Below are 72,089 nucleotides of genomic sequence, written 5' to 3' on the forward strand. Positions count from 1 at the left end.
GTATTTGCGTTTTTCAATTTATGCCTTATGGCATTTCCTTTGCAACATCTGGTGCAAATGCTAGTATTATCACAAGGAAAAGACAAGGGTTGAACACATGGTGGATGAACTTGTTGAAGCCAAATGGGTTTTGAATCCCCTATTTTTGATAGGCCCTTTGACTCATTGGTGTACTTGTAACTTCAATCTTGGTTGATGAATAACATGTTCCTTATAGAATTTCGAAAGCTTAACCTTGCGGAAATGGATGGATATAATGACCTCAAATCCTTTATTTATAGTTGTGTAGTGAATGACCCACTTGACATGGTCTTCCTTATAATGGCTAATATGACAAGATCAAAGTTAAAAATAGAAATGATGGTTTCATATGGTCCACATGTAATTAGCATCCCATCAAAATAGTTTAGGTACATTGATGGGCTCCGAAAACAATTAAATTAAACAAAGTTACCAACTTCATGAGAAGTTTATAGAGTTCTTGTTTTTTCAAATGTTTCATTTAATGGCAATTTTTACCCCCATTTTAAAAAGTGGTGTTATTGATAGCACCCTCTTTCTATGTGGTGGTTAAAATTGTGACTTGTTAAAAAAAAAACTTGACTAATGATACCAAACCTTAAAATTGACCTTCAAATCGAAAGTTGATGCTACCAGTGGCACCGATTATATATTTGGAGTTACAATAATAATTTAATTAAAGTTGTGGGCTTGAAAATTGGTAATCTCACAAATAAAACTCTTAAAATCGACTCATAAATCCAAAATTGGTATTTCTCAACAATTCATTTAATAATTAATTGATTTTTTTAATAATTTACATTAAAACATACATAAATTGAAAAGGATATATTTATTAAAATATGTTCTCGGGAAAAAACACAGTTTAAAAACAAGGAAAAGACACCCTTTGGTAAAAAAAATTACAAAACATAATTTAAAAAAAATTAAAACTAAAAAATGAAATTTCTTATAAAAAATCACAAAAAAAACTAAATTTAAACTTAAAATCCACAAAATTTAGATGATGATGATGATGAGGGTGGTAGGCTTCCCTCCAAATGACATCCTTCATTAAAAAAGGTATAAGTTAGTTAGGGAATAATGTTGGCCAACTCATGAGAGGCTGGTGAACTGATGGTTTCAGTTGTGTGGGAGTCAGACGAAGGATGATCCATCCTATATTCAACTTGAAACATAACTTTAAATGTATTCATGTGAATGAATGGGCGATTGCTTATGTATCATGACACATGATGGGTGGGGATAGTTATAGTTTCCCTCTACGTTGCCTTGTGCGTAATGAATGAATACTATCTATGGGATTTTAGGAGACTTTTTGGGGTTGCAATTCTTAGAGAGCAACTAGGAAAAAGGAAAGAGGCTAGATGTTAAAACAACAATGGAGTTTCCAATGCATGTAGGGTTTACAATTATCATCAACTGGAAATTAGCTATCTGAGGGAGTGTCACCACTTGTATGGTACAACCCTAGCTAAGGCAGCTCAGGTTTGACATAATCATTATCTCTAACTGGGATTGTGTCTCACTTATAAATTTTTAGTTTCAGTTCCGAGCTCAAGAATTGGGCTTGTGGTTTATTTATTTATTTTTCATCCCCTTCCTTGGGTTGATAATTCTGAGAGGTCTATTTTTACTGCCCCTCTAGTGAGTACTCTAGTCGTTTTTCTTTACTTTTACCATGCACATTTCCCTCTACCTAGCTCATTTGAGTTTGAGATGAATTTGTTTCTCTTTTGCACATTAACCTGTTATCCTTGTTACATGTTCTTTGAGAACTCCTCTAGTTTCTCCTTCACCACTTTTCTCTTCCCACTCTGAGATTTTAATATGCTCCCATGTTATTAGCTTCTATTCTCTCCCTCTCCTAGACTCATTTAATGGCCAAACATTGTCTCTTTGCATCTCTTTGACGTGGCAAGAGAGGATTACCAAATTCATTTTCTACCTCCAACCCTTCCCTCCCTTTATCAATCAAACCTAGGCCTAGGTAGGGACTGAAGAAAATATGGATATATATAGGGATATCATCCCTGTAGTGGTCCAAAAGGAAATTTATGATGTTGAAGAGAAACAAGAGAGACAATAAGATATATCCCTAGGTAGGTTGAGTAAAAGGGTATTAGAGAATGGATTCCTAATGTGGGGAAAACTTCCAAAGGTAGAACGTCATCATATATGAAAACCATCAAATTTTACTGGCATATCATGTTGTTCTTGTGTATTGAGTGTTCAATGTTACGTTATCAATTGTTCTGAGTGTGTGAGATCATTCATAAGTTCAATCCTAGTCTCACTTCTACCTCACTGATCCCACACTTAGGCAAATCCCGAAAATCTTTCTGCTCGACCAACTTGACCATACTTAGCCTCCTTGAATTGTTAATTGCATAGTAGAATGACTCAAGCTACCCCCTTGCATGCTAGAGCTACACAATGCACAATTCCTGTCTCCAAAGATTGCACATTACGCAGTCTCAATGCTCAAGGATTGTCTCCCTACCCCCAAAAGCTGCACAATCATACCCCCCAACCAATCTCTTTTTGTGCATTGTGAAATCTCAATCATCAAGTTGTCTTCTTGAGTCCCTGAACTGTGCAACCACGCATTCCACTAATCAATATCCCTCCAGAATTACACATTGCACTGTAGGTTTTAACCCCATACAGAAATTGCCTGCATATGAATTCTAAAACACAGAAAATAAACAATAGCGAGAGCATAACACATAAAACAAATATACATAGAGATTTTCCCCTGGATCCCAAAACGAGGACTACCAGATTGATTTTTCATTATGTTCCTTTCAATGTTACAATACATATATATACATGCCAAAGCATCCAATACCATGGCCTGAAAACCATCGCACCCAAAACCATGTGTGAAAGCCATGCACAAAACCATAGGTAGGTTCCCCCACCTAATATGGGGCCCAAATTTTTTTTCCCCGAGGCGCTGCCTCAGACCGCATAGAGGGGGGCTAACTGCCCCCTTGTGACCCCCCCATTGCATAGTCGACACAACGGGGGGGGGGCTCTACACCCCCTCTAACCCCCCGGTTAACTAGGGCGACTATTCATGGAAAGAATATAACACAAACAAACATTCTCCCACTTGTTGTTTTCTTTTCACAAGGAGCCACAGGAGAGCTTAGTCATTTATCCAACCTTGCAATGCCATTGTTTCTATACACCAAGAGAACTTCTCAGAGCTCATAGATTTTGTCAATGCATCTGCAATATTCTTCAAACTATCCACCTTTACCAGAAACACCTTTTTGTCTTCTATCATATCCCTCACAAAGTGATACTGAACATCAATGTGCTTTGTCTTTGAATGGTAAGCAGGGTTCTTTGCCAATAAAATTGCACTTTGGCTGTCACAGTCTATTCCTATAGCTCCCTGTACTAACCCCATACTTGAACACAATCTCTGCATCCAAACTGCTTCCTTCCTTGCATGAGTGGCTGCCATGTATTCTGCCTCCGTAGTTGATAGTGCCACTACAGATTGTTTCTTACTCATCCAACTGATTGCACCTCCAAATAGGTTAAACACATACCCACTTGTGTATCTTCTCTGATTTATATCTCCAGCCCAGTCTGCATCAACAAAGCCATGAATATAAAACGCTCTGTCCAATCTTGGTCTTCCTTGGTAGCACAAACCATAATCACTAGGGCCATCCAAATACTTGAAAACCCACTTCAATGTTGTCCAATGCTCCTTCCCTGGTTTTGACATAAACCTACTCAATGCTACCACTACATGTGCAATGTCTGGTCCAATACAGACCATCGCATACATCAGGCTACCAACTACACTTGCATATGGAACATGGGACATGTCGTCTTCCTCTTCTTGTGTCTTGGGACACTGTTCAACAGATAAATTTACACCTACATGAATAGGAACCTTCACTGGTTTACTATCCTGCATATTAAACCCCCTGCAGTATTGTCTCGACATACTTCCTCTGGTTTAACCATAGCTTCCTCTTTGCCCTATCTCTTTTAATTTCCATGCTTAAAATATAATTTGCAGCAGCAAGATCTTTCATGTCGAATTTGGAGGACAATTGGGTCTTCAAATCCTGGATAATTTCTTTGTCATTTCCAAACAACAACATATCATCCACATACAGGACCAAATAAATAACACGATCACATATTAATTTAAAATACACACAGTGATTTTATTTTCTTCTGGTGAAGCCAAGTCCCTGTATAAATGTATCAAATTTCTGATACCACATCCTTGGTGATTGTTTTAATCCATACAAAGACTTTTTTAACTTGCATACCAGTTCTTTCTTACCCTTCACCGCAAAGCCTTCAGGTTGCTTCATGTAGATCTCCTCTTTCAGATCCTCGTGAAGAAATGTTGTCTTCACATTCATCTGTTCTACCTCAAAATCAAAAGCAACAACAACAGATAAAAGTAATCTAATAGAAGCTACCTTGGCAACAGTAGAAAAAATATCACCAAAATCAATTCCTCGCACTTGGGAATAACCTTTTGCTATCAACTGAGCTTTGTATTTCTCCGCCTTTCCTTCTTCATTTGTCTTCTTCTTGAACACCCATTTTCTGCCAATGGGTTTCCTTCCAGTTGGCAACTCCACCAGATCCCAAGCCTCATTTTTGTGCAAAGATGCCATTTCATCAACCATGGCCTCTTTCCAGAGTTTGCCATCCTTTGAATCTACTGCTTCCTTCACAGTTCTGGGATCATCATCGGTAATAGATAAAGCAAAATTTGAACAAAAAGAAGATGGCCTATACTTTTCTTTCTTCCTTCTTTCTCGAACTGATCTTCTCACAACCGGAGTTTGTGGATGTTCATATTCTGATTCCTCTTCTACTGTAGAGTTTGATTCTTCCTCCTTTAGCTCAAACTCTATCTCCTCAGGTTCTTTTGGTTGGAATTCATGTTTAATAACATCTTTCACCTCTCTGAACACCACATCTCGACTGTACACTACCTTCCTTATTACTGGGTTCCAAAGTTTATAACCCTTTAAACCATCCTTATACCTAATAAAGATGCACTTTTCAGATTTACTATCCAACTTTGTTCTTTTCTCCTTTGGAACATGTACATATGTATCACATCCAAATACCCTCAAATGTGAAAGAGAGGGTTTCTTACTAGACCATGCCTCTTGTGGAGTCTTATCCTCCAACGCTAGTGAAGGTGATCTGTTGACCAGGTAAGATGTAGTCTCCACTACCTCTGCCCATAATTCTTGTCCTACCCCGACACCACCGAGCATGCTTCTTGCCCTTTCCATCAACGTCTTGTTCATTCTTTTTGCAACTCCATTTTGCGCAAGTGTGTATGGAGCAGTCTTCTATCGTGCTATACCACACTTCTTATAGAATTCTTCAAATTCCTTCTTTGAAAACTTTCCACCATTATCTGTCCTCAACACCTTTATCTTCTTCTCTGTCTAGTTTTCCACTAGAGCCTTAAATTCTTTAAACCTGTCAAAGACTTCAAATTTATTCTTAAGGAAATATATCTATGTATTCCTTGAGAAGTCATCTATAAATGATACATAGTACAAAAAATTACCCAGTTATGGAACCTTCACAGGTCCAAACGAATCACTGTGCACAAGCTCTAATATCTATTTCGCCCTCTTACCACCAGAGGGGAAACTCACCCGATTCTGCTTCCCATATACCCAATTTTCACAGAAATCAAAATCTAGAGAGCTATTAGTCATACCTTCTACCATACCTTTACCATGAAGTATTCAAAGGCCCTTCTCTCCAATACGTCCAAGCCTTTGATGCCATAGCATGGTTTCTTCTGTAGAGACCACTAGATTTTCTGCTCCACTTTCAAGAATCACATAACTGTTGCACCCATCAACAACAGTGCTACCTAGCAACTTGTACAGAGTTCCAATCTAAACTCCCTGCATCAATACCAATGCTCCCTGAAACATCTTGCAGGTATCCTTCTCGAATACTATTTTTACACTTGCATCATCCAACTTGCTTACAAAAATCCGATTTTTGGCCAATGCAGGAATATGCAAAACACTCGGAAGTGTTCTAATCCTTCCACCTTGCAAATTAAACTTAAACTTTCTGCGAACAATGATTTTAGCCTTCCTGTCATCCCCCAAGAAGACATCACAACCATCATATTTCTCATACTCGCAGAACCACTTTCTATGGGGAGTGAAGTGAAAGGATGCACCTGAGTCAATCAACCATGACTCATGATCTACATGTGTACTTGAAGAAGCCAGTACACATCCCCACCTTCATCTGAGGTGTTTTTTGCCTCTGTAGAAGGAGCATCAACAGATCCCTTTCATTTGTCAGGAGATTTAGATTTCCAGTCCCTTTTGTAGTTCCCTTCCTTTTCGCATTTCCAGCACACCTTTAAAAGTTTTCCTGGAGATTTAGATCTCCCTCTAGATTTAGATCTCCCACTCGATGACTTATTTTTGTTTCTGTTCTGGGACCTTCCTCGTACAGACAAGGCATCACCATTCTGGCTCTCCATATTTTTCTGTCTCATCTCCTCCGTTAGTAAGGATGAGACTATTTTATCAAACTACAAGGCAGTTGCATTGCTACCTATTGCAATAACCAGATTATCCCACGAATCTGGTAGAGAACACAACAAACTAATGCACTTATCTTCGTCTGAAATTTTAATATCAATAGATAATAACTGAATTACCATAGTATTAAATGCGTTTAGATGCTCTGTCACAGAGTCTCCATCTTTCATCCTCAGGTTATATAGATTTTTCCATAGGAACAGTTTATTCACTAGAGACTTAGATTGGTATAAATTCCCTAACTTGTCCCACAAAGCCTTAGCCGTAACTTCCCCTGATACATTAAGCAATACTGAATCTGAGACACACAATCATATTGTTCTCTTTTCCTTCCGATCCAACTTCTTCCTTTCTTCATCGGACACTCCCGTTGGTTTAGTACCCGGATCTACCATGATCCACTGATATTTATCCACCAACAGATCCTCCATCTTGAGTTTCCATAACTCAAAACTCTGACCATTAAATTTCTTGATCTCTATCTTTCCATTGCTCGTCATCTTCTTTCACCACCAGAATCAACCCCGTAGATCTCCCACTCAACACGGTCTACCACAAGCCCGAGTGAAAACCCTCAGCAACAAAGGCGTCCCCTTGAAGCCAAAACAACTCTGATACCAAATGTAGGTTTTAACCCTGTACAGAAATTACCTGCATACGACTTCTAAAACACAGAGAATAAAAAATAGCGAGAGCATAATACATAAAACAAATGTACACAAAGATTTTCCCCTGGATCCAAAAAATGGGACTACCAGATTGATTTTTCATTATGTTCCTTTCAATGTTACAATACATATATATACATGTCGAAGCATCCAATACCATGGACCGAAAACCATCGCGCTCAAAACCATGTGCGAAAGCCATGCACAAAACCATAGGTAGGTTCGCCCACCTAATATAGGGTCCAAATTTTTTTTCCCCGGGGCGCTGCCTCGGACCTCATAGAGGGGGACTAACCCCCCCCCGCTACGCAGTCGGAGCAATGAAGGGAGTGCTCCACCCCCCCTCTAACCTCCTGGTTAACGAGGGTGGCTAGTCATGGAAAGAATATAACACAACCCAACATGCACAACCTCAAGGCTCAAGACTCCCTCCTCGACCTCCACAATTGCGCATTTTACACTTCCAGTCAGTCTCCTTTTGCACATTACGCATTGGCAAGCCTCAAGCTGTCTCCATTCCTCCCTAAGTTGCACAATTTCCCAATCCGTAGGCCTCTCTCTCTCCTATATTTCACATTGGGTAACTTCAAGGCTCAATACTACCTCATTGAGATCCTCAAGTACCTAGTCTCCCTACCTAGGCCTCTCGAATTGTGCATTGTGCAGTCTCAATCTTCATCCCATCACTCTTGGCCCCTATAACTGTGAACTATGCAATTCACGAGTCTTCCTCCATGTCCAATGCTTAGTCCTATCTCAATCAGTCATTTTCAGGAAGTAAGCTAGACAAGGAGATTTCTGGACGGATGTCATCTTGTCATGAGTGGTTTCCACTTGCAGATATTACATCTTGACATGACAGGATGATCCTCAAAGATGAAGAGGAGGAGATCATACAAGAAGACACTTGTGAACCTGAAACTATGGAGAAGTCGTCGAGAAAGAATATGAATGGACATTAGCTTACCACATAAGATCAAAGATCTAAATTGCAAAAAGACTCCATATCAATAAGCCCTTAGAGGATGAATGAAAATCACATGCGAGATCCATCATGAAGATGCAAAGAAAGTAACAAAAGGATTAGCTTGGAAATGCCACATAATCATGAAGTTCCATGTCTTCATTTTCAAGAGTCATCTCAAGAGTCACATGTGTCAAAGTGCATTGCCACATAATTTGTGGAATGTAATTAAGTAATTTTCCCAAAATGAGAAAATGTAAAATATGTGGAAGACCAAGGGTCCCACATGGAATATGAAGAGTCACTATTGAGTTCTAAAGTCATATAGAAGCTCAAAGGTCATGTAAGAATTCAAAAATTCATTGTAGAAGCTCAAGAGTCATGAGGGAGGTCAAGAGTCACATGGGAGGTGGAGAGTCACCTCATTTGTTATAAATACACCCTCATAACTCAAGAAAAACACTTTTGGGACTTGAAATTTCACCTTGGCTTCTTTAGTTTGGCATAGGAGAGAAGATATTTCATTGGAGGAGTAGGTGGTGAATTAATGTTCCACTATTCAGGCTAGTGTGGTAGCATTGTACTTGTGTATCTTGGCACTTCCACTTAATATATGAAGCTTGACAAGCCAACACATTTTCATGCATGTATGGTGAATATAGTAAGACTTTTATTTATATCTTTGTGGTATATGTTTTGTTCACGTGTACTAACGAAATTGAACTATTTAGGTTGATTTGGTACTTATATTGTTGAGGGTGTGTTGTATTTGGTTTTATGATCATGGTTTTCTTGTGAACTACTTTGCAGACTAACTTATGATCCTATTATACTCTTGTGTGTCTCTTTTAAGATGGTATTGTTACTTTCCTTCTAGAGGTCTATTTTCTTTCTCTTTGTCGTGAAAGTACCTTATATGCATCACAATTGTTTGCCTCACATTGTCAACTTACTTGCTTGTTTCAAAGAATGTTGTATAATATCTTATGTTAATACTTGCAACCAAATCTCTCAGGAAAATGACAACTAATCATATTTTCGGTTGGGGCTCCTACTCCAAATAATGTGATGTCTAATTGGGACTTCACATCAGAGAGACCCCTTTGGTTGATGGATTTCCAACACCGCCAACACAAAGAAAGTTTAACCCCCAAAAAGTCATTTAATGCCTTAAACTGGACATGGAAGGTTTCTAACCCCAATTCTCCAAACTGTGTCCTACCGCTAAAATTGCTGCTGTAAGATGATTCCTTTAATTTTTCCACACTAAAAGAATCGAAATAGATGAAAAATTATATAGTGATCCAATACAAATCATACCTCCCCATTTTGGGAGGATTTTGTCCCAAAATATTTACTGAATGAGGTGACGAAATATTTCCTTTACCTTCTCCCTAGAGTACCATTTAGCCTTGCTTGGAAGTTTTCCTTTATACCAAATCTACCAAAGTTTGTGTCGCATCTATTTGTAATTTCGAACCTATTTTGAAAAATTGTATCATCTATAATATCCATGGAAGGTATGATCTACTCTCTCTTTGTGATCTAAAATGGAAGGCTCATAGAGTTTCAAATTTTCCACATTTTTCACTGAGTAAATGTGCATGTATGGGAATAGATTAAGTCTATAGGCATTATATCCCACCTTTTCTGGTATATTGAAAGGACCATAACACAAATCCTTGATTTTATTACCATGACCTTGTAGCCTGTACTTGTTCAACTATAATAATACTTTGTCTCCCACTTTGAATGACCTCTTAGCTATATATCTTGTGTTGATTATGATTGACCTTATATTTTTACCATGACTTATTTGGTGCCTCCTATACCTATGAATAGATTTAGTTGATCTTCTCAACAATTATTTCTACACATAAAGAATCCCATATGAGATCCTCCCTCACTCTTCCTTGTTTCCCATATACAACATCTAAAGGTGAAGGTGGAAAATATCCAAGAGAAGTGTCAAATGGTGGCTTACCAGTTGAAGTGAAAATTTCTATGTTATAAGAGTATTGTATATCTACCATATTTTCATCACATGCCTTCAAATTATTTTGATTATAACCCCTCAAAAGATGCATCAAATTCATGTCGACTACTTATGTTTTCCCATCTATCTATGGATGAAATGCTATAGAACTTTCAACTCTGTGTCCATCTTCTACCACAAATGTAGTCCAAAATGCACTGATAAATATATTTTCCCTATTTGAAACGATGCTCCTTAGTATCCCAAAGTGCACCCAAACCAATCCAAAGAACAATTTTTCCACTTCTTTCCCACTGATGGTCTTTACAAAGGGCATGAAAATGCACATGTTTCTAAACCTATCAACTACCACGAATATGTAGTTATGTCCTAAGTCCCTGGTTGTTGATAAAGATCCCACAAATTCCATGGAAACGATTTCCCAAGAATGAATAGGTATAGGTAAGGGATGGTATAAACCTTGTTTTCTCTTATTAGGCTTGCTAGTACAAACAAATATACATCCTATAGTGAACCTAGCTACATATTCCTGCATCTCAGGCCAATGCACATACCTGTACAAATTGGATACTATATTCCCAGCATTAAAATGCCCTACAACCTTGCAGGTGTGAGCCTCTCTAATCAACTATAGTCCCTCACTTTTAGGAATGCATAGATTGTCTAGCTTGTAGAATAACCAATTCTGGAGATGATAGTCAACTATGAGGTGACCATTGTCCACATGACTTTGGCCCTATAGATATAGATACACCTTCCTGAAGTCCTCATCCTCTATATATGCCTCTCTATATGCATCATGGGTGAAGGATCCATGTTTATCCAAGTTCCCAAATATGTGATTTTTGACATGGGTGGCCTTCAAAGCATGTCAAACAACTTTTTTGCACTACCCTTTTCTTCACTTGATCACTAAATGAAACTATTGTAAGAATCCCATCCACTTGTAATTCCTAGTTTGTTGTAAATTACTCTAGGCTTGCAAGTACTATGGTGGTTGGTGATATGTGTGGGTGACTATCTCCTTATTAATTAGATATTTTTTCCAATTTTTTACAATTTTTACAAGGGAATATAACTCCTTGTCATAGGTAGGGTAGTTGAGAAGTACCCAATATGAAACACTTCAAAATGGTAGCTTATAGGACTTCCTACTTTAAGAATTCAAACTACTATTGTGAGTTCGGTAATGCAAGAACTAGTGCTTGCGTAATTTTATTCTTCAACTCTTGAAATCCTTCTACTAACTTTTCTCCCCCTAGAAAATCTTGCCACTCATTGTTATTGCATGGAGTGGTGGGACTACTTTTAAAAATGAAGCTATGAATTTCCTCAAGTACTATGCTACCCCAACAAAACTCCTAACCTCAAAAAGATTTGTAGGAATTGGATATTTCATGATGACCTCCATCTTGGTAGGATCTATATTGAGCTCCCCTCCACCAATCACATAGCCTATGTACTCCAAATATTGTTGTGCTATTGATGTTTGTAGCTCAGGTGTGTACTTCTGCATAGGTCTAAGTGTCTAGGCGTACAAAATTAACTGAAAGTCTCCTTAGACACTTGCTCTCATGTAGGAAAGTTTCGTTTTCAACTTAGCCCAAGTCTAACTTAGGAAAGGCACATAATTATTATTTTTTCTTATTGATCTAAAGAAAAAATAGAAAAAGTAAAGTATTTATTTTAGGAATTATGTTTTAATCTCATCCCTTAACTCAAGTGAGGCAAGATAAAATCTCAGTCGTTAATCACTTTGGAGATTAGGATTAGGGATTTAGCTCAATGAAAAGTTATAAAAGAAAGGATAAATAGAAGGAGAAGAGACACCATATAACAAAAAAATATTGAGAGAGGCATCTTAGTGAGGAGTGTAATATTCTAGTGTTTTGGGTCCAAGGAATGGGACGATCAAGGAGGTCCATATCAACCAAATAGGTCTTGATCAACCGGATCATATTTAGTTGTACTTTTATTTCCTCAGTTGGGCCATTATCCCAAAAGACGAGAGGCAAAATAGGTTATGAATATCTTAATGATGAATTGATTTTGTTTAGAAGAATCTATTGTGTCATTTTAGCGAGATTGGTTATATTTTACATTCATTAATTTATTGTTGATAACCTATTTGTGCATTCATTTAGTAGAACTGTAATGTGTTAGGTCAATGTATTGTCAGGTTTTATTTTCATAGGAAAATTAACATGGTATCTATTAGAAATCTAAGAATCCCACTAGGCTGAGGAAAGAGCCACAAAGGTAACCACAAACTGCTTTTGGCTAGAAACTAGTCTTTTCTAGCCGGAGTGGGTTCCCTCACTTGAAAAACCTAAAAATTAGAGACTTTGAAGCACATATTTTGACAGAGACCAGATCTAAAGAGAATTTTTAAAGTTTATTGGAAATTGGTGAAGGACTCTGGAATATTGATGCATGTGATCATACAATTACTAGCTTATCATACCTATCCATATACCAACCAATTACATGCACATAGGCTTGTCTAGCACATACTTTGAATAAGAAAACAATTGTAGTAAAATGGAAAATGAACATATAAAATTCTCATCCGCACATGACAAAAAAAAATGAGATTCTGTTAGTGCATTTCAATGGGTGAGTATGAAGAGGGAAAACATAATATTTAAAGGCATAACACATTTCATTTGCATATGAAACACTAAGACACAACTAAACTAGAGCATGCATGATGAATTCTGATATAGTTGTCCCATTATACCCTTAAAGAAGACTCAGGAATAAATTAAATAAGGTAACAAATACACAAAAGAAACAAATTTGAAGCATAATACCTCAAATATCTCTGCAATGATCACTGGAATAACTCAACATTAAGTATTATTATTAATAAAGATAATAGTGCACAAATTGTAGAAATTCTGCAAACTCTCTACAAATCTCGCTATGAGACCATCTAGAAAATATGACTGTAGATTAACTTAATAATGCAATATAACTAAAGCAAAATACTATAACCTACTTCTACTATCAAGCAATTTGCGGAAGCTTAAAGATTGAGCAAGATCAAACTGAACACATATAACTAGAAGAAGAAGAATCAATGCACATGAAACACATAAAATACTCAGGGGAAAGCCTCAGCTAAAAACCCCACTATCTGTATTATCATACAAGGTGGAAATAAATAGGAATTATACAAATCCTTAGCTCTCACAGCTAGCCAGCTCTCAGTACAATCCTCCTGAATGTTCACAGGAAATCAAAGCTTCTCACAAGCCTTCCTCTCTGCCCTCCAAGCTCCTATTTCCTTGCGCAGTTCCTCTGGGATGATCTCCTTCACCCAGTGGAACACTGCTCTAATACACTATCGGAACTGTGCAATCCTCAAGGAACCTTCCCTTGAATCCATGCGTGAGTTTCGTTTATAGGAAAACACATGCAACTGATAGTACACTATCCTTGACATTTAGCTCAACTGGGTCTTTCTCAGAATAGACATGCATGAGTTTTTGATGAGGGAATCCTCAGTTATCTGGAGTACACTGGTTGAGTGCATGCATGCATCAACTGACTGATAACTTACAATTAGTTCCTCAAACAATTTGGAACTAATTTAACTGGACTTAACTCAGTAAACTGAGCTAATTAATTACAACTCAAATATAACTCAATCTTATCTCCTTAATTAAGGCTTATCTTCTTAATTTAAGGGATAACTCTTGCATGACTTCAGAAATACTTCTAACTTGAATTTCTCCAACTAATTAATCCAACATGAATTAATCAATTATTTCCAAGTAGCTCGTGAGACTAAATTCAATTTTAATTCACAATTTTAATTCAAGGAAAAATTAAAATTGGAATATTTGGATTCTATTTTTATCATTTCTTGTTGCTATTTTCAACACAAATATCTATGAAACAGTGCAAAATAACATCCAACCCTTTTTAGCTTGTGTCATTTAGCATTAAATAGCCTTACATCTTCAGAAATCCCATGAACATATACAACGAATGTGTTATTCATGAGATAGGTCGAAATGATCACAATATTAACAAGTTCTTAAACATATCTTCAGTTTTTTATTTTAGTAGAAAAAAACAAAAACTAACTTAGATCTTATCATGCTATCCTATCTTCAACACCATCCTAATCCATGAGAGTCTTATCCTAGTCATCGTACCATGCCTTTAGAATTCAAAAGAGGAAACAATAGTCAGCTACCAAATCGGTGTTGCGCAGCAGCTGTGTAGCATGCCATGTTGGCATGATTTCCCACGTAAAATAAGACACTTGGCTGATGATTAGGGGATGAATGAGCTTGTGACATAGAAAAACATTCTACCACTCTTCCCTTGACACGTGGCATATTCCATTAAAACTTCAACATGTTCACAATCTTCATCATCCACATAATTGTCTATCTCATCAGTTTGTTGACAACGAGCTTCTTCCGACGCAATAACTGTAAGGTTACTTCAGATAAAGCTATTAAATAGGGTTCCATTGCAATGTAACCAAATCATGTCATGACCTTTGTTGTGCACATACATCCTTGGGAAACTACTTCCTTTTCATCATTTTCATGCATAGCCCTGATATAAAGATCCATCACTGTGTCAAGGACATGCTTAGTTTCAGGGGGCAGTTGATTTGAACTTGGAAAAGCCTCCCGAGTTGCTGTTAGTAAATGCTGGAATGCAATAATAGCCTAGAGACGAACATCTTCATGAAAATAACCGACATGTTTTGTTAAAATCTTCAATGACTCCTCAAAGTAGGGCGTAAATGCACTCTTTGTGTGAAGCACAAACAAACCAATAGATTGAGTAGTAGCTTATTTTTCACCCAAGACTCCAGTTCTAACACTAATGTTGCAGACTCTTCTATCATCTTGATCTTCCTCATCAGAAAATACACCACCCAATCCATTTTTGGCATCATCACCATCAGACTCATCAATACCCACTGCGGATCCATCATCAAGGTTTCATGAAGAAAATGACAAAGGAAAAACACGAGGAAGGTACTATGTAAATCCTTCACCCATAACCTCTGCTATGTTACTAAAGAAACCGTGAGTATATTCTTGAAACTGAAATCCAAAGCAAAGCCAACAATAGCAGATTTAATGAAAGGAGGTAATATTGGCTCAATTCTTGGCCGTGCAACAACCGTTGCAATTATTCCTACATGCTCAGTAACTCTTTCCTGTGCACACCATGAAAATATTCATCAATTCTAGAACACCCTCGACATATGGAATGAAAGCTAATTCTGCAGCGGCAGTAGAAGATCCAATTGTAGACATGCATGTCTCTTGTAATTCACAACGATTGCCATGAAATCCTTCAAGCAACTTTCCCATGAGAGGATCAAGATAAGGAAGGATCTCTGCTCTCATAAGCTCACAGAATGAAACCAATGCACAGTATGATTTTTCCTACACTTCCGCTGACACATCCCCAAGAGCATCCAGAATACAAGGAAGAACAATTTCATAATGTGCCACAATTTCAGGCTGTAAATGCTCTGCAAACTGCCCCATTGAGAAAGATGCTACTCCATGTACAATCTGGTATGGATCCTTTAGGGATTGCAAGACAATAGTTAAAATCCTTTCCAACTTATTCTTCATTACCTCAAAGCATTCCTCTGATATGACTCTTAAGGACATGACGATAGCTTCACGGTATTTTGGATCTACATTTTGAAAATTTGATATAGAAAATTCAAGAACAGGTGGGAAAATATGCTTCCTTGGCAGGCTCATAGCCATTGTATCTAGAACTTCTGCAGCAGCACAATCCACAGAAAGGTTATCGTCCTCATCTGTGCGAGATTCTGATGATGGGTATTTACTTCTAAATCCTTGCTTGAGAAAACTTCAAGAGAAAACTAAACAATAGGCTATATAGATGAACCAAGAACGAGCGTTGGCCACTCTACCATCTCATCAAAAATTTCAAAGGAAATAATAGCTACCTCCTCATATCCATTCGCAAGACATCGTTTTAAAACATTCAAAATATGTGGTACACGTTCTCGGAACGTCATCACTTCATTCTCAGTTTGAATGTATTCCACAAACGACCTGGAAAACTTCAATACTACAATCCTAACGAGATTGCATCTTTCATCTTGTAGGCATTTTAGAAATAATGTTTGTAGTGTAGAGAAGTGTGGTCTCAAGAAATCTCCTATAGTCTCTCTTAAAGAGCTGAAGAGGATCAAAGCAACTTCTCAATGATCCTCCTGAACACTTTGACTGCATTGAAATAAAAAAGGCAACAACTCTGGCCACTCTCCTGCTGGAACTACATACTTAGAAACCACACTTACAACATCCGCACTAGCTCTTATGACTAGTGGGCTCCAGATTAGCAGAGAAGTGAGAATCAAGCCGTGTCAAGGCTATGTGTCTTTGGAAGGATACTACGCAGTGACTGTGTAGCGCTGTGTGCAGCGATGACTGCGTAGCACCAGTGCGCAGCAAACGACCCTGTGATAGCTGTACTCTATCCTCGATCACTGGCTTAGTTGCAAATCAATCCATGTTCGTTAACCATGATAATTAACAACTCAAACTCAACAATGCAGAGCATGTGCAAGAGATATGGTGGTCACTTGTTTGATTTGAATTAGCACTTAATTTTTCGTGGTTTTTGGATGGGAATCATTAGAACATTAGGGATCATGCATTCTTGGGTAGTGGGGAATATATGTGTTATGTCATGTGTAGTGTGTAATCATGGTATTTGAGGGGATAGATTTAGGGTAGGATGGGGAAAATGAAAGCTATATGGGTAATGAATAAGTAATAGGAAAAGGGATTTATGAATGAATAATGGAAGGTTTAGGTTATGAAATTAGGGAAATAAGGGTAGCTTAAAGGGGGAATTAAGAAATAGGATACTCTCAAAAGACCATATTCCTTGAGCAATAGAAATTGACTGCTAACTGCAATGATTTCAAGAGAAAATTTCAGACAGACACATAACTGACACATACTTAACCATGAATCCCAATGACATCGTTGTTCAGAAATATGTAACCATGAATCCCAATGACTCAATACTACTTCATTCTTTGACTAGACCACTTGATGAAAACACTCATGGCGATGTTGTACGGTGACATTTAACCATGAATCCCAATGACTTCGTTGTTCAGAAATATGTAACCATGAATCCCAATGACTCAATACTACTTCATTCTTTGACTAGACCACTTGATGAAAACACTCATGGCGATGTTGTACGGTGACATTCAAACTTATGACAACGACATTGATATAAGTTTGACTTATTCAAATTGAAAATTTAAAAAATTGAAGGCATTCGACAAAATAAAAACCACTGACCCTAACATTGGCCCCGTTGGGGATGGAAACCTCTTAGCGAAGTGCCAAGAACAAAAACGGGGACTAGTAGCCTGTCCTTTGGGCAACGAAATCAAATGATAAATTGAAAATATGACTGAAAGTATGATTAAGACACGGAAAAATGTATACTCACTGACTGAACCTACTCAACTGACTGAATTATATATTTCACTTATTCTTAAGAACAGTGTACAGACTAAAAAACTTCAAAGGATATAAGTAAATTTTCACAACACATCCCTAAAGTCTTAGGGCCTTCTCCTCAGGCTTCAAAATTTAATGAGAGTTGTCCACACCGGCTGGAAATATACATATTAGCTGATATCCTCTCTCCAATGTAACCAGTGAAGCAAATGGGTACTTCAATGAATGTCGCTCACAATTCCCTTGAGCAAGAAGAATAGAAGAGAGAGTGGTAAATCATAATTTAACTGATGTTGAGAACCATAATCCATAAATAACACAACTTTCCATAGATCCTACAACAAACTGGACATGGGAAGACAAACCTCTTCTTTCAATGATTCCAAGAGGTCAGCAAAAAGATCTTCAAAAACATCACTGGTTACCTTCACATGAGAACTATGTTCATCAATCTTTCTCTCTTCAACTGAGGCAACCACGTGATCCACAATGCTAATGTATTCATCTAGTTCAACTTGCTCTTCTTCAACAAACTCTTCATTTTCAGAACTTGGAGGCATATCTTCCTGAACAAAATCTTCCTGTGCAAGAGGCTTTAGAACAACCCCTTCATTTTCACTGCTCTCCTCTTCTTGATCTGACTCAGTCTGCTGAATTTCTTCATTAACCTCTAGCTGATCAGTTTCATCTGCAACTGCAAAAAGTGTTACATGTTGGTAGTCTACCTGAATATCCAGGCAACAAACTTCTTTTGTTTCTTCCTGAGGAAAAGAAAACTCAAGCAAGGCTTCTTCAATTTCATCAGTCATTACATCTTGATCATAGATGTCAATTCTCATGAGCTGAAACATATCATCTAATTTTCCACAAAATCTTTCTATCAACACTATAGAAGGATAAGTTTGTTTAAAATTTGTACAAAATGCTGAATAGAAATCCATCAGAGAACAAATACTTGCAATTGGAAAACCTTCATACCATGATCTGGCTTTATCCTCTAAGGTTTCCATAAACATTTTCATCAATGAATCCTCATGAAAATTAACTTCAAGTCTACGTACATGCATGTGGAATTTAATTAAATGCAAAGCAACATCTTCTCCCTTTCCATCTCTGAATATTGGGAGATAGGTTGACCAATTAATAGGAGGCATAGGATTTAGAAAACCAGGAATACGAGATCTATCCATAGGAGCATACCTGGCATTTGTTCTTACAGAACCCATTTTGAGAACTGACCTTTAACCAATGAAGTCATTGTGAACGTTTGATCTTCTCGATTATTTGAATTTCAGAGTCGATAGGTGAATGGTTCAGCCTTTCTGTGTCTATTTGGTGTTCACAGTCAACAACCAGATTTGCAACTTTGATAATTTTTTTGGGGAAAATGAAACCTTCGGTCCCGACAACAGCGCCACTATGTTAGCATTCTATGAATCCATTTAAGCTGAGGAAAGGGCCACAGAGGTAACCACAATCCACTTTTCTCTAGAAACTGTAGCCGGAGGGGGCTCCCTCACATGAAAAGCCTAAAAATTAGAGACTTTGAAGCACATATTTTGACAGAGACCAGATCTGAAAAGAATTTTTAAAGTTTATTGGAAATTGGTGAAGGATTCTGGAATATTGATGCATGTGATCATAAAATTACTAGCTCATCATACCTATGCATATACCAACCAATTACATGCACAGAGGCCTGTCTAGCACATACTTCAAATAGGAAAACAATTGTAGTACAGTGGGAAATGAACATATAAAACACTCATCCACACATGACAAAACAAATGAGATTTTTGTTACTACATTTCAATGGGTGAGTATTAAGAGGGAAAACAAAAGATTTAAAGGCATAACACATTTCATTTGCATCTGAAACATTAAGACACAACTAAACTAGAGCATGCATGATGAATTCTAATATAGTTGTTCCATTATACCCTTAAAGAAGACTGAGGAAGAAATTAAATAAGGTAACAAATACACAAGAGAGAAACAAATTCGAAGCATAATACCGCAAGTATCTCTGCAATGATCACTGGAATAACTCAACATTAAATATTATTATTAATAAAGATCACAGTGCACAAATATATCTGAAACAATTCACAATAACATCCAACCCTTTCTAGCTTGTATAATTTGGCATTAAATAACCTTACATCTTCAAAAATCCCATGACTAGATACAACGAATGTGTTATCCATGAGATAGGTTGAAATGATCATAAAAGTAGCAAGTTCTTAAACACATCTTCAGTTTTTTCTTTTAGTAACAAAAAAATAACTTAGATATTATCATGATATCCTATCTTAAACACCATCCTAATCCATGAAAATCTTACCCTTGTCATCGTACCATGCCTTTAGAAAGAAAAATAGGAAACACGACTCAGCTACCAAATTTGTGCTGCGCAATAGCTATGTAGCATGCCATGTTGGCATGCTTTTCCACATAATAGAAGACACCTGGTTGATGATTAGGCGATGAATAAGCTTGTGACACAACAAAACATTCTACCACTCTTCCACGTGGCAACCTCCTTTAAAACTTCATCATGTTCAGAGTCTTCATCATCCAAATCACTGCCTATCTCATCAGTTTGTTGACAACAAGTTTCTTGACGCAATAAATCTAAGGTTTCTTCAGATAAAGCTATTAAATAAGGTTCCATTGCACTGTAACCAAATGATTTCATGACCTCTACTGTGCACATACATACTTGGGAAATTACTTCCTTGTCATCATCTTCATGCATTGCCCTGATATAGAGATCCATCGCTGTGTCAAGGACATGCTTAGTTTCAGGGGACAGTTGATTCGAACTTCGAAAAGCCTCCCGGGTTGTTGTTAGTAAATGTTGGAATGCAATAATAGCCTGGAGACGAACGTCTTCGAGAAAATAACCGACATGTTTTGTTAAACTCCTCAATGCCTCCTCAAAGTAGGGCGTAAATGCACTCTTTATGTGAAGCGCAAACAAACCAATAGCTTGAGTAGGAGTTTCTTTTTCATCAAAGACCCCAGTTCTAACGCTGATGTTGCAGACTCTTCTATCATCTTGAGCTTTCTTATCAAAATATACACCACCGAATTCATTTGTGGCATCATCACCATCATACTCATGAATATCCAATGTGGATCCATCGTTAAGGTTGCATGAAGAAAATGCCAAAGGAACAACACGAGGAAGGTACTGTGTAAATCCTTCGCCCATAACCTATGCTATGTTACTATAGAAACCATGAGTATATTCCCGAAGCTCACTGAAATCCAAAGCAAAGCCAGAAATAACAGCTTCAATGAAAGGAGGTAATATTGGCTCAATTCTTGGCCGTCCAACAACCATTGCAATTATTCCTACAAGCTCAGTAGCTCTTGCCCGTGCACGAAGATCTTCATCCTTCTAAGTACCATGAAAATCTTCATCAATTCTAGAACACCCTCGACATATGGAATGAAAGCTAATTCTACAGCAGCAACATCAAATCCATTTGCAGGCTTGCATGTCTCTTGTAATTCATGACGATTGCTATGCAATCCTTGAAGAAACTTTCCCATGAGAGGATCAAGATAAGGAAGGATCTCTTCTCCCATATGCTCACATAATGCAACCAATTCATAGTATGATTTTTCCTGCACTTCCGCCAACACATCCCCAAGAACATCCAAAATACAAGGAAGAACAATTTCATAATTTGCCACAATTTCAGGCTCTAAATTCTCTTAAAACTTTCCCAATAAGAAAGATGTTGCACCACGTACAATCTGGTCTGGATCCTTTAGGGATTGCAAGACAATAATTAAAATCCTTTCCAACTTATTCTTCATTAGCTCAAAGCAGCCCTCTGATATGACTCCTAAGGACATGCCAAAAGATTCACGGTATTTTGGATTTGCATTTTGAAAATTTGATATAGAAAATTCAAGAGCAGGTGGGAAAACATGCTTCATTGGCAGGCTCATAGCCATTGTATCTAGAACTTCTGCAACAGCACGATCCGCCAAAAGGTCATCGTCGTCATCTCTGTTAGCTTCTAATGACAGGTATTTACTTCTAAATCCTTGCTTGAGAAGACTTCAAGAGAAAACTAAACAATAGGCTGTATAGATGAACCAATAACGGGTGTTGGCGACTCTACCAGCTCATCAAAAATTTCAAAGGAAATAATAGCTACCTCCTCATCTCCATTCGAAGACATTTCCGTGAAACATTCAAAACGTGTGGTACAAGTTCCCGGATTTAATGTCGAATTTGTCCGTTCCCGTGTTATCCCGTTAAGTCGCGTGCTGCTCTGAGGGCATTAAATACTCAATATATGGCTGGTTAGCTCTTTCCTAAAAAAATCACCTATACTCTCTGTTAAAGAGCTGAAGCGAAATAAAGAAACTTCTCGATGATCCTCCTAAACACTTTGACTGCACTGAAATAAAAAGGGTAGCAACACTCTTGCTAGAACTGCATACTTAGCAACCACACTTACAACATTCACACTAGCTCCTCTGACTGGTGGGCTCCGGATTAGCAGAAAAGTGAGAATCAAGTTGTGTCAAGGTTGTGTGGCTTTGGAAGGATGTTGCGCGGCAACCGCGTAGTGTTGTGTGCAGTGATGACTGCGTAGCACCAGTGCGCAACAAACGACCCTGTGATAGTTGTACTCTGTCCTCAATCGCTGGCTTAGCTGCAGATCAATCCCTGTTCTTTAACCATGATAATTAACAACTCGAAATCAGCTATTCATACACTGTCCAAGAGATATGGTGGTCACTTGTTTGATTTGAATTAGCACTTAATTTGCCATGTAGCACAATGTCATGAGGTGCTCCATTTAGGATGATATGATAATTTGTGCATGGGAATCATTAGAACATTAGGGAGCATGCGTTCTTGGATAGTGGGGAATATATGGGTTATGTCATGTATAGTGTGTAATCATGGTATTTTGATGAGATAGGTTTACTATAGGATGGGAAAATGAAAGTTATATGAGTAATGAATAGGTAATAGGAAAAGGGATTTATAAATGAATAATGGAAGGTTTAGGTTATGAAACTAGGGAAACAAGGGTAGATTAAAGGGGAAATAAGAAATAGGATATTCTTAAAGGACCATTTTCTTTGAGCAACATAAATTGATTGCAATTATTTTAAGAGAAACTTTCAGACATACACATAACTGACACATAACTCATGACTTGACTGTTCAGAAATATGTAACCATGACTCCTAATGACTCAATATTGCTTCATTCTTTGACTAGAACACTTGATGACTAAACTCATGGCGATGTCGGACAATGGCTTTTGAACTTATGTCAATGATAGTGACTATAAGTTCGACTTATTCAAACTGAAAATTAAAAAATTCGAAGACATCCGACAAATGAAAACTACCGACCCTAACAGTGTATGAGCAGTAAAATTTGAGAAACAGTCTTAAGGTGCCAAGTTTGTCAAAGATTATCAGGGCTAGAATCAACCATGATCATATGGAGTGATTTTTTTTTAAAAGGATGATAGGAATTTGTATAGTGGTATGAAAAAACATCAGGGCTAAGTTGAAACTTTTTTAGGGTTTTTTTTTTAAGTTTAAAAAAAAAATAAATAAATAAATAGAGGGTAATTTATTGGGGTGGATGATAGCCTTAAATGGGCTATTATACCCACCCTACTAATAGCCCACCAAACAAGCCATGTGTGCAGAAGTGAGCTATTAATAAATTCTGAACAACAACAAACCTACAATAGAGGGAATAGGTTGGTGGAAGGAAGCACAAGCAAGAAGGGGGAAACAAGTGAAGGCTGAGAAGTTAGTGGATCTAAGTAGGATCGAAGGCCAAGCTAAGATAGTGAAGCGGTCGATAGGGCTAGAGTGGGCAAGGCTAACCACAACCACCATCGTAAGAACCTATTGTGAGAAAATAGAGAAAGGGATAGTTGTTGGCCATGAAGAGCCAAGAGACAGAGAGACAAAGAGACATGGAAATAGGGTTCAACTGGGCTATAGGGATCTACTGTAGAATTATGATGAATATTTTATTGCAGAAAATGCACATGGATTAGGCTTGTGGTGAGGGTAGTTGACAAACATAGTAGACACAACACCATCAAGTTAGTAAATAGGTCAGGGGTTAGAATTGTAGAAGGTTGCCGATAAATGATGATGTTGGCTAAATAAGTCATCATTTCTATTGAAGGATAAAATTATTGTAAAGAGAGGGAGTCATCGAATTAAGATATTCATGGGTCAGAGAAGGAAATGATAGTAGGTGGATGATTGGGGAGGAGGCAGAGAAGATTATTGGGTTGGATGAAGGAGGACATAGGAGCTTGGAGTAACGTGGGCCAAAGGACACAACAGGATGTTAGTCGATGCCATCCAACATGACCAAACTATAATTTCTTAGTTGATTTTTCAATTCATAGATGGAAACAACTAGTTTGAGGTTTGAGGATAGGTTGGATGGTGCTTACAATTTCAGTCCATCAAAGGAGATCATAGAGTTGGTTCTCATGGAGAATGACCTATGGGATATTTTTAACACCCAAACTACAACTTCTTCAGAAGCTACAACTCTAGTAGTGCGCAAATTGAAAGACGTGAAAGAAAGTTGTATCTTCATGGATGGGGTGAGAGATCGTGTGATCCCTCACATATCATGGAAGAATAGTCCCCATGATGTGTACCACTCTAATGAATGTATATCATAGTGATAATTATAATTGGAAAATGGTGTTGATGGAAAAGCTCAGGAACACTGAGATGAACGAACTAGACATAGTGGCATCATACCTCACTAGCATTCAACAAATTAAAGTTGAGCTTGGAGTTGTTGCAGTGGTTGTGTCCAATGAAGAGCTTGTAAGGATAGCCCTATGCAATTTATCAAAACCTTGGGATACCTTTGTGACAGGTTTTCTAGAACAAGAAAAGATACCAAATTGGAATGGACCATGGGATGACTTCACTTACAAAGAGATCAGGGAGAAATCATTATTTGGAGGAAAGAAGAAGAGTATGGATTATGAGAATCTAACTCTTTCTAGTCATGAAACAAAGAGTAAAGGTTCAAGCAACAAGGGTGTGGATTCAACCTCACAACCAAATAAAAATGACTTAACTAAGATCAATTTTTTTTCCTATCATAAGACATGACACTATGCTTCACAGTTTCTAGAGAGGAAGATGTGGAGAAAAGGTACGTAGTTAATTGTAGTTACATCAATAGAAGATTAGGTGGAGTTTTCCAGAAAATTTGAAACTGAGTTCACACTTATTTACTACCTTACCTTAGGTACACTAATAGTGGGTATGTAGTTGCTAGAAAGTGGATCCACAAGACATATGCCAAGAGCATGGTAAATATTTGATAGTATGACTGAGTGGGATTAGAATTGAATGTGGATTTTGGTGATGATGCCAAGCATGCAGTTAAAGGGGTTTGAATAGTGGTATTTCAACTTGATTTAGGAGGCATGATGTAAGTGAATTCTATGTTATGGGTGCTATAACTAAGGTGGAGTCTACTCTTGGTACCTATGATGGAGAATAAGGGGTTATGTATATCATTCCAGGATAATAAATTAGTAATCAACCTAGGGTATCTATCTTTGATTAGGGATATGTCATTGGACTTAGAGAGAGAAATTTGTATAGGCTAAAGGGCCAACCTGTTTGAGTGATGGAAAGAGAAGAGTAGCGATAGAGGATAACAAGTGAGATGCTTGAAAGTATGAATAGTTTAGAGGGAGTTACCCTTCAAGTTCAAGTGACTCGGAGGAGTATTAAGAAAATTCCTCTAAATCTATCAAGAAGGTCTCTTAGTATGAGATGACCATATATGATTTTCTGGAGGAGGAGGTTTCTAGGAACTAGGCCAAGGAGAGCACCACTTTGTGGATGTTTCCAAACCAAATGGTACAGAAGGCTTCTAGTTCATAGGGAACAATCATGGTAGTGGACGTAGTTCTAGGATTGAAATTAGTTCCAAGGGCTAGAAATACATCCCTCACTAAGAGGGAGTGTTGATGTTTGTATCTTGGGCATGTAATTCCACATAAGACTAAGTGTTTGGGTGTGCATAAGTCATCCAAAGTCTCCTTAAACACTTACACTAATGTGACCAAGTTGCATTTGTAAAGTATCCTAATTCTAGCTTATGAAAAGCTCATAATTATTGTGTTAGCATATATAAATAAACATGGGAAAAAGTAAAGTTTTTACTTTAGTGGAAATGTTTTAATATCAACCCATGATCTCAAATGAGGCGGGATCTAATATTTTCCATCAACCACTTTGGAGATTAAGGTTATGGATTTAGGTCAATGAAAATTTATATAAGCAAGGTTAAGGGGAAAGGAAGACACATGATACAATAACAAAATTTTTGGAGAGACATCTCAGTGAGGAGTGTAATACTCTAGTGTGTTGGGTCCGAGGAAGGGGAAACAATAGGATCCAAATCACCTAAGGAGGGCTTGATCAGTTGGATCAGATCTAATTATCGCCATATCTGTCTAGAAAGCGCATCAATTATCGCCAGAGAAGAGCAGCATCAGAGACGAAAGATCAGAGAAGCGCTTGAAATTATCAAACATCCTCATAATCTGAACAGAGATAATGGCGTGGAGATTAGCGGGAGCTGGCTTCCCTTGATCAAGGAAATAAAAATCACAAGTGCATCCCCTGGTTAAGGCCTCAACAGGTAAGTTACCCCTCTCCTTTCTGGTGTCTTCAGTCTTTGTTTTCATTTAGGTCTAGGTATAGATTTTCCATTAAATTCTAGGATTTATTATTTTCATTATTGCTATTAAGTAATATATTAATCATTATATTAATTTATTATAAATATTAATTATTTATAATAGTTAATATAATATAATTTATATTAATAATAATAATTTAATTTTTTTTTTTTAGGAATTAATATTAATTAAAACTAATTTCATTTTAGTTTTAATCATATTAAAGTTAATGTTATTTTCATTTAGTTCTAGAAAAGCTAATTAATAATATTATATCATATTATATTTAGTTCTAGGTATAATATTAATAAAGCTAATTATTAATTTTAAATTTAGTTCCAGGTATAATGATATTTTCATTTAGTTCTAGGTATAATATTAATAAAACTAACTAATATTATTATATCATATTAAATTAAATAAAACAAAATTAATAAAACAATTTAATATTAATTCAAATTAATAATTTTTTCATATAATATTAATAAAACAATTTATTAATTAATTTCATTTTAGAGTTAATTTTAATTTCTTTTAGTTCTAGGTATAAGTTATTTTCTTATTAGAGTTAGTGTTATTTTCATTTAATTCTAGGTATAATATTAATAAAAAGTTAAATTAATAAAACAAATTAATAAATCAAATTAATAAAATTAATTAAAATTATAAAAATTAAAATTATAAAATTATAAAATAATTAATTATAAAATTAATTAAAATTATAAAAATTAAAATTATAAAATTATAAAATTATTGAAATTAATAAAATTAATTAAACGAATTAATAATTAATTAAAATTATAAAAATTATGACAGCCAACAGTTTGTCATTCTAATTGTTTTATCCTCATCACTATTTATCAATTTTTTGTTGCTCTTCTGCTCATCATCATTCTCATATCCTGATGATGGATCCCATTTGGGATTTGAAACGTTGGTACAAAAATCTTAAAACTGTGGATTCTCCGGTCATGAATTCAAAAGATTCAAGCCACAGATCTCTGAAATCCATAATCTTTTAATTGTCAGCCTTGTAGGTTCTTAGTTGAAACCTTAGAATTCTATGACCGTCCATCCTGTTGAAATATGGCAACAAGAATATTCCAATTTAATTTGTCCTTGAATTAAATTGTGAATTAAAATCGAATTTAGTCTTAACAGCTACTTGGAAATAATTAATTAATTAATTTTAAATTAATTAGTTGGAGAAATTCAAGTTAGAAGTCTTTTTTAAGTCATGCAAGAGTCATCCCTTAAATTAAAGAGATAATATTGAGTTATATTTGAGTTGTAATTAGTTAACTCAGTTTACCGAGTTAAGTCCAACTAAATTAGTTCCAAACTGTTTGAGGAACTAATAGTGAGTTAACAGTCAATTGATGCATTAATGCATTCAACTAGTGCTACTCCACTTAACTGAAGATTCCCTCATCAGAAACTCATGCATGTCTATTCTAAGAAAGACCCAGTTGAGATTAATGTTCAAGGACAATGTACTATCAGTTGCATATGTTTTCTCACGAAGAAAACTCATGCATGCAGTCAAGGATTCCTCCTTGAGGATTGCGCAGTTTGGAAGGCTTGGTTTTCCACTTGGTAATAGGCTAATCATCCAGAAGGATTAACGCAAGGAAATAGGAGCTTGAAGGGCGGAGAGGAAGGCATGAGAGAAGTCGAGATTTCTTGTGAGCATTTGTGAGGATTTTACTGAGAGTTGGCTAGCTGTGAGAGCTAAGGCTTTGTATAATTCCTATGTATTTCCACCATGTATGATAATACAATAATGTGGGGTTTTTAGCTGAGGCTTTCCCTAAAGTATTTTCATGTGTATTGTGCCACTGATTCTTCTTCTTCTACTTATATTGTTCAGCTCGATCTTTAAGCTTCCGCAAATTGATAGTAGAAGTAGGTTATAGTATATTGCTTTGATTTATATTTCATTATCGGGCTAACCTATCACAGATTTTCTACATGGTTTCAGAGTTGTGAACAATATACTGAGAAGATAATTCAAAGTTTGAAGTTTGGGGTTGCAGGCGAAAATCGAATTCATATCATACTTCAAGGTTGGCCAATGGAATTCTATGGCTTGAGACTCGAGTATGCCTTGGAAGGTAGCTTGAATTACAAAGCGTGGAAAGATAGAATGGAGGCTGTATTAGAAGACAATGGCTTGAAGGAATTCATTGATCAAGAAATCCCAAAGCCAGCTTCAACTAATGCACAAGAGTTGGCTGAGTGGAAGAAATGTGTGGCGATGGCGAGACATATCATCGTTGAGGGAGTTTGAGACCATATTGTCTCGAGTCTCCATGGGAAGGATACTCCATTTTCAACGTGGAAGACATTGAAGGACCTCTACCAGAATAGTAGCGACCAGAGGAAATTGGCGCTCAAGGATAAGCTTCGAAGAATCAAGATGGAGAAGGGTGATACTATTTCCACATATCTGAACAAGCTCACCACCTACAGAGATGAGCTTGGCAGTGTGGGAATAACTACTGCTGATGATGATATGGTGAGCCTTGATCTCCTTGGCCTTCGAAAGAGTTGGAATAGCTACCAAGACTCTGTGAATGGAAGGGAGAAACTACCGGATTTGGAATGACTATGGTCGGATCTTATGCATGAGGAGATTAGGAGGAGCACAAGAGATGGTTCTTCATCCAAGAATGATGATGAATAAAATCTGGCCTTAGCAAGTAAGGAAAGGAAAGGGAAAGGGAAGGCTTCCCATTTCAAATCGAATTCTTCTCATGGAGGGAAGAATGGTGACATGTCTAAAGTAAGATGCTTTAATTGTCACAAGATGGGACATTATGCGATTAATTGTCCATCGAAGAAGTCCAAGAAGGGATCCTTGGAAGGATTGGAAGGTGAGGCATTAGCCTCTCAGTTCGAAATGGACTTTACCTCATTGCATGCATGGTGTCATCGATGATGGGTTGTGTCTGGTATCTTGACAGTGGAGCCTCATTCCACATGACTAGTGATAAAAATTTATTCAGTGCCTTGGAGGAGAAATACCTCAAGATGCGCATAGATATGGGTGACGATGGAAGGTATAGTGTTTTAGGAGTGGGCACAATTGCTTTTCAGAGGGAGCATGGAGCTCCTATCACCTTCACAGATGTGATGTATGTGCTTGGACTGAAGAAGAACTTGGTATCGGTCGCAATGTTGGAGGACAAAGGCTACGATGTTTTCTTCAGTAAAGGAAAAGTGTTCCTATGACACATAGCCACTGGTCAAACCAAGAGGATAGGGATTCGGTTGAAGAATCTCTATAAACTAGAGGTAGATGATTGTGCAGCATTGAGTATGAAAGCAGAATTGGTACAAAGCCAATACATTGGCGAGTTATGGCACAGGCGGTTGGGCCATTTGCATCATGGGTCTTTGAAGATAATGCAGCAAATATCTACAGGACTTCCCAAAGGTAAACTTGAGAAAGTTGACACATGTAAAGGTTGTACCTTGGGAAAGTACACCAAGTCTTCCTTTCATGATCGAGACATTCGAGCAAAGGTTATATTAGAGAGAGTTCATACTAATTTGTGTGGACCATTCTCAACGACATCCACAACGAAGCAAAGGTATTATGTGATTTTCATTGATGACTATTCTCGTAAATGCTGGATTTATTTCATGCAGAAGAAGGACAAAACCTTCACAAAGTTTTGTGAGTTCAAAGCTTTGATCGAGAAAGAGACAAGGAAGAAGATCAAGGCCTTGAGAAGCAAAAACGGTGGAGAATATATCTCTCAAGAGTTTAAGGACTTCTGTGCAGTGGAAGGAATTAAACAAGATTTGACGGCACCTCATAACCCACAACAGAATGGGGTGGCCAAGAGGAAGAACATAACTATTGTAGGGGCAACACGGGCAATGCTGCATGACCAAGGCCTACCACTTCACTTGTGGGCTGAGGCATGCAACACAATGGTCTATTTGCAGAATAGAAGCCCACATCGCATACTTGGGATGAAGACACCAGAGGAATATTTCTCTAGTAAGAGACTAGATGTGGGTCACTTTAGGATCTTTGGCTCATCGGTATATTTCCATGTGACAAAGGATGCATAGAAGAAGCTTGAGCTAACAACAGAGTTTGGGATATTTGTGGGGTAAACTGATACACCTCACAACTATCAGGTGTACTTGCCTACCAGTCGGAGGATAATGGTTCGTAAAGATCTCAAGTTTTATGAGTAGAAGGCCATGCGAACTTCCCATGAGAGGGAGCTCCAAATACAGGCTGTGGAGGAACTGTTGGTTCCTAAGGAGGAGGAGCCTCAGACTGATGGGGAGCATCCGCATGTAGAGGTTCCAGGAGTGGAGACATCCACTCAAGCAAAGTCTTCCAGAGATGGATGGAAGCGCACAAGAGAAGTTGACAGATTGTTGGAGGATGCGAGAGAGAATGTGGGAGTACCATCTTCTCAGCACAGACAAAGGAGGTCACCTGAGAGGTACACTGGATACATGGCCCTTTCTAGGGAATGTGTTGAGATCAAGCCATATTCCTTTGAGGAAGCAGTGCGGTAGCCGATTTGGGTTGATGCCATGGTGGAGGAGTATGACTCCAAAGTTCGTAACAATGTTTGGGATGTGGTTCCGAGACTGGAGAACAAGTCAGTTGTGAATTCCCATTGACTTTACAAGGTAAGAAAGCTGTTGATGGTAGCGTGGAGAAGCATAAGGCAAGATTTACTGCCCATGTATTTTCATAGGTAAAGGGGATTGACTATGATGAGACTTTTGCTCCTGTCGCAAGGTACTCATCTATCAGATCTATGTTAGCACTATTAGCACAGATGGGTTGGAAGATCCATCAGATGGATGTGAAGACTACATTACTCAATGGCCAGATTTAGGAAGAGGTGTATATAGAGCAGCCAAAAGGTTTTGATACCTTCGATCGTGATTCACATGTGTGCCGACTCAAGATAGCGTTATACAGGTTGAAGCAAGCACCTCGTGCTTGGTACACCAAGATGGACAACTACTTCACTGAGTTGGGCTTCACAAAGAGTGAAGCGGATGCGAACCTGTACCACATCGTGTTGAAAGGTAAGCTATTGATCATCGTACTTTATGTTGATGATCTCATATTTACTAGTGATGATCAGTTGATCATGTCTTGCAAGGAGGACCTTGCAAGAGAATTCAAGATGAAAGACATGGGTCTCATGCATTACTTCCTTGGCATGGAAGTGTGGCAGAAGGATGGGGAGTTGTTTGTGTCTCAGGGCAAGTATGCCAATGAGATACTCAGGAGATTCCACATGGAGAAGTGCAAACCCATGCAGACTCCTCTAGTAGGTAACTGGAGGAAGGAGGTTGCTACTTCAATAGAAGTGGTAGAGGCTACTGTGTATAGGTAGCTTGTGGGTTCACTGATGTAATTAATGAACACACTACCAGATTTGTGCTATGCAGTCAACCAGCTAATTCAAGCGATGGTTCAGCCTACCAAGATGTTTTGGAAGGCGGCAAAGCATGTATTGAGATACCTCAGAGGCACATCTCAATATGGATTATGGTACAGACGGATAGAGGGAGTGAAGCTACAGGGCTTCACTGATGCAGATTGGGTAAGGAGTCCATCAGATCAGAAGAGCACATCAGGAGGGATTTTCAACCTTGGGTCAGCGGTAGTTTCTTGGTATAGCAGGAAACATAGGTCGGTTGCACTCATCTCGGCAGAGGCTGAATACATGGCTGCAAGTCAGGCAGCATGTGAGGCCATCTAGATGCAGAAAATCCTAGTTGGTTTGTTTGATCAGAGGATGGATCCAACTGTGATCTATTGTGATAATCAGAGTTGTATCAAAATCTCTGAAAATCCAGCATTTCATGATAGGTCCAAGCACATCGACATCTGGTATCATCATCTCAGAGACTGTGTAGCGAGGAGGATCATGTTGCTGTAGTATATTTCGACAGAGGAGCAAGATGCTGACATTTTGACAAATGCATTATCAAAGTGTAAATTCGAGTTCCATAGAGACAAGATCGGGGTGGCAGATAAACCCTCTCTTGTTGAGAGGAAGTGTTGAAATATGGCAACAAGAATATTCCAATTTAATTTGTCCTTGAATTAAATTGTGAATTAAAATCGAATTTAGTATTAACAGCTACTTGGAAATAATTAATTAATTAATTTTAAATTAATTAGTTGGAGAAATTCAAGTTAGAAGTCTTTTTGAAGTCATGTAAGAGTTATCCCTTAAATTAAGGAGATAAGAATGAGTTATATTTGAGTTGTAATTAGTTAACTCAGTTTACTGAGTTAAGTCCAGTTAAATTAGTTCCAAACTGTTTGAGGAACTAATAGTGAGTTAACAGTCAGTTGATGCATTAATGCACTCAACTAGTGCTACTCTAGTTAACTAAAGATCCCTCATCAGAAACTCATGCATGTCTATTCTAAGAAAGACCTAGTTGAGATTAATGTTCAATGACAGTGTACTATCAGTTGCATGTGTTTTCTCATGGAGAAAAATCATGAATGCAGTCAAGGATTCATCCTTGAAGATTGCACAGTTTGGAAGGCTTTGTTTTCCACTTGGTAATAGGCTAATCATCCAGAAGGAACAACGCAAGGAAATAGGAGCTTGGAGGGTAGAGATGAAGGCAAGAGAGAAACCAAGATTTCCTGTGAGCATCTGTGAGGATTATACTGAGAATTGGCTAGCTGTGAGAGCTAAGGCTTTGTATAATTCCTATCTATTTCCACCATGTATGATAAAACAATAGTGTGGGGTTTTTAGCCAAGGCTTTCCCCAAAGTATTTTCATGTGTATTGTGCCATTGATTCTTCTTCTTCTAGTTATATTGTTAAGATCAATCTTTAAGCCTCTGCAAATTGATAGTAGAAGTAGGTTATAGTATTCTGCTTTGATATATATTGCATTATCAGGTTAACTTATCACATATTTTCTACACATCCAATCAGGGAAGTATTCCTCTCTCCTTTTTCCTACTAATTATTCCTCATGACCATGATGGGATCTATCTGCATTGTACTACATCATTATGTTGTTCATTCCTTCTTACTCTCTTGTTGTTATTTGGCGTCTTCTTATGTGCTTTCATACAAACATAATAAAAATAAAAATAAAAGAATTTTTACCATTGCCTTCACAATATGTAATAAGAATATGATTGTGAGGCAATTCGAAACACCAAATTTAAAATTAATATCACTGTTGGAAAATAATTAACATATCAATTCAACACCTTGATACAACATGCAATCCATAGTCAAAAGGCTATAAATAACACAATTTTTCACACAAAAATCAAGTCCAAGTGCTAAACTTGGGCATTCTATTGCCACACTATAATAGAACTCCAAATATTATCTTCTAAGATCCAATGCAGAACCTTCACTCTACTACTACCATGTAATTCTCTATCCCACCCACTTGGAGGTCTTCTAGGATGAATGTGATGCATTACCTTCAATAACCCAACCTCCATGGTCTCATTATGGAAATGGGGTTACAAAATTACTGCTTTCCAAAAGCTGGTAAAATTAATTTTGGATAAAACCATTACGTTTGGTTCATCAAGAGCTTTTCGACAATATAAATTTTATCTCAATATGATACTTGGATCAAAATATATGCTCATTTGAAATGTATTCCTTTAATCCCTACCACAAAGGAAAGAACCCGCCACGTGGTGATTCCACCTCACTTAGGTCGCTCCATATCACACAAGGATGCTAATGTGGCTAAGGATAGGTCCACGTGATACATCTCACACTGATTGGCCCTTGGGTCCATTAGTTTGGTTTTTCACATGTTAAGTTATTACTTTAGATTATATCTAGCTTATAGGGAAATATGGTGTTCCTAATATTTCTCACATGGTAAGAGTTTTATAACCTCATATCCCCGAATACCTTCAGTGTTAAATCCAATCCACTACACTTGTCTAGCCTTTCCCCCATATGGCTTATCCACGATGTGTACCAAATGTAGAGATCTCGGATGTCTAGATTCCCAGACACATTCGACGCCCAAAATGCTTGCACCATCTCAGATATCTGGCTTGGCCCACTCATCGGACCTTATGGGGTTATGCAAACTAAACCCCACCCTAGATAGACTCCCAAATATATCCATATAGCTTGAACCTAACCCAAAGACAAAATTGTTTTTTGCCTTAATAACTCTGAACAAACGTTTTGGCTTTCTTCAAGTGTTTTAGGGATTTGACCAAGGTTCTTCTAGGAGCCTGGTTTTTCCCGAAACATGCACCATCACAAGAATACACCCTTATACCCAACACAACTAACCCAAGTGATAAAACATAGATAAAAACACAATAAAAAAAGCATAAATATGCCTACTAACCAGGCATTGAGATAAGTCAATCCATGGATAACAACACACTGTGGTTTCACTTACAACAACACTAGATCGTTCCAAGGAATGGATTCGAACATCTTCATCAAATCCCTTGGTGTGTGTGTGTAATGCATTTTTTGATTTATTGCTCCATGAGTAAAGAAAACAACAATTACCCATGCACAACATAAATATATGATAATTCTTAGCATGACGTATACCATAATTTAAACAAAAAAACTCTTTAATTCTCAAAGATAAATATCCTTTAATGGTTATATCATTCAACCATGGAGTTTCACACACTAGAGAAGTTTAACTAGATTCTTAAAAAATCATCAATTATCATGCAAGTAGCTATGCAATCAAGAATTATATCAACAACTATAGGGATCTGCAAATCCCACATATCATGAGAATAATTACATAAAAATCTCATTCAAAATACAAAGAATGTATATTCCTTCATTAATAGTGTTGATACACTCATTGTTACAGAACAACAATATTGATAATTCAAGTGCAACATATATATACAAAGAATACAACTAAGAAACTTATCTTATTATCCTTGAGTGATTGGAAACTAAGGGAGGGACTTCAACCCTCCACCCAACCATAGGCTAGCTGCACTACTATGCTTTCTTGTAGTTGACCACCCCCGATCTAGATTCATAGCTTGAAGAGTGAAGTGATGAAAGGAATTTCACATCAACACTAGTCAACCAAATAATCAAAAAGAAGAGTCCACTTTACAGGTGTTTTTTCAACTACCTCCAGCAGTAAGCACCACAATGACTCTTTCTCCCATTAGGAATAAACCACAAGAGTTAATCTAAGGCTCGGTGAGTACAATTTGGTTACAGGAAAGTGAATATATTATAGGATGGTTTATCAGTTAGTTCTCTTGGCTAGCACTTCAGGAGTAAATATCCCACTACTAGGTGGTTTATTAGCTTAGAATACTAGCACATAAGTGGTTTATCATTCCTTTCAACTAGCACCTGGGTGTCTCAGCCTATCAAGTGGTTTATTAGTACCAGTTAGCACCCCAATGGTTTATCATCCCTAATGCTAGCACTGAATGTTTCAACTCCACTAAAATCTCTCTCCCTGGCCAATCGAATCACATGCATTCACTATGACCTTAACCAACACATGGAATGCTAGCCCAACACAAAATACAGGTTAGATAAAATTATTTATGCCCAACAGATCCACATCCATTGCTAATTTCCACATTCTGTGTTCACTTGCCTCTTTTTATTGATTGTTCTAATTTTGTGAGTTATCTCTCACTTGATACCATTAGATAGTTTGTCTTTGCGCACTTTTCCTTGTGCATAACTTACCATTCTTCTTCCCCATCTCTTGTTGGGCTCACTTTACATACCTATTTCTATGTGTGTTGACCATGCCCACATTTTCCATGATATAGGTGGATATTGTTGGCCACCCACCTATTCCACTTAGACCCCCAACACTATTTCCTTTTAGTTTCCTAATTTCCAGCACATTTTCCTATTTCGGTAGTTTTCCGTTTTTGGCATTTTTTAGCTCCTAAACTTCTAGAGCCGTTTTGAGGCCTTAAATGGATTTTTTTGGGGAAATGGAAAAACATAAGTCCTTTGGATTTATTTGTAGTCAAAATATTTTATCTTTGGATAGACCTTTCTAACGAGATATTGTATGTGGAAAACAATGATCGATGCCAAAGTTACAACCCCGGGAAGTTGACATTCTAGCTAACCCTGGTGGGGACCAAAATATTTTGGTGCTTCATCTCCTAGGGTTAGGTTTTTGGATGTTTATGGTTTTCCATTGTTTCTTGATGATAAAAAGGCCCGAGAGCCTCATTGTAACTTCTATCAGAAGGCATGTACCGATCACATCTCTTCTCAGAGATAAGCTATCATCACCCAAGCTAGTTTGTTTCCTCTCTTCATGTAAACAATTTTAAACAATTGTTATTTATTAGTTGAAATTATATTTTGCTATATGTACATGTTTTTGTTTAAATCTATATTTAATTTCTTTCCTTCATAAACCTAGATCAGTGGTATTAGAACAATCTTCTCTTTCTCTATTTTTCTGTGCATGTCTGGAATGAGGTCAAGGTATAAGGAGTTGGGACTTGAACTGGCTGAAACCTTACAAGGCCGACCTCACCTGATCCTTACGACCTCCCATAATAGAATAAAATAAATAGGAGGGAGCCAGAGATCCTTTCAAATTGTTGCTCGTAGAGGACCTCAAGCGACAAAAGAACGAGATGATGGATAATTTTTCCCAGATCCTTCGACAGGTATCAGTGGGGGGAGCATCTTAATCCATTAGTCATTTAAGAGGAACCACCCCCTTTAAGGTACAAGTTAACTTTGAAATTCCTATATTTAAAAGTGAGATAGATGCAGATGCTTTAGATAGATGGTTAAAGTTTCTAGAAGGATATTTTTCTATCCATAATTTTTCCAATAGGGAAAATATTACTTTTGCACTCCTCAAAGTTGCCCCCCATGTCAAGGACTAGTGAGAAACTTACTGCGAATAGAGGGATGATAAGGAACCCTCACTACTCTCAGCCACACCCTCTTGGAGTTCTTTTCCAGATGCCATTAAGGAAAAATACTACCCTGTTGCGAGCTATGAAGATAAGTACACAAAATAGACCACACTATAGTAGGAAAGGGACCAAAACATGCCAAAGTTCATGAATATTTTTCATAACCTACACACAAAGTTGGGTATCAAGTATTCTGAGTGACATCTAGTACTCAAGTACCATGGTTTTTTTCACAAATACATCCAGGAACAAATGAAGTTCCTAGATATCTCCTCGATTGGCATAATGTAATGATATGTTGTCAAGATCGAGAAAAAAATTAAATAGAAGAAGCGAGACTTTGGATTTGAGAATATGAAGAAGGGAAAAGGCACCTCCAAATTGAAAAAAACAAAGGAAAAATCCAAGGAGGAGTGAACCAAGAGAATACATCAAAGCCACAAGTGAAGAATAGTACCATAAAGACGAAGGACATGGGAAAGTGGTGTGAGTTCCATAAGAGCCCCACCCACAACACAAATGAGTGTCGTGTCAAGCATTCACTTGTGGTGGAGATAAAGGCTTCAAAGTTAGATGCATGTTCCAACATTGAGCTAGAACCTGACAAGGAGAAAAACAAAGAGAAGCAGATTATTGATGTAGAACCCAATGCCACCATTTCCACCACCATGGTCCAAAATATTGAGCTCGAAGATCCAGAGGAGGGGGAGCGTCACTTCCACTCATAGATCTGGGTGAAGGGTTCTCCGCTGCAGTCCATTTTCGACAGTGATATCCAAAAGAACCTCATCTTAGAAGAGGTATTTAAGCAGTTGGGCCTACTGGCCACACCACACCCACAACCATACACCATCTGGGGGCTCCACCAAGGACGATATGTCCACGTCAGCTAACAGTGCCGCCTTCCCTACAACATGAAGCCCTTCATGGATCAAGTACTGTGATGTTGCTCCTCTTGAAGTTTGTGATGGTTTATTAGGCCAACCATACTGATGCAAGCGTCATGCTATGTATGATTCCAAACCTCACATTGTTATTATTACCTTAGGTAGAAACTATACATGATGCCATAGGTAGCTACGTCTACTGCTTTTTCTCTGATCTCTGCTAATTAATGCAGTAAGATCATCTCCTAGACCGAGATATTTGTTTTCTTTATAATTCACTCTCAAAGTAAGGGGAAGATTGTGGCCACATCTATCGCCCTCAGAATAGGGTTCCTCCACACAATAGAAGCAAGTTGAAAAGGTCATGGAATAGTAAAAGGACATCTTCTCCTCGCCCATAGGGGTACCTTTTCACTGTTAGATCAAGCATTCGATCAAGTTGACTCCCAAAGAACCTCTAACCAATGGGCCACAATATTGTCACTCTCTTATGGAAAACAAGGAAATCAAGCAGCAGATCCAATAGTTGCTACAGAAATGGTATATCCGACCAATTTCCTCACCTAGTGGGAGTCAAATTGTACTCGTACAGAAGAAGGATGGGACTTGGAGACTCTACATTGATTATTATGTACTAAATAAAATCAGTGTCAGGAACATGTATTTGATCCCACATATTGATGACCTTATTGACCAAATCAAGGGGGTGAAGTACTTCGACAAAATTGATTTGAATTTTGGCTACCACCAAGTTCCAATAGAACCAAAAAATGTATGGAAGATCACCTTCAAATCCAAGGAGGGCCTTTTTGAATGGTTGGTCATGCCCTTCGGGAATTCCCCTACAAATTTTATGAGGTTTATGGATGACATATTTCATCCTTAAAAAAACTTTTTTTTGGTTGTATATCTTGACGAAATCCTCATATTCAACAAGAGTTAGGAAGAGCACTTGGAACATATTTGGCAGGTCCTTCAAACCATGCGACATCACAAAGTATGTGCCAACTTGGAAAAATTATCCTTTGGCATGAACCAGGTCTAATATATGGGATACATAGTTGATGAGTAAGGTGTCCACGTGGATCTGACTAAGATCCAAGCCATTCGGGATTGGCTAGCCCTAACAACTCTAATAGAGCTTCAAAAATTTTTGGGCCTTGCCAATTTCTATCAAAGGTTTGTGTTGTGGTTCTCTCATATCACTTGGCCTTTGAGTCAAGTTGCCAAGGGTGGAGTGGAACCAATTTTTTTTGGTCTGAATATCAATAGAAGGCATTCGTTGAGCTAAAACATCGCATTTTCTCTACACCAATATTCACATTACTAGACCCGCAACAACCATTTGAAATTGAGACAAATTCCTCTGATTATGTTATTGGCGCAATTCTCACCCAACAAGGGAATCTGGTGGCCTATCACAGTGATACACTCTCTGATACAATTTGGAGATACACCACCTATGATAAGGAGATGTATTCCCTCATGCAAACTTGTCCGCAGTGGAAACATTACATTCTGGGGAAGGAGATGATCACACAGATCACCAAATTCCTTAGTTTATACACAAGGGAAGTTTCATAATGATCACCATAAAAAATGGTCCACATATATGCAAAAATTTCATTGAAACATTAAGTGCAAGAAGGGAAACACCAATAATGTTGCAAATTGCCTCAGTAAAACCCTAGTTGTGGCACTGACCAATGTTCTCAACTCTTGTGGGCACGAGACTTATGGATGGCCATAGTTTTGCAAAAGTGATCTAAAATTTGTCACCACATACCAAATTTTTATGGATGGAAAGAAAGTACCATACTTCCACCTCCAGGATACATTGTTATGATACTTGGGGCATCTTTGTGTTCCTTCAAGTGAGCATGCTAATCTGACTTGGGAAGCACACTACAGTTGGGTCGCAATACATTTTCGTTTGAAAAAAATAATGGTTGTACTGCAAAAGTATATTTGTTGTCCAAAAATCCAATAGGATGTTGGAAAATATATCATATCTTGCACTGCTTACAACATTTCCATGCCAACCATTAAGAAGCAAGGTCTGTACACTCCTTTGCCTACACCCAGCTATCCTTGGGAATCTATCTCCATGGATTATATGTCTGGTCTTCCTTCTACCAAGAATGGTAATGATTGTGTATTTTTGGTCATTGATAGATTTTTTAAGATGGCTATATTGGTTGCTTGCAAGAAGAGTATCATAACATAATACACTGCCAAACTCTTCTTCAAACGAGTGTGGGTACATTTTGGGATCTCGTAGAATATTATATCACATCAGGACAAAAAGTTCCTGAGAACATTTTGTTCAAGCCTCTGGTTGTTGCTAGACACCAAGATCACAAAGTCGATTGCCTTCCATCCCTAGACTGATGGCCAGATAGAGGCCGTCAAAAGAATGATGGTGCACATACTACGCATGTACAACTTCAAGAATTGACGTACATGGTATCAGAGTCTTCTCTATGTGAAACACAACTATAATAGAGCTATCCATAGCTCGACTAGACATAACCCCTTTCAAGTGGGCCTGAGATTTCAACCATTGTGCCTAATTGATGTTGTCATGCCTCTTGCGAATACATAGGCAGAATCTGCACATGTATGGTCCATAACTGATAAGGCCAGTAGGTTTATTGAACACATCTAGCACATTCACTAACAGGTTCATGGTATCCTAGAAAAAATCAATTCCAAGTATAAACAAGATCATGATTAGCATTGGGTTCCACAAATGTTTCAAGTGGGTGAAAAAGTGTGGTTGCATCTACAAAAGGAACGCCTTGCCAAAGCCCATTAGAAGCTTTGAATATTTTGATACGGGCCTTACACCATCACCAATGTCATGGGTGATAATGATTTTGAGCAAATTATCCCTTCATTCCTTGGTCTGCACCTCATATTCAATGTAGACCGCCTCTTGTTAGACACATCAGACATTGCTGAGTAGTTGAAACCAACAAAACTCAATCGAGATTGCATCAAACATGCCATAAATGATCAGATCATGGACACATAGGTTTAAAACACTCACAAATAGAGGATCTAGTTGTATAAGGTTGTCAAAAATGGGCAGCTTCTGCACCAAGGCAAGTTGCTCACACGGGACCAAATTCAGCAAAAGTTTCCCCATCTCATGGAGGCACTCAACACAATGGGGACCATTACTTCCTAAGGGGGGAGGATTAATCCAGGTAGATATTGGTGGCCACCCTCCTATTCCACTTGTACCCGAATTACTATTTCCTTTCAGTTTCCTATTTTCCAGCACAGTTTCCTATTTTGATAGTTTTTCTTTTTTGGCAGTTTTTCAAGTCCTGAAATCATGAAACTATTTTGAGGTCCTAAATGATGGTTTTTTTGGGGAAATGGGAAAATGTAGTCAAAATTTGTTTTCCTCAAATGAACCTTTCTAATGGGCTATCTTGCACACCAAACATATGTCATATGCCAAAGTTATGACCTCAAGAAGTTGGCATTCCAACTAACCCCACTGGGGCCCAGAAGATTTGGGTGCTTCATCTCCCAGGGTTATGTTTTTGGATGTTTACGGTTTTCCATTGTCTCTTGATGATAAAAAGGCTTGAGAGCCTCATTGTAACTTAGTTTAGAAGGCATGTAGCCATCACATCTCTTATTAGAGATAAATTACCATCACCCGAGCTACTTTGTTTACTTTCTGCATATAAACAATTTTCAACAGTTGTTATTTAATTGAAGTTATGTTTTGTTGTTTCTTTGTGTTTTTTTTTAAATCTGTATTTCATTTCGTTCCTTCATAAATCTGGATCATTCTATGAGAATTGAGACCGCATGGGCTCATCCTTCACTCAGGAAGCCCATTCTCGAATTCAATACTTACACTAGCAATGACATAAATCCATCAGGGAGATAGGTGGTGAAATGGATACAATGGCTTGGGTTTACAAGAAAATCCTCCTCCTCAGACCTCTAAATTTGTGTCCTATTCTCTCAGCTAGTAAATTTTTACATTTCCACATAATTTACATGAATTACAATTCATAGCAATTTTTACAAGAGGGATAACAAAAAGGGCTATCACAAACATGGTATCTTCAAAACTAAAGATTGCTCAACATAACCTTTTCCACATGAAAAAATGCATTTTAAGTGCGTGTTGTCCCAAATTCTATTCCTATTTGTCTAACCATCCAGTTGTAATAAAGGGAAGCCTTAAATAACATTTAATTGATTCCTAGAATCATTAGGCTACCTTATTTGATCCTCATAAAACATAGTTTACTATTATAGGTTTCTGGCATATTGGCTCTGTGGTCTGAGTTTTTCGGATTCGATCCTGGGACCTGTCGACTCGCTTGACCACCAATGGCTCACGCGTCCGCGTTCAAACAATGGCTCTGGCCCGAGGTGAAAGGGGACTCGATCCCTGCAACAGAGCTGGTTCTACGCCCAAATCGCATCCTTAAAACACTCGATATCCCCATGAGGCAACAACTTGGAGCTGCAAGACCAGCACCGACCATCTGCGCGTCACCGAGAGCAAGGATTTCTTTACTTTTGCAGCAAATAGGGTTCTAAAGCAGAACGGAGGTTCGGATCCGGCTGGATCTACTACAGGAGGCGAAAATCGGTGTTAAATCCCCGATCTGCACAAATGGGTCGGCTATACTACTGAAATGCACATGGATTGGACGCTGGACTTTTTGCTCTGGTCACGCCAACTTCTTGAGGATAGAGAAGCCGCCGCAGATAACAGAGACGAGTGAAGCCGAAGTGAGGACAATATCTCGGCCCCAGTCAGATCCAGAAAACGAAACTGCTTACCAACAGCCTTCGTCTGGCCTTGAATCATGGTATACAACACAGATCTGGGGGTATGGAACAGAAAAGAAACCCCTGTGGAATTAGCTTCAGGTCAACGACGCTGAAGAAGACCAGATCGGCAAACATCCAGGTAAAAACCTCAGACCCATCATTGAACAAAGGGTTTTAATACCTTACAAGCAAACCTATCTACACCAGTCTTGGATCTGGATGCCTGAAAACAAAAAGTCTCACAGATCTGAAACACAGCCACAGATCATAGATCAGAACAGGAAACAGAAAGATTCGATTACAAAGGATTAGCAAAACATCCAAACAACACCTGCATTGGATAAGCTCGAAGATAGAAAAAGCTCTCTCTTTATTAGATCCATGGAAGGGAACACTATATGCATCGTAATAGGGAAAGGGGAGGCGACAAAAACCCTCAAACAGAGGATTCAAGAAAAGACTGGAATCCCACCATGCAAACAACTACTCCTCTACAAAGGGAAAGTACTGCAGGAGGAGTCCGAGCTAACGGAATACGGTATAGGAAATGATTCAACCATCTGTCTCAGCACAAGATTGCGTGGAGGTTGTTCCGGCTCAAGCTCAAAAGGACCTGCTTCCTTCAAAGATGCAGTGAAAGGGAAGATGGAACCACAACAGAAACCAGAACAGCAAGCTACAGCACCAGGGGCCTACATTGTTGAGCAGACAACACAGAACCCTGCATTAACAATCTCCATTCCAGAGGTAAATGAAATACATACTGAATATTCAACTAAAGTAGTGATATGCAGGTTCAATGGATTTTGGCCAAAACCGGAAGCCCTTCGTCAATGGATTTACTCCATATGGACAAAATACTATGAGATCCATCTCTACTCAAAGGGATTCTTTATCGTCAAATTCGACACCATAAAGGAAAAGAATATGCTTTGAACGAGGGACCATGGTTTTGGGGAAACACTGGCCTCTTCTTGAAATCTTGGTTCCCGGAATTCGATCCAAACAACATGGTGGTCTCAAAAATGCCAGTCTGGGTAAAATTACTTAACTTACCCATACACTTTTGGCACTACAAAGTATTGGCAGGAATCGGCAACACCTTGGGGACATTTTTAAAAGTAGACATCGAGCGCGTATCCAAGGATATCTACACTTTCGCCAGGATCTGTGTGGAGGTAGATCTTAGTCAAAGACTACCAGATCACATTCTCCTAATCCATAATGGGAAGCAATGGGCACAGCCACTGGATTATGAAAACACTGCCTTTCGCTGCCGCATATGTCGACAAACTGGTCATCTACAGAGTGCATGCCCACAAAACAAAAAAGATAGGAAAAGGAGACAACCACCAAAGCCGAAAGGATGGCAATTTTCAGCCACATGGGCAGAGGATATAGAAGAAGAAAAGAATGCAGAAACCACCAGTATACAACAAGAGGATGAAGATGGAAGGAATAATCCAGAAATTAGCAAAGAAGGATATCCGCTCCACTTACAGAATAATGAAAATCTGATTGAAGATGCAACAGATCCAAATGCAAACAACCCACAACAACAATATGAGAACCTCGGACAGGAAATAGGCAGCAGCAAGCGAGCTTACTCCACTACAAGTTCAGATTCTGAAAAAGACATCATGGCTGCCACAAATGAAACACAAATGATTATTGTAACAGCCCCGCCTAATAATGAAGGCTGGCGGAAAGTAGAAAAAAGAAGGGTAGGAAAGCTTAGATAGACATCTGATTGATTTTTAGCTCCTGATCTTTACATGACAAGTTTTGTTATAGCATATGCTATTACAACATCTACAACATGTAATTTTACTCATAATGAATAAAATTACGATTTTTCCAGTGGAAAAAAAAGGTTTCTGGGATATTACGTAAACCCAAAATGATGGGCACTCCATATTTTGTTTATCATACTTTCTGAGAACATTGTAAAATAGCATACGTCAAATGGTTCTCTAACATTTCTTAGCATATTTCTTTTTATATAACATTGCCTTTGGATTGGAAATTTTTGTGATCTTCCAAGGTGAAAAAATGTTTTCCTAGCCATATAATGCTTTGGTGATATCTATCCATGTCAAAGGCATGTAAACAAACTGACCTAGTGTAAAATATTTCTCCATGGAATATTCTTTCCTCATATATCTTTCATTACACATCCCATGATTCTAACTAAACTTGTATATACAATAAAAAATTATGTATAAATTTATCCTAATTCGTTTAGGTAATAAAAAGAAGGTCCAATACTTCCTTTTATTTGTTTTATTCCTCTCTTTTAATAATGGTTGTTTCTCAATCCTGTTTTCCATGGTTAAACATAATGATCATAAAATAATTAGTTTAGGATTACATTTTTATAGCATAATATTGTAGGTTTTAACCCTGTACAGAAATTACCTGCATACGAATTCTTAAACAAAGAAAATAAACAATGCGAGAGCATAACCCATAAAACACATATGCACAAAGATTTTTCCCTGGATCCCAAAACCGGGACTACCAGCTTGATTTTTCATTATGTTCCTTTCAATGTTACAATACATATTTATACATGCCGAAGCATCCAATACCATGGACCGAAAACCATCGCGTCCAATACCATGGACCGAAAACCACCGCGTCCAAAAAACATGTGCGAAAATCATGCACAAAACCATAGGTGGGTCTGCCTAACCTAACATATGGTCCAAAACCAAAATTTTTCGGGGCGCTGCCCCGGAACCCATAAAGTGGGGTTACAGGTGCCCTTCAAACCCCCTATTAACTATGTGGAAAGAATATAACACAACCCAACAATCTCCCACTTGGTGTTTTCTTTCCACAGGGGGCCACAGGAGAGCTTAGTCATTTTTTCAGCCCTAAGATTCCCATTACTTCTCTACACCAAGAGAACTTCTCAGAGCTCACAGATTTTGTCAATGCATCTGCAGTATTCTTCAAAGTGTCCACCTTTACCAGCAACACCTTTCTGTCTTCTATCATATCCCTCACAAAGTGATACTGAACATCAATGTGCTTTGTCTTTGAATGATAAGCAGGGTTCTTTGCCAAGAAAATTGCACTTTGGCTGTCACAGTCTATTCTTATAGCTCCCTGTACTAACCCCATACTTGAACACAATCTCTGCAACCAAACTGCTTCCTTGCTTGCATGAGTGGCTTCCATGTATTCTGCCTCTGTAGTTGATAGTGCCACTACAGATTGTTTCTTACTCATCCAACTGACTGCACCTCCAAATAGGTTAAACACATACCCACTTGTAGATCTTCTCTGATCCAGATCTCCAGCCCAGTCTGCATCAACAAAGCCATGAATATCCAACACTCTGTCCAATCCTGGTCTTCCTTGGTAGCACAAACCATAATCACTAGTGCCACGCAAATACTTGAAAACCCGCTTCACTGCTGTCTAGTGCTCCTTCCCAGGTTTTGACATAAACCTGCTCAATACTCCCACTGCATGTGCAATGTATGGTCTAGTACAGACCATTGCATACATCAGGCTACCCACTGCACTTGCATATGGAACACGGGACATGTCCTCTTCCTCTTCTTGTGTCTTGGGACACTGTTCAGCAGATAACCTCACACCTACAGGAATAGGAACCTTCACCGGTTTACTATCCTTGATATTAAACCTCTGGAGTATTGTCTCGACATACTTCCTCTGGTTTAACCAGAGCTTCCTCTTTGACTGATCTCTTTTAATTTCCATGCCCAAAATATAGTTTGCAGAACCAAGATCTTTCATGTCGAATTTGGAGGACAATTGGGTCTTCAAATCCTGGATAATTTCTTTGTCATTTCCAACCAGCAACATATCATCCACATACAAGACCAGATAAATAATACGGTCACCAATTAATTTAAAATACACACAATGATCTGCTTTGCTTCTCGTGAAGCCAAGTCCCCGTATAAATGTATCAAATTTCTGATACCACATCCTTGGTGACTGTTTTAACCCATACAGAGACTTCTTTAACTTGCATACCAGTTCTTTCTTACCCTTCACCGCAAAGCCTTCAGGTTGCTTCATGTAGATTTCCTCTTCCAAATCGCCGTGAAGAAATGCTGTCTTCACATCCATCTGTTCTACCTCAAAATCAAAAGCAGCAGCAACAGATAAAAGTAATCTAATAGAAGTTACCTTGGCAATAGGAGAAAAAATATCACCAAAATCAATTCCCGGCACCTGGGAATAACCTTTTGCTACCAACCGAGCTTTGTATTTCTCCACCTTTCCTTCTGCATTTGTCTTCTTCTTGAACACCCATTTGCTTCCAATGGGTTTCCTTCCAGCCGGCAACTCCACCAGATCCCAAGCCTCATTTTTGTGCAAAGATGCCATTTCATTGACCATGGTCTCTTTCCAGAGTTTTCCATCCTCTGAATCCACTGCTTCCTTCACAGTTCTGGGATCATTATCAGTAACATACAAAGCAAAATTTGAACTGAAATCAGATGGACTATACCTTTCTGGCTGTCTTCTTTCTCGAACTGATCTTCTCACAGCCAGAGTTTGTGGCTCTTCATCTTCTGATTCCTCCTCTGCTGCAGAGTCTGATTCTTCCTCCTTTGGCTCAAACTCTATCTTCTCAGGTTCCTTTGGTTGGACTTCATGTTGAATAACATCTTTTACCTCTCTGAACAACACATCTCGGCTGTACACAACCTTCCGTGTGACTGGGTTCCAAAGCTTATAACCCTTTAAACCATCCTTATACCCAATAAAGATGCACTTTTCAGATTTACTATCCAACTTGGTTCGTTTCTCCTTTGGAACATGTACATATGCATCACATCCAAATACCCTTAGATGTGAAAGAGAGGGTTTCTTACCAGTCCATACTTCTTGTGGAGTCTTATCCTCCAACGCTGATGAAGGTGATTTGTTGATCAGGTAACATGCATTATCCACCGCCTTTGCCCAGAATTCCTGTCCTAACCCGGCACCACTGAGCATGCTTCTTGCCCTTTCCATCAACGTCTTGTTCATTCTTTCTGCGACTCCATTTTGCTGAGGTGTATATGGAGTAGTCTTCTGCCGTGCTATACCACACTTCTTACAAAATTCTTCAAATTCCTTGCTGCAAAATTCTCCACCATTATCTGTCCTCAGCACCTTTATCTTCTTCTCTGTCTGATTTTCCACCAGAGCCTTAAATTCTTTAAACCTGTCAAAGACTTCAGATTTCTTCTTAAGAAAATATATCCATGTATTCCTTGAGAAGTCATCTATGAATTATACATAGTACACAGACTTACCCAGTGATGGAACCTTCACAGGTCCAAACACATCATTGCGCACAAGCTCTAATATCTATTTCGTCCTCTTACCACCAGAGGGGAAACTCACCCGATTCTGCTTCCCATATACACAATTTTCACAGAAATCAAAATCCAGAGAGATATTATTCATACCTTCTACCATACCTTTACCATGAAGTATTCGAAGGCCCTTCTCTCCAATATGTCCAAGCCTTTGATGCCACAACATGGTCTTCTCTCCAGAGACCACTAGATTCTCTACTCCATTTTCAGGAACCATAGAACTATTGCACCCATCAACAACAGTGCTACCTTGCAGCTTGTACAGAGTTCCAATCCGAACTCCCCGCATTAATATCAGTGCTCCTCAAACCATCTTGCAGGTATCTTTCTCGAACACCGTCTTTACACCTGCATCATCCAACTTGCTTACAGAAATCAGATTTCTGGCCAATGCAGGAATATGTAGAACACCCGGAAGTGTTCTAACCCTTCCACCTTGCAACTTCAACTTTACTTTTCCCCGACCAATGATTCTAGCCTTCCTATCATCTCCTAAGAAGACATCACCACCATCGTATTTCTCATACTCGCAGAACCACTCTCTATGGGGAGTGAAGTGAAAGGATGCACCTGAGTCAATCAACCATGCCTCATGATCTACATGTGTACTTGAAGAAGCCAGGTACACATCCCCACCTTCATCTGAGGTGGTTTTCGCCTCTGCAGAAGGAGCATCATCAGATCCCTTTCCTTTACCAGGAGCTTTAGATTTACAATCCCTTCCGAAGTGCCCTTCCTTTCCGCATTTCCAGCACACCACCTTTGTAGGTTTTCCTGGAGATTTAGATCTCCCTCTAGATTTAGATCTCCCACTCGATGACTTATTTTTGTTTCTGTTCTGGGACCGTCCTCGTACAGACAAGGCATCACCATTCTGGTTGTCCATATTTTTCCATCTCATCTCCTCTGTTAGCAAGGCTGAGACTATTTCATCAAACTGCAAAGCAGTTGCATTTCTACCTATTGCAATAACCAGACTATCCCATGAATCTGGTAGAGAACACAACAGACTGATGCACTTATCTTCATCTGAAATTTTAATATCAACAGATAATAACTGACTTACCATAGTATTAAATGCATTCAGATGCTCTGTCACCAAGTCTCCATCTTTCATCCTCAAGTTATACAGCTTTTTCCGCAGGAACAATTTATTCACCAGAGACTTAGATTGGTACAAAGTCCCTAACTTGACCCACAAAGCCTTTGCCGTAGCTTCCCCTGATACATTCAGCAATACTGAATCCGAGACACACAATCGTATTGTGCTCTTTGCCTTCCGATCCAACTTCTTCCATTCTTCATCGGTCACTCCCGATGGTTTAGTACCTGGATCTACCGCGATCCACTGATCTTTATCCACCAACAGATCCTCCATCTTGAGTTTCCACAACTCAAAATTCTGACCATTGAACTTCTCAATCTCTATCTTTCCACTGCTCGCCATCTTCTTTCACCACCAGAATCGATCTCGCAGATCTCCCACTGAACAGGGTCTACCACAGGCCCGAGCGAAACCCCTCAGCAACAAAGGCGTCCCCTTGAAGCCAAAATAGCTCTGATACCAAATGTAGGTTTTAACCCTGTACAGAAATTACCTGCATACGAATTCTTAAACAAAGAAAATAAACAATGCGAGAGCATAACCCATAAAACACATATGCACAGAGATTTTTCCCTGGATCCCAAAACCGGGACTACTAGCTTGATTTTTCATTATGTTCCTTTCAATGTTACAATACATATTTATACATGCCGAAGCATCCAATACCATGGACCGAAAACCATCGCGTCCAAAAAACATGTGCAAAAATCATGCACAAAACCATAGGTGGGTCCGCCCAACCTAACATATGGTCCAAAACCAAAATTTTCCGGGGCGCTGCCCCGAACCCCATAAAGTGGGGTTACGGGTGCCCTTCAAACCCCCTATTAACTACGTGGAAAGAATATAACACAACCCAGCAAATATTGTATTTAGTCTTTTCTAGCTTAAATATGGTTGGCGTAAATAATACTACTAAAAATTGGTCCTTTCTCAAGTTCAATAATTACAAGAATAGCTAGAATATTCATTTATCATATATGGACACTTGTCATCTTCACATGATTATGTGATAAGATATCCCTAACAAATTTAATTTGAAAAATTAGAAATATAAACTCATTTAAGGTCTCTTCTCAAGTGAGAGAAATTTTGAGTTTGTAAGGTGTTAAAAAAACTATGTAAACTTTATTTTTGTTAATTAATAAATGTTACGTGTTTGTCGACACTTTTACTATGAGAGTGGTATTGGAGAATTATGGTGCTATTGGTATAAAGGAGATTACAATGTTGGATGTTTTGAATTTTTTTATAATATTGGACAATGATTCAAAGGTACATTTGGTTTAAATTTTTAAGGTAAAAAAGTGTTCACAAATAATTTGGGATATATTGTAACATTAGTAGATTAGAATTGATAGTTTAGGTAGTTTGCTGATTACAGTTAAGAAAACCACTAACAATTATGATCTAGTAATTGTATTTTTTTGTATAAATATTTTATGATTGCATTCAATAAAATATATGTTTTATTATGGAGTTCATCGGGCTTGTAACAATGGTAACAGTGTGGTGAGATTTAGAAGCGGTGAGAGTCTCGTTTGAACTCCATTGACGATTTATAGTGGTGGTCATGTTGCCTGTTGTGATCGAGGTGGACAACGTTGCGTGGTGAGCAGAACCCGAAGCGGGAGCGCGTGGTGAACCCGACGTGACTAGTTGACAGTGCGCGGGACTGGTGGTTTTGGAAACCACCCCGACACCACACATCGTGGTATTGGAAACCACTATGGGTGCCCTAGTACTGAATGTGGGTCGTCGATTTAAGTGTTGAGCTATTTTCTTGAAACCTTCCCTGGGACTACTCATCTCGTTAAATTCCAACGAGTTTCGTGTTGTCGTAGACCATTTATTTGTGTGGACCATTGATCAAATTTCAACATGTACGGGAGTTGTCATCCCCACCAATTGCGTGCTGTCCCCACCAATATTATATGTCGCAATTTTTTTAACATCCGATAAATTATTATTTGATGAAGCTTTTAACCTTGGTTAGATTTAGTTAATATTCATTAAATTTTTATCTGTTGCAAATGCCTTGCCGCAAGACCATTAATCGCTTACCACATATTGTCAAGTTTTTTTTTTCAAATAATGACATATTTTTCAGTTCCTTAATTTTTTTATTTTATTTAAAGGTGACATCAATAATTTCTTTGGTCGGATTTTCCATTTATGTGAAAGAAAATTACCCATAATGGATAAGAAATCTAAAGAGTGCATTGATTTTTAATGATTTGTGGCAAGATATTTGCCAAGGGAAGAAAGACAAAGACGATAAAGAAATTGCACCAGAAGCTCCAGAAGATGAAAAACAATGTGTTATCTGGGAAGTCAAGAACAATAAATCTTATGCTATGATCACAACATCAGTTTCAAAAGAGGTAAGTAGGTACATTCATTCCTATAACACAACATATGCAGCATTAGAAATTTTAAAGGAACTCTATGATTCAAATTCAGAATTAGAGATTATTCAGTTGTTATTGAAGTTATTTAATTTGGAGATGAAGGACAATGATCCAATGAAATTGGCTTTTGAAATTAATGTTATTTTCCATGATATAGAAGCTATGGGTGTTAAAGTAGATTTACAATTGATTGCCTTCATCAAGGCCCTACATCCTGCATATTCTCACTACTTGGAATCTCTCCAAGCTAGTGGAAAATTAAAGGATATTACTTTTGATAAGTTTTGTTGGCTTATTGGGGCCCGACCTAGGTTCAGAGTTAAGTTAGCCAAACAAATCTCGGTACTACTGGCCCTTTTGGCAAGAGTCCGCAAAGCGCGGACTGAGGTCTCACTCGAAGTAGTATGGGAGGGTGCTAGAACTAGGTTTCCACACCCTAGAGATGTCTGATGAGTTCAAGTGGTTCGTGGTTTGACCCTGCACACGCAGGTTTCTTTGTGCACTTTCCCTTACCTCGCAGCCTAATATCCTGCCTTCATACAACCCTACCGAGGGGTTGAATGTCGCGCTCTATGTTATTACCCAAGACCTCAATGGTATTCCAACGTTACTTACTTAGCTTTGCCTACTTGAGTGCTTTTAAGTATACTTAACAATATAAACCATTCATACAGGTGTGCGTAGTAAATAAACAATATATTTGCAAATCAAATCAACCATGCATTAACCCAAGAACATATACACAAAATTATGATAAAAATTCTCTTTATTAATTCCTTCCTTGGTTATAGACTCAACTCCACCCTGCGCACTCAGCTGTAGGGGTCTGCGCACTCAGCTGCGGACTACTAGGCCTCTACGCACTCAGCTGCAGAGCCTTCTCCTACTCTATGACCCAAAGACACACTTTACACTTGCGACTCAATCACTTAGACTTGTTATTCTTCTCTACCATTCTTCTCTCTACTTAGAGCCGCCCTCTATTTATACAATCCCATGGCCTGCGAACCATGGGTAGGTCTATCCAGCCGACGTTACATTACAAAACTAGGGCAGACAACCCTGTGACTATATCGTACTTTCATACCCCGCACCCGCAATTTGAGGAGCTTTACAACAAAATTCGGTCAAAACTTGGGCTTTGAGCCCCAAAACATGCCTTGGGAGGAGTTCCATGCCCAACAGGCCCCTGACACAAACATCGTGACTCGCCCTCGAGTCACTCTGTCGGCGCAGAAATCTTGGCGCGGAGTCCCTCCAACTATTCTCGAACTCGAACTGCGCGGAGGTCAGCAGCGCACTGAGCTACTACTTGCTGGATTTGCTGCATACGCTGTTCGGAGACCTCTGTGTCTGGGGTGCTTCTCTACATCAATGTGTGCATCCCCTATATGTTCGTGAGCTTGCCTTCGATGTCTGCTGTGATAGTGAAGGTCTCATCGATCCAAGGTTGGATGCGCACTTTTAGAACTGCCTCCTTATGTCATGCCGCGTCCAGCTACTCCTTTAGTGCTTTATCCTGCTGCATCCTTGCAAGCCGCTAGGTGAGGACCACTGTCTGCACAGTTCCTCGGACACTGTCATACTATTGTTGGAGTTCTCACGCCTCTGTCTATAAGCGTTGGACGTTGGGGTCCTCCTGTAGAGTTGTGAGGACCCAAAGTGATTCTTCCAATATGCTGGTGTAGTCTTACACTGCACCTTCGATTCCTCCAATCCCGCTATGATAGCGCTGGCGCATTTCTCTCTGACTTCCGGGGGAGCAGATGGCTGCACCTGTAACCGCAGCTCGGTGATCTGAAGATTCAGCTCCAACTGCACCTTTGTCGTTTCTTCCCTAGCCTCGCGGACTCCTGCTGCTAACCTATGGATCTACACCTCCACTGGTAGATCTGCTAGGATGGCTAGCTCCGGGACGCTTCGGCAAGTGTCGCTTATCACCTGCACCAACTGTTGATTTTGCGGCACCAATTCGTTGCGCTGCAAGCTGAGTTGTTCCATATTTATCTTCTGCTAGCTGAGGACTTGGAGCGTGCGACTCTCCCTAGTGCGCAGCTTTGTCGTTATCCCATCCTGCAATAGATATAGTGTCTCACGCAGAAGGGCAGCTAGATTAACATCGAGACCTTTCATCTTGCTAACCGAAAACCTATCGATCTCATTTGATGTCACTAGAGCCCCTTCTGGCAATACTATTGTGTTTGTCGTCTGCATGCGCAACATCTGCTCTACTGCCGTGGATCCGACTGCGAGGTTGGTTGAAAGGGTACCAACCGGAGGGGGGCACGCCTGTAATTCCTGCAACTGTGCTTTGAGGGCCCCCAACACAATCTGGTTCTCCTACATGAAATCTTGGAGAGCCTCATTGGTGACATCGCGCACCGTCTCGTCGATGTCATGCAGATCACCCTTGGTTAGGGTGATCGGGTCAATGGACAATTTCGAGGCCTTGACCTTCTTCCTCGATCCTGCTCGCTTTGCCGGGTGTTGGCATTTAAACTGTGTGGAAGTGGTTCGTGGGTCCACACCTCCTTCTTCTGTTTTTGCTTTCTCTGCCTCTTGCCCCTATGAAAGTGTTGTTTGGCCCTCACCTGCCTTCATGGCTGCTGCCTGTTCTGCTACTGCTACTGCGGTCTTTTCCTGCTCAGCGTCTTTTTGTGCAGTGTCCCGCACTGCTTGCACGTCTGCTGCTATTGTTTCTTCTGTCGTTTTTTGGCCAACTGTACGATGCGCAGCTTGCCATCATCTTTCTTCTTTTGTGCTGCCGACCTCTTGAGTTCTACAATGTTTGGGGCACGCAATTCTAGAGGCCATGCCTCTAAGACATTGAAAATGGCGTCGTCAGTGGCTACACAAGGTAGCTTCGTCCACTGCTTCGTCAGATCCTTGCGCGCCCTAATATAGATGTTGTGCATGTCTGCCTTGAATTATGAAAAACTCTGCAGACCGTTGTAAACCGTGGGAAACACCCGTAGCTTATGGTTGATCCACATTTGGATGTTCATCTCCATGAGAACCCAGAAGATCTTGTTGTCGCGTATCCTTGTAGCAACCTTCGTGTAATCTAAGAGTGAAGCATACTTCGCGGCCTTCGATAAATCTCTGTCAATTATGGGGAATTGACTGTCCTCTGAAAATTCCCCAGCTATGAGCACTATGGACAACAACAACCATGCATAGTGGAAGGTTTTACCCTACTCCTGGGCTTCGCGGAAATTCTATAAGAATTTTGTGCGGAGGAATTCGGACTCGTTAAACTGGACCCCTTTCGCAAATTGCTCGGCCAGTGCGACCACCAACACATGTAGCTCGTCGGCACGACACTTGCTCATAACTTTTCCCGTGAGGATTTGGTTTGCTATGTGTACTGCTTTGTCCTTGATGCTAGATATGGCGTAGCCCCTATTCTTATTTTCTAGCTTGTACTTTGTCTTCATGGCCTCCACGATGGCCAAATCACTGCCCTTTCCTTTCGATATGGTCGCGGGGTCCTTTCGTTTGTATGGAAGCCAAGAAACACGATGAATCAGGTCTACTGTGATGGGGATGGGCTCCTCCAGCCATAAATACCCATCATGCACCAGGTAGAGTAGTTGCTTGATGACGAAAATGGTTATTGGGGTGCGGTGGAAATGTGGTATGCATAGTAGGTTCAGCAGTCTAGCCTTTTCCACACTGCACAACCACTTTTGTGGCTCTAACATTTTCACCACCCCTGTGGTGTTCTGCTTTATGAGGTTTCCGGTCTCAAGGTGAGGGAACTTCTCACGGTCGGTGAGGTCCGAATCTTCAAATTTCATGGTCGGCACACAGCCCAGGCGTGTGCCCTCAAACATAATGCCATCTAGGAGGAGCAGGGTCTGGAGCGAACTCTTGGTCTCATCCAGGTCCTTAGGAACTCTGGCCTGCGCTTTTCGCTGGGGGGACATAGGTGGGCAGTTTTGTCACAGAGGGCGTATGTTGAGTATCCACCTCCATGCCTTTGTCTTCTTCCTCTGTGATGATAAGGGCCTATAGATCTTCTTCTTCTTCGTCTGTATCTATAGTGACAACTTTCCCTTTCTCTTCCATCGATAGTTTGCTGCGCAGCGGGTTTCGCGGGGACATGCATACGGGAGCCATTGCTTGTTTATCCTTCTTGGGTCTTGGTGTATGCGGTGATTTCGGGATCTCTGCCACAATCCTGGCACCTTCTGGAACATCCTCCACTATTAGGGCCTGCGCGGCCTCATCAGCGGTCACCTCTTCTATCCCCATGCCATCCTTAGTTACTATCATTGTAGTTGTGCAGCAATATATCACTCGTGAATGCAGGGGCTTAATCAATGCTTGACTCACAATACTGAGGACTCTACTCAATCGCTCAATTCGCAAATGACCAAGTGTTGTTTGCTGGGTAGCCCTTTGTATTTTATAGTGCTTTTTGAATTCGAATTTGACTGCTCCCCCTAATTCCGGTTCATTAATGCTTTCTTGGCGGCATATTTTCCCAAGTATTACCTATAAATCACGTCTTAAATACCTGCCGCCTGCTCCATTTGGCCTCAAGTCAAGCATTCCATCATGAATAGTGACTTCAACGGTCACTTTCTGGCCAACCCGCGCAGCAGCGCAGCCCCTTGTGCACTGTCGTGAACCTTGTGACTCTCTGCTTCTGCGCACATCTCTAATATCGCACAGCTCCCAGGCAGAATAGTTTATAGTCCCGTGCTCCCTTCCAACTGCCTGGAGTGCTAAGACTATCCTTCCCTTGGCTAGTCAGGTGGTCGCACCACCCGTGTAGAGTTCCATCCTGTCCTCCGTCATGGTTCCTGGAGAATCCCCACCTTGTAGTGTTACGGTCGGCATTGCGCACTTCACCATTTGCAACGCGCTACCCTGGTCACTATGCTTAGCAATATGTGGTCCAAGCCAAGGCATCAGACTGATCAAATTGTGGCGATAGGTTGTAACTCTATTATCGTGATCACACGCCCCCTGTCTTACCATTCTAGTCTTTTTGCTGAGAAAATATTTCTTTATCTCGTCCTCTAGCTTCTTGACTTCCGCATCCACCAGCGTGCTTTTCTTTCTTAACCGTACCCTGTCTTCTTCAAGTTCTTGGAGTCTAAGGTTTCCCTGTTGGATTTCTTCCTCAAGTCCCATGCGTTCTGTCTCTTGCGGCTGTGTGATCCCTCCTTTCCAAGATTCACGAACCATCATATCTACGGGTGATACTTTGCACGGACTAGGCTTTGTATACTCCATAGGGATTACAACATCTCCTTCATACTCCAGCTTTGGAAATGCCCACGTAGTCAGGGTTTTGCGCATGGTCCTATAAGCCCATAGAATCACTGGTACACGTAGGTCCCAGTCAGTCCTCTTCACATGGTGGACCACATTTAGTGCCTTGCGTACTTTGTCAAATGCTTCTGCGTGAATATGTTTTTGCATGCTTGGTCTGATCATACTCCCTATTCGTCGTTTGCGCCATCGTCTTGCCTACTCTTGCTTGTTGGTTGTGTTTCCAATCGTGAGGACGGTGTGTGTTCATGCAGGTTGCGCACCATATGCCTGTACCCATCTGGAGAGGTGGGTGCGCAGGCTGTTTCATCCATCATACCCAGCTTTCATCTGCATCTAAGGCTTTCCAAACCGCATGAGCATCATCCTTCTGCATTCGCGCCAATTCTCAAAATTCTGCTAGTGCATACCCCACCAATGTGCGGGCATAGCACAGAGTGCCCACTTCAGAGCGTCAAAACGTTGTTGTTCTAGTACTTCTCTTTCAAATTGGTTTAGGAAATCATCCACCTAGGTCAATCCGTCATACATAGGAAGATATTTTACCTCTGTTGCCACGCAGCGCAACGATCTTGTCATCATGTTGCAATTGAGCGTGGTTACCTCGTGTAACCGGTTCTGCCATCGTTCTATCTCTTCATCCGAATATGAGGTGCAAGAGATTTCGTGCTCCCACGAAATCCTACCATCCGATGTTGGATTCACCTAGTCCTGCTCATGCGCGGTTATCTTGTAAATATAGTCTAGATTGTCGTCTCTATCGTAGCCACGCACTGGCTCTGTGTAGCGCGATCCTTCCACAAGGTCTAAAGGTACCACTACACACAGTGACTTTTTCTCAAAAATCATCTCGTGCTTCCTTAGATTTATCACTCTATTCATGTCAGTGGCCCAATCTATTCCCAGTAGCGTGGGATAGGGATTGCTATCATCAACAATCTCTATCATTTTGAAATTTGCAAGTGCGCTCGCGCCTTCGATATCTACCGTTATTCCCTGCAATCTTCCCATAGGTAGGATCTTTTGTTAGTTCGCCATTCGCAGTTGAATCGAAGACCCTTGCAATGTGGGCCTACCCATGCGCTCCCAGGTTTGCTTTGGCAGGACATTTACGTCCGATCCTAGATCCAAAATCACTTGATCCATTTCATATTCTTCGATTTGCGCGATTAATCTCATCTCTCTTCCTGTTCGCGTTGTGTGCTTCCCGAGCTTCTGGACTATGCGGGGTTCTCCTAGCGTGGTCCCATCACATCTATTTATGAGTTCTTGCATCCCCTTCACAGCCTTGCTGTCGCGCAACAACTTCATGCATGTCTCCAGAAAGGTAGTGAGAATTGATGGGTCCATTTCTGGTTCCAGTTTGTCTTTACTACCTGAAGTGGAGGACTCCGCAAAGCTCTTCTTAGCTTCCATGAATGTCTCCTTAGTGTGCTCCAAATCAAATTTTGGTTCCTTTTTTGGAGCCTTGCGAACCCAGGCACTCTCTTTGGGCTGCTTGCCTTTGTCATCTCCTGTTGTGATACCACTTTGGAGCACGATATTTACATTTGGGTCTTCCTCGCGCGGCTCAGACCTCAGCATTTGCAAGTTCTAATTCAGGGGAGGTTGGAGTGTTCATTTATCGCGCAGCCTCGCTATCAGCGTGGGACAGTCCTCTGTCTCATGATCAAAATGGGTACAATATAAGCATGATGCTCACGTTAGACTTGTACAATCACGGGCATAATTCCCTGGCCCTCCACAATTCTAACAAATCAGCTAGTCGTGACCTCTTCCTAGTCCCATTTCACCTCGACCTTGTTCGCGCCCCTGAAATCCAGTGCGTGCTATCCTTGCATTTTGATCGAGGGACAATGTTTCGGTCTGAACCCTGTAGGTAGGAGTCCGATCCATCATCAGTTCATAACTTCTACAGGTGCTCTCATCGTGGCCTACTGACCTGCAGAAATTATAGAACAACTGCTGGGAAGTCTGCGTATACTTTTGTAATAAATGGTAGTTATCTGTAGCATGATTCCCTCCTATCTAACAAATCATGCACCATAATGTAGGCGCCGCACTCGGTCCTACTTGTGCCTCTGGTCTCAATGGCATTAGTCCTCCTCCCGCCAGGTAGTTCGTGAAGACTGGACAATGGTCCTTGTCATGTCCCTGGCCCTTGCACTTTACGCACCATACCTCCTCATGCGCTTCTGGGTGAGTTGTCATGTCTTGTTTCAAACTTTGCATCTCAAGACACAAGTTTTTCAACTGCGCGTGGATCTGTTGGACTCCCAGGTTAGGATCTTGTATCGGGGTTTCGTGCAGTCTCATTGCAATCTCTAAGGCCTCGTCCTGAGTGCATAGCTTCTATTGTGACAACGCGTTCCTTAGATGCGCCGTAAGCGATGCTACAAACCATGCACGGTGTTGCCCATCTGTCATGGTCATGTTGGCTTCATGAATCATACCCTTTAGTCTCTGATATAGCTCCCAGGGGGTCTCTCCTAGAAGCATCGCGATTTCCTTAAATCCAATAATCAACTATGTCTCTGATTTTGGCCTGTTAAATTCCCTATTTAGAGTAGCTTGGATATCCGCGATCCCTGCATTTGGGTTGTCATTGGAGTGCTTAATGTACCAATTCAATGTGCGATCCTACAAAGCACTGACCAACGTTGCTTTCTTTATATTGTCATCCGTGACTCCCTGCGCTTCCCATACAGCCTTTACCACGAACCAAAACTGGTCTGGATCTTCATTCCCTACTCCTTTGAACACCGACAATTTTATCGTGCTTGCCATATTGAACTATGGTGGTGGTGGAGGTGGTGTGGGCGAAGACGGGGGTGAAGATGGTGAAACTGGTGGTGGTATAGGTGGGGGTGGTATGCATGGAATTCGCTACTTTATCAGACTAATCGCGCTTCTTGGTGAAACTTTCACGAGCTCTTCCTCGCTTTCCCGCGGAGGTGAAATCAAGGGGCTAGACTCTAGTTCTACGCTACCTTTGTTTCTGTAGATCCTCCCACTTCGCGTAGCCCCAAACATCAATTTATTCACATAACCCACTTTTCACACAGTAGAATTTTAATCCAAGTGTTCAAAGATTTAACGTACTTACCTCGTGGTCCTTTGAGGAAGCGTCATTCTACCTCACTATAGTTGACTGAAGTATCTACCATGAACTCGGTGATAAATCCCCCTATAATTCGATCGAGCCAGTGATCCACAATGCGCACGATCTTATCTTCCGATGCTTCTAGTCTGCACACCAACTCTGGAGTCCACACAATAGGTTTGTCGAGCCTACACCTTCCTTGACTATCTGCTAGCTTCACGATCCACTCGTACAACTCAGAGGGGAAGGATGCAAAGAAAAATTCATGGATTTCCGTATATAAGTAGCAATCTAACCACTCTTCCTTCGAAAATCGCGGATTCCTGTTTTCCTGCTTCGTGAACTCGTGAATGTTGAGATTTTCTGTTTTATTAAATTTGGGAAAAATCTCATGTATGTGACAACAATAGGATTAGTTGCTATATTAGCTCCAGTATTTTTTGAGGAGGAGTTAATGCATCCTATATTTGTTGTGAGGGAATTTATGATTCAGTTTTATGCCCCAGCTATATAGAAATGTAATCCCATAGAGGATTGTGTGAGTGTGTAGAAAGTGTAGAGAAAATAGGGAGAGCTGAGAGTATGTGTGAAGAATTAAAATTGTTTAATCTCCTTTTGAATAATAAGATTGCCGATGCCTCTGTTCTAGTGGACGTAGCCCAGATTGGTTGGGTGAACCACGTTAAACCTGTGTGTTATGGTTTTGTGTTTTTGTGTGTTTTTTTTTTTTTTAATGTGCTGTGTATGTATGTTTATGTTATTTCCGTTGCACATTGTTTAGTCTAACAAGTGGTATCAGAGCGGCGCAGCGGAAGTGTGGAGGGCCCATAACCTACAGGTCTCTGGTTGTGGATCTGGTGCGTGTGACAGAGCTGCTGAAGGTGGAGTTTTGGCGATTGGCGCGATTTCGGCAGAAACAGTCGCACCAATTTCTGACAGAGATCGGGTTGGCGCGTTTTATTTTGGAACAGACATGCCAGTGGCGCGGATCCGAGTTAAATAATCGCGCTAGAGCGCCAATATCCCGATTGGCGCGGAATCGACTGGTTTAAGCGCGCCAAGTTTTTTTCACTTACACTGTTTCTGTTCCGGCACGGATCGTCTGCTGTCAAAGAAGCGCCAACGCGCCAAGCGAGGATCGATTTGGTAAAACTGTAATCTTGTTATTTGTTTTTATTTGTAATCTGCAGTTTGTGCAGCAGAGGGATTGTATTATAAGGAAAAGGCAGCATAGTAGAAGGCAAAGGCATTTTTTGTTAGATATTAACTTTATTTATTAAGTTGGAATTGGAGATTCCGTTTGCTACAACATGGCAAAAACTCAAAGTGCTCGTTTTGAGATCGAGAAGTTCAATGGAAAAAATAACTTCGAAATCTGGAAAGTAAAGATGCATGATCTGCTTGTGCAACAAGGCGTGGCAAAGGTGCTGTTTGGAAGATCCAAACAGCCTTACCCCATGACAGATGATGAATGGAATGAATTGGATGGAAGAGCTCTGAGTGGTATTCAACTGTGTTTGGCAGATGATGTTTTGTTTAACATCGTGTCAGAGAAAACTGTTGCCGGTTTCTGGACAAAGCTTGAGAAGCTGTACATGAAAAAATCCTTGACCAATAGGATTCTTCTGAAGCGACAATTGTACAGTCTGCGCATGAAGGAAGGTACAACTATTACTGATCATTTGAATGTCTTTAATACTCTCATGGTGCAATTAGAAATTATAGAAGTAAAATTTGAATCAGAAGATAAAGCTATAACTTTATTGTGCTCGTTTCCCGAGTCATGGAATCATTTTGTTACTTCTATAAGTCTAAGTATATCAGAAACACTTGAATTTGATGATGTTGTTGGAGATTTGTTGTCCGAAGAGACAAGGAAGAGGTCAAATTCCGAAACCTCTACATCAGAAGCAATGATGGCTAGAGGTCGTTCTAGAGAAAGACGCTCCAGTAAGCACAGCGACTCGCGTTCAAAATCGAAAGGGAAGAAGAATAAGGTAAAGTGCTAGTTTTGTGGCAAATCGGGACATTTGAAGAAGGACTGTTGGAAGAGACAACAACCATCCAAAGAAGACTCTTCACCAGCGAAGCAAGAAGCAAACACGACAAATACAGGTTCGGCATCCAAGACAGGTATGAGTGATGAAGTGTTATCAGTTGATTTGTCTAGTCATGATCAACATTGGCTGTTAGATTCTGGTGCATCAAATCACATGTGTATTCATAGGGAATGGTTTAAAACTTATAAACCAATCAATGATGGAGTAGTTTACACGGGAAATGATGTCACATGTAACATTGTGGGAATTGGAAGTATACAACTTAAAATGTTTGATGGGACAAATAAAATTTTAACTGATGTAAGACATGTACCTGAACTAAGGAAAAACCTCATCTCATTAGGAGTACTAGACACAAATGGATATAAAACCTTTATTCAAGGTGGAGTAATGAAAATTTATAAAGGAATTTTACTAGTAATGAAAGAAAAGAAGGTTGGAAATCTTTTTCAGTTAGAAGGAAGAACAGAGTCAGATCATGTTTCTATATTGTCTGAAAACGACATTAATTCTATTCGTTTATGGCATCAAAGGTTGGGCCATATGAGCAAAAGAGGATTAAATATTTTATCTGATTGTAAGTTACTTCCTAGTCTAAAGTCTGTTAAGTTAGATTTCTCCAAACATTGTCTGTTTGGGAAACAAAGCAAGCAGAAGTTTCAAACTGGAAAACATACTAGTAAGGGAATCCTTGATTATATCCATTCTGATGTTTGGGGTCTGTCTCCTACAACCTCATATGGAGGTTCGGCATATTTTTTATCTTTTATTGATGATTTCTCTAGAAAAGTGTGGGTCTACATGTTAAAGAAGAAGTCTGATGTGTTTACAGTTTTCAAATAGTTTAGAGCATTAGTTGAAAACATCACTGGAAGAACTATTAAATGTTTAAGAACTGAAAATGGTGGTGAGTTTACTTCGAAGGAATTTGATAATTATTGCAAGGAAGCAGGGATCGAAGGACATAAAACCACTGTGTATACTCCTCAACAAAATGGAGTTGCTGAACGCATGAACATGACTCTTTTAGAGAGAGCAAGAAGTATGCTGAGTAACACCAACTTGCAGAAGGAATTGTGGACAGAAGCGGTTGCTACAACTTGCTATTTGATAAATCGATCACCATCAACTGCAATAGGATGAAAAATTCCTCAAGAGGTATGGAAAGGTCATCCTTGTGATTATTCTAAACTGAAAGTTTTTGGTTGTGATGCATATGCTCTAGGTCCAAAACATCAACGTTCTAAATTAGATCCTAAATCAAAAAGATATATCTTTGTTGGATATGGTGATGGGACTAAGGGATACAGATTGTGGGATCCTACTACCCACAAGATCATCATTAACAGAGATGTTAAATTTAATGAATCCTCACTTGAAAGTTCAGATTTAGATGATAACTTGAAACAAGATAATGTATCTAAGCTTCAACACATTCAGTTTGAAACCAGTCCAAATATTGATGATGATCAAGATGAACATGGTTCAGATGTAAGTCATGAAAAAGTTTCAGATGTAGATCATGAACATGTTTCAGATGCAGATCATGAAGAAGTTCCTACAGATAATAATCAGCAAATTGTGGAAGTACTAGAAACATCTCTAAGGAGGTCCACGAGAATTAAACGTCCTCCTAGAAGGTATGATGATTATGTTACTTCAGTTGCTTTAACTGCTAACGATGATGAACCTTTGTGCTATAAGGAAGTTGTAGAAGGTTCTAAAAGTGAGAAGTGGAAAGAAGCTATGAAGGACGAGATGATGGCATTACACAAGAATGACACATGGGATCTGGTAGAACTTCCTAAAGACAGAAAAACTGTGGGATGTAAATGGGTGTACAAATTGAAAAGAGGTGTTGATGGTTCAAAGGACAGGTACAAAGCAAGGCTGGTTACGAAAGGTTTTTCTCAGAAAGCAGGCATAGATTTTCATGAGATATTTTCACCAGTTGTAAAAATTGTTTCAATTCGAATTGTATTAGCATTAGTTGCCTTACTTGATTTAGAATTACAACAACTAGATGTTAAAACTGCATTTTTACATGGAGATTTAGATGAGGAGATTTACATGGAACAACCGGAAGGGTTTGTTCAAGATTGCAACAAGAAATTTGTCTGCAGGCTCAAGAAATCATTGTATGGTCTGAAGCAGTCACCTTGACAATGGTACAAGAAGTTTGATTCTTTCATGTTGAGTCAAAATTATATTAGAAGTGAATATGATATTTGTGTTTACTTTAAGAAATTAACTAATGGCATGTTCATTATCTTAGTATTATATGTTGACGATATGATTTTAGCAAGAAAAAGCATAACAAAGATCAACAGGTTAAAGGCTCAGATGGCTAGGATATTTGATATGAAAGATCTAGGAGTAGCAAGACAAATTTTGGGCATGGAGATTTTCAGAGATAGGAGCAATGGTACGCTGTGGCTATCACAACAGAAGTATATTGAGAAAATACTCTTGAGGTTTGTGGTGGGCTCCAGTATTGTAGCAATAATGCTACAACTCCTAGAGCTTCCTATCTCTAATTTTATCAACCCGGTAGTTCGTAACAAACTTGGAAGCGACGGTGCTGTATGCACAAGTACTAGCTCTTGTCGCAGCTGTCACTTGGTCAGTTGGCACAAGTCCGCTAGGGCTCAAGCCAACTTCTATATGCTCTCAGAAGAAGCTTTATGAGTGATGGACGAAAGCTATCTCGAAGGAAGCTAACCTACTTTGCAAAAAGGAAACTGAAAGCCAACAAAGCATGGAAACCCTAATAAACCCTAATTTGACTAGCTTGACCCTTACAATGCAAAAATGTGAATGAAACTTCTACCAATGATGCCATTACTTGCAGTAAGTTGAAATACATGAATCTAAGCTACTTGCATCTGAAAAGACATGTTTTTGTATTTTTTCTTAAGTGGATGGGGTGATTGTGATTTTGTTCTTATTAGGGTTTGGTTGTGCAGAGGTGGTGCATAGGGAAGGAAAGCTTGGGAAAGGTCAGGGAGGCTAGGAGAGGTCCCAAGGGATCCTTAGCATCAGTCCACAGAGGTTCCTCACGTTTAGATGCTCAGCAGCCGAGTGTGTGGGCTCCTACAGGATGTCTGCAGGGGATCCTACAGGAAACTCAGGAATTTCTACAGGAAGGTCTGTGGTTGGAGTTTTGGGTGATGGAGGAGTGGAGGAAGTGTATGGGTGAATAGGTAAGATGGAAATGAGGTGGTAATGGCTCAGCAACAGTGAGGTGAGGAGATGAGGGTGAGTGTAGAGGCAGATTTTTCTTAGAGGAAATAGAGGGAATGGAAGGCAAAAAAAAAAGGGATATGAGCAGTGGGGTAGTTGAGGAACAAAGGGCTTCGTTGGAGGATGGATAGTTGGTCTGGGCACGGTTCGGGAAGGTAGGAGAACGATGGAGTAGCGTTGCATGGTGGAAATGAGACAAATCATCCAAATCTTGCAAGTAAAAGTTATTAACTTATGCCAACAACTTATTTAAACCAATGAACATCAATGTATTCGTGAAGGAAACTGATATATGGTACTGAAGTAATGAAGCATTCCAAGGAATTGACATTCATGGACACTTCTATCAATCACCAAGAATGCGTTCAAGAGGGCATTAACATGTAAGCAAACGTTTTTGAATGGGCAGCACAGTCTGCGATCCCTGCCTCTAGAAAGAGGTGGATCATGAGCATACAGTCAGCCTGTTTTTTTTTTAACTGTTATTCACTCTAATCTACTCAGCCTACTTCCAAACAACTACAGCAATTCTAACTGATAAAACCAATCTGTTTAACTTCTACAGGAAATCCAAATCAGCAACTGTTTAACCTCTACAGGAAATCTAAATCAGCAGCTATACTCGAATGCATGTAAAGGAAAATGGAAACGAAATGCTAAAGGAACAATATTGATACAAAGGAAGGAGGCCTGAGCTCTCAGGTTGGGCCCAACCCCGAGAGCTTTAGGCTCCTTTAAAAACTCAGAATTTGATCCAAAACTGCTTGCTTTTATTCATAATCAAAAGTCTAATGTCATGCCAAAACTGGCTTACAAAGAGAAAAAACCAAATTGACTAACTAGCTAACCCCAAAAATGACTACCAACTAGCTAACCAAAATGAGGCCCCAAGCCTTCTTATTTATACAATTTGAGGACCCAACAGTCCTCCTAAAAGTTAGGGACTTGGCTGCCCAAGACTTGTAGTTAACAACAGTCCTACTTGACTTGCTTGGCTGCCCTTGTGCTCATTGATTTGGTGGCCTTTGAACTCCGAGCTGATGGTGGAGAATTCGAGGTAAGGGTCCATAAATGAGGGGGACACCTTCCTACAAATCCTCTAGCTTGTTCTCCCACGAATTTGGCTGCCAAGTGCTCATTAAGACCTTCAATTTTGTCTCCAAGTTGACCAAAAAGGCTACACAAAGCACCCATTAGACTTGTTGGCATAATGACTAACCAAATTCACTCTATTAACATAAAAATAATCAAAAACATGCAATAAACAGATGAGAATGGTGGACTAAGCCAAATTAGGAGGTTGAATGAGCCCAAATAATTATACATTTTTGGGGCTCATCATCACCCCCCTACTGAAAGTGTTGCTCATCCTCTGAGCAACCAAATCTCTCCCCTTGTCTTTGATGGCCCTGGTGACTTCCTTGGCTAGCATCTCGGCCGATTTCTCCTTTGGCTTCCCGCTTTTCAAACTTTCCTGTAGAAACTGTTCGCTGGCTTCCTATAGAAACAGTCTCTGTCTTCCTGTAGAAACAGTCTGCTAGCTTCCTGTAGAAACAGTCTGCTAGCTTCCTGTAGAACCAATTTCACTGATTTTACTTGCTTGGCTGGGGGTGCCTTCTCCTTGAACTGCGCTGCCTGAAAGCTGACGAATCCAACACAAATGGCAAGTCTAATGTATTATAAAAGCACACACGTACAATGAACTGCCCGAGAATAGATATTGCATGCCAAAGCTGGATGGGAAAAAGTGTTTCCAGGCCTTTAAATCACTGTTTTTCCATTGGTTAACCTTGATGACAATACTTTCCGACAACGACAGCTTCCTTTCCTTCATAAAATGCTTACTGCAATAGCAAATATGGGAATAATAACAGATTTGTATCCCAAAGCCAACCCAAATATAACATTAGTTGCTGCTCCAGTCCTGCATGAATCGACAACATCTTGGATAGGGCTGTAAGCATTACTAGTGTAGTACTCAGTGACAAAACCAATAACAAGGCCAGACCACAAACCAATAGCACCACAGAAGAAAAGCTCCCAGTTCTTTACAACCTTCTGGGCAACAAAATTGAAGATAGTGAAGGATGAAGGCAATGCAACTAGGCTCACAAAAGCAATGCCAATAGTCATCACTACTGTGGAGATAATAAGTTGCTTTTTCAATGCAGGCTCAATTTCCTTCACAGCCTTGATCTCAAATATGTTAGTTGCAAACAGAGTTGTGATTAAGCAAGCAATGATACCCATTGAACTAATAAGCAAGGGATAACACATGGCAGTAAGATCATGAGAGTTTCCAAATGATGATATGGATGCAACAACCAGAGCTGCACAGGAAGATTCAGCATAGGACCCAAATAGATCTGATCCCATACCAGCGATATCTCCAATATTGTCACCAACATTACCAGCAATGACAGCTGGGTTGCGTGGATTGTCTTCAGGAATGTTCCTCTCAACCTTGCCAACAAGATCAGCACCTACATCTACTGCTTTGGTGAAAATACCACCACCTACGCTGCCAAACAGAGCCATGGAAGAACCGCCAAGACCATATTTGAAGATGTTGAAATAAGTTTTGCTAACCATTTCTTATATTTTTCTCCAAGATGTTCTGCTAATTTTCGTTTATCTCCATCTTGAGACAAGACAAACAATAGTTCCACCGCATGAGCTCGCATTTCAGAGTATGTAACTTCAAAAAAAGGGAAGCAATACCTGAATTTGAATACACTTCGAGTGAATCATGTTGCAAGTGCAAGTTGACCAACAGCTGAGCGCTCAGATTTCTGCGTGATTTTTGGAGTGAGGTGGCAGAGACATGTGTTGGCCATGCAGACAGTTAGGCTATCGTGAACTGCATGTTCTACTTATGAACCGTATGTTTTCTTCTTGATCCGCTGCACTGGAGTTCAAGCAGCTGACACTAACTGTCCGTTTTTTGACTTTCACGTGCATGGCTGACCCCTGCATGCTGCGTGACTTGCTAGAGAACTGGACATCAAGTGAACCTTCCTAAATTCATGGCTTAATTCCATCACTCCATTCGTTCATGCAGTTCTTGAATTAGATTCATGCAATAGAGGAATAGGTTTTGTCACATACCTGAAGCCAAACGGCTGCTTGTGAAGCTTCTTGCTGCTACATGCTCTGATTCTTTGATTGCATGAGGCTTGGCTAATGATTTTTGATTGCTTTTCCTTGTGCAGGTGTCCTCTGGCCGGATCTGAGCTGCACGCAATCGTTTCCACGTTCAACTCTGCCCGTTCAAGCTGCCGTTGCTGCATGGTCACAAAACCAGAACTTCTTTTTGCCATTTCTCCCAAACGGTAGATCGGATTGATCTGAAACTCGGTGAGCATGTTCCTACCATCATTATGCATCTCCCATAGAAAATTCGTGATCAATGGATGCACGGATTTCGAGAAAAATGGAAAATGGCTGAAGATTTCAGAGGTCAATTTCTCGGAAACCGTGCATCAGAATCGGCTGAAACTGATTAGGTAGGCTACTATCACCCATGTGCATCTCCCCATGAAACAGGTTTTGAAATGGATGCACGGTTATGGAGAAAATGCAAAAATGACTGATGGTGATGGAGGCTGATTTCTTGGAAACCGTGCACCGGAATTGCATGAAACTGCTCAGGCATGTTGTCATCAACCTTGTACAATTCCCCATAAAACGGTTTGTCAAATGGATGCATGGTTTTCAAGTTATGGCATAAACAAATTCTGCTCTATGTGTTTTTGCTTCAAGGCACTTTGCATTTTGGTTGCATGGGATGACAAAATGAATTTTGGCTATGATGCAGGTATGGAGATGATGGAGGAGGAGTTGGAAGATTGCATGAGGGCTTCTGAACCCTTGAGGAAGCTACCATGCTCGCCAAACCACTTTTTGAAATGCATGCCTAGTTTCCCACAATTTCTACAGGAAGTTCCTGTAGAAGCACAATGAGAAGCACAAGGAGGTGAAAAAATGATGGATGAAGGCAAGGGATGGACACACAAGTGCTTGTAGGCCTAATCAACAGATTCCCACCATCAGATTCACTTTTGAAATTGGATTTGGCTCGTCCAAAGGTTCTACAGGATGTTTCCTGTAGAAATACAGAGCTTCCTGTAGAAGGCACAAAAAGATTCCTTTAGCCGTGATTTGAGTGCTCCTCCTGTCATGAAACATCCTTCTTGCAACCTGCAATGTCATTGCTGCAACATGAAATTATTCAATGGAGATTAGCTTTATTTTTCTTTTTCTTTTTTTCTCTTTTTTTTTTTTATGAAAAACAACTAGGGCGCCTCATGGAGTTTTTCACCCTAATTGCCTGCCCTGGGTGCCTCCAAGGGAGGTTTTCACCCAGAGATCTTATTCTCTTTTCTTTTTTTTTTCTCAACCCATTGACCGCCTCATGGAGGTTTTCAATCAATGAGCCAACCTAAGGCGCCTCCAAGGAGGTTTTCACCTTAGATTTCTATTTTCCTTTTTTCATTTTTTCTTTTTCTTTTTTCTTTTTTTTTTTCATTTTTCTACCCTAACCTACTTGAAAAACAAAATTATTTTCAAGTATAAGAATACTTCCAATGGAGCCATGTGCACATCGAGATTAGAGAAAAAATGATTTGAAGGCTCGAAATGCATGCTTGGACAAGTATCCAGATCTCAGAGACCAAATGATCTGGCATTGAAGGGATCAAACAAAGTTGAGGAAGAAAGTACTGCTGCAACTTAGTGACCTTCTGAAACCATATCTCAATATAGCTTTGATATCCTTGGTTCTTTTGCTGATCTGGATCATTCTTCATGTCACCTTCTATCATGACCTTCTGATCTTCCTCTTTTTGTTGATCTTTCTCTTGAGTACATGGAGGATTTGATGATAACCATGAGGGAACTCTCTCGATCTCTGATTTAGATCTCTTCTCTTCATCAAGTGCAGCCCATGGTTCTTTGATCTCCTCTTTTGGATCTTCTTTTGCTGGATGTGATCCTTCAATGCTTTCAAGATGATCTCTTTTTTGCAATGATTTTCCTGAGCTTTGGTGAACATCATTGAGCTCAAGAGGAGTCATTTGCACATGTTGTGCCTCATCTTTGAAATTGGGTTGAGCTACTCCAATGTGTGGATTTGGAAATGGTGGTATGGGTAGCTGAGTGGAAGTGTGAAATTGAGATGGAGATGGATGGCATTGTGGTTGGGTAGGCATTTGGGGTTGCCTTGGTGGAGGAGGAGGCGATGGTTGTGGATGAGCAGGTGGTGGAGGAAAATGAGAGGGATGAGAGTTGTACTGGGGCCTCCACTCCTGATAAGGTGCATTCCACTGAGGCTGTGGCTGAGCATAAGAGTGAAATGAATGAGCAACTGGTTGGGCATAATATGGATCTGTGAAGGAACAAGGAGAATATGACCAAGGAGGAGGGGTAGACCAGAAAGGATGAGCAGGGGGACCCCAAGAAGGCATGAAAGTGGCTTGATAGGGGTCATAATAGGTCTCGGATGTCCCTTGCACTTCATGCTGATAGGATCTAGGTTCATGTGGCCTCCTTTGGTTCATATAACAGAGTGATTCAGTGGCTCCCTTGGCTCTTTGATATGTAGCTTTGATTCTGGGCAAGGAAGGGCACTGATCTGTAGGATGGTATTCTTCACAGATGAAACACACTTCTAGAGGGTGCATTGGACATTCGTTCCTAGGATGATTTCTAGTGCACCTAGGACAAAAAATGGCCAAAGCCCTCTTGGCTTCTTCTTGCTTCTTTTGGATCCACAAGGTATCCAGTTGCATGGCAAGAAACTGCCTCATATCACTCTTGAAATATTCGATTTGATTTGCAAATTCATCTTTGGACAAGGGACTGCTCCCAACATTTCTGCTTGTAGCCATTTGCTCCAGAGGAATGTTTTCTTCTTCTTCTCCCCTAGAGGTTCTTCAAATATGTCTTGATGTCCACCCAGGGGTTCTTCAATCACAGCCATCGAAGAAGAGAGAAGGCTGTGTGAAGAAGTGGGGGTGTTTTGCAATCATTTTTCTAACTTATCTCTACTCCTACAAGGCATGAAATGAAATCTTTTTGCTTGATTTTTGCTTTTTTCTACTTCTACTTGCAAAACTGAAATAGATTGAACTGCAACTAACTATCTTGCTGAAATGGAAATGCAGAATTGAAACGAAAGCAGGAAAGGACTAATCTATTTTGCTCAAAGGAAATTGCAAGAATGAAAATGCTAGTCTACGCTTGCAGAATTGAAACACTAATCTACGCTTGCAGAAAGGAAATGCTAGTCTATGAAAGCAGGAAATGCTAGTCTATGAAAGCAGGAAATGCTAATCTACGAAAGCAGGAAATGTCTATGCTACTTTTGCAGAATGGAAATGAAATAAACTACTTAGCAGAAGGTTG

At 39.6% G+C, this 72,089-nt stretch overlaps 3 pseudogenes; all 3 read right to left on the reverse strand.

The window, feature by feature from the left end:
• Positions 1-14,526: 14,526 nt before the first annotated feature.
• On the reverse strand, positions 14,527-18,976 carry LOC149141150 (uncharacterized; annotated as a pseudogene).
• Positions 18,977-20,229: 1,253 nt separating this feature from the next.
• LOC149141151 (putative importin subunit beta-4) lies at positions 20,230-56,249 on the reverse strand (annotated as a pseudogene).
• Positions 56,250-67,514: 11,265 nt separating this feature from the next.
• LOC149141152 (pyrophosphate-energized vacuolar membrane proton pump 1 pseudogene) lies at positions 67,515-68,276 on the reverse strand (annotated as a pseudogene).
• Positions 68,277-72,089: the final 3,813 nt, after the last annotated feature.

The sequence above is a fragment of the Pinus tabuliformis genome, chromosome X (assembly GCF_031772625.1).
Source record: "Pinus tabuliformis cultivar Carrire ecotype Pingquan chromosome X, CPIR1, whole genome shotgun sequence".
NCBI classification, from domain to species: domain Eukaryota; kingdom Viridiplantae; phylum Streptophyta; class Pinopsida; order Pinales; family Pinaceae; genus Pinus; species Pinus tabuliformis.